Here is a 72,089-nt window from a genome sequence, read left to right on the forward strand (position 1 = left end):
TCTTTTACTTGCTGGGGAGTTACACAGGATAAGGACAGAGGGAGACTGATAGATGAAGTGGGGATATTACAGTAGGGGAAATAAAGGAAATAGGATAAACATTTGTAAGACATTGGGTTTCATTTGTTCTACTTCTGATGAAATAACTTATTTCTTTAAAGCTTTTACAACATTTTTCTTGTAAATTTTAAAAGTTGTAAAGGGGAAGAACTATGGCAAAAGTTATCACTACAAACAATTCTTTTTTTTCCCCTCTCATCAGCTTATCTTCACAGTTGTTAACTGTCCATAATCTCTGGTTTATTTTTCAGGCCCCAGCCTGATTTACACAGATGATTATTCTGTTCCATATTAGGAAAGCTGCAAATATACTTCACCTGTTTCTCCCTACTTTGTATTTAGCAAACTCATGAACAATAAGCTACAGTCTGGCCAATTCCACTATTTTAGCATATTCAGGTGGATTTGATTTTCTTGTCATTACTGTTAATATGCACATCTCTAATAGCACTGAGGAGGAACAAAGGCACAGGAGCAAATAAACACTAGAACAATCCAAACTTGAAAAATACAGAAATATGCCTTGTCATGCAGAGGATTACTACTGGCACATGAGTCAGTTAGTTAACAAATCAAACTGATACTCCTCATTTTTTTTCCACTAATAATATTTTAGCTCTTTTTTTTTCTTGGTAGAGATTTTTCTATGCTTTTCTGTGTTTCTTTGCTGTTGCTGAGACAGGCTGGAATTATCATCTGCAGAGTGTACCACATCAACTTATACTGGCATACTGGGGTTATTTTTGCACGATACCATCTATTAATATAGTCTGGCATAAGATATCAACCCATTCATTATATACATCATATTTCTAAATTTTATCTGTGATAAAGATTTGCCAAAATATTTTATTAACGCAAGAATTTGGGGAGATATGTTTGCAGGGCTTTTACTACTAGACATATGTATTCGCAGGGAAATACCCACATTCCACATTTTTGAGGCTGGTACTCAAAAATGTGATAATGATTATCTCCCATTCTAGCAGCAGAGGGGACAGGAGGGATAGCTCTTGTATTCCACAAGTGCAGAAGAGCTGGGAAGGTTAATCGTGCATCTGCAAATCCATGTGCAGACACTGCTCTTTAACTGGTTTCTCCTGTAGGATATGCAGAATAGGAGCCAGCAACAGCTTCCACCATCCTACAGAAAGGCCAGAAATTTAGGGCTGTTAGGACAGGTCTGTGACTGCTCTACCTTCTTTGCAGGCTGACTTGTCTTATGTGCAGGGTGAAGCCCTGAGAGCTTGCTGAGAAAAGAGAGGTCTCACCTCCTCAGATGACTATAATGGAAAATGCTATGTACATAGGGGTAAAAATCCTGTAGAAAATGATGAGGAGGGGGACAGTAATGAGAACTGAGCCACACAGTTCCTGAAGGAAGGACAGACCTCCCCATGCTGCTCTTCTTTGTGAGCTCAGGGAACGATTGCAAGGACCCTGGCCCTCTGAGTGCAAATGTGGTGAGAAGGCAGCACTGGAGTCCACAACAATATCCGCTAACCTCCCTGGCAGTGCTCAGGTACCCTGCAGTGGTGGGAGAGCAAAGGCTAAGATCCTTCACCTTATTTCTTGTATGTTAATTCACCTATTTTTAAAAATTAACCGGACTTAAAAACTCGCAGAAGTAAACATACAAAATCTCTGCGACTCTCAGCCCATCTCATTATTTATTTTAATTTTACCTATGGGGAACAAGAAGAGGGAATATTCATGCATACTTTTTGACTCTTTGGAGTCATTGGGTTTGGAGTCACTGTCACTGGGTTCCCTTTGTGCCTTTTCTGCAGGTAGTGCTACCTGTTGATAGGATTAGCGATGCAGTGTTTGGAGCAGTGATATTCTCTGAAAGACTTCCAGTTGGTACACCTGGCCGTTTTTTTTTTTTTTTTCCCCCTCATGGCCTAATGTAATTTGAATTTCTAGTCGTCTGGTTTTGGAAACTCAGTCTGCGACTCTTCAGGAAGAATCTGATTTTAGGTAGATTTTTAAGAGAGCAGGCTTCCTAAACAGGTTTGTGTCCGAAGACTTTACTCATGGTTTGCCCTCTGGATTCTGGTAGCAAATTCACATAAAAAGAAATTACAGTTACTCCAAGTATTTTCCTGTTACAACTCTTCTTTTTATTGTATGTGAAGTTACTGCAGTCATGTTATTTGGTAACTGCTTTGGAGGGTAACTGCTCATCCCCCCCCACAAATTTCTGATTGTAATACACTATTGAGCAAGTCTGCACAAAATTGTCTGTGATCTTACCTTTTATACGATTTATTTTCAACCTTAAATATATTCACCTTAAATATATTCATTTTATTTTCAACAGGACAGCTCTGCAGCCCTTCTTTCATGCTGCACATCTTGGCAGACTTCCTGCTTTCGGTTGGAAAAGATAACTTCAATGACTGCGAATATGTACAGTGCGTCAGACTTCCTTAAGACTCGCTCCCACTTGCATTGAATACACTGCTCTGCATGTTTCTCTGGGAAGCCTAAAGGCAAGAGTTAGACTGGTGGACAGAGAATGTCTTCCTGTTCCTAAAAGACAAGACAGGGTTATCTGAAATAGAGCCACTGTTACAGGCTGAGAATCAGCTCTTTGTGGCTCAGAAATGAGAGAGAAATGAAACCAAAGCCTCCTCCAGCACACCTCATCCTAACTCTCTTTTCTCTTTTCAGTACTAAACTGTATTGTCTTAATCTGGGAATGTGATTTATTTGTGAAATATCTAGTGGGTGGCAGAGGTGGGGAGCAGAGCTGCACAAAGCTCCCCAGAGCTGCAGACCGAGGTAAATAGTGTGTCATAACACATTTATCAAATAATAATGGAAACCATATAAAACATATAGGAGAGGGAGGGGGAAAACCCATTCCCTTCTGGGGAGTTACTTAATATTTCAGCCAGTTTATAGAAGTATGTGTGCATGTGTTTGGAAGGGGGGAGGTATTCCTGGCTTCACCTCTGCAAATAAATCATTGGCCTAGGATGTCTAAGCAGACAAGTGAAATGGATGAGCGCATTATGGATCAAGGAGGTGGTATTCCTGCCTTGGTTAGTTTGAGAGAGACCACCCAGGCACTGTGAGACTGAGATGAGACTGTAAGTTGTGCCTGTAGAGTTCTGAAAGGCTCAGGCTGCAGCCTCTGACACAGTAGGGCGGTGGGGAATAAAATAAAACTAACGATATTTCTGAAATAGCAGGCATGATATTAGTTATTTGGCTGAACACAGGCTTTGTGGCTGATATTTTTTCACTTTGACTGGATTGTTAACATGGATAAGATGAAGAAAGCAAAATAAATTAAAATATATGGCAAAGATGTGCAACATCTACCTTGCCTACTTTATAAATACATTGATGTTTACATCCGATTCAAAGTAGAAAAAACTGTGAATATTATATTAGGTAAATTTTGTCACTGTGTGGCAGTGCCGTCAGAGAACAGAAGCCAACGGCTGATGATCTCATTGCCATTGTGAAGAATCTTGTGTGATAAGTGGTCCACTGAAACTGCTGGGAATTACTTGTGGAGAAAGGTATCTGCTCCACATGACTAAAGGCTTGCAGACCTGGCTGAGTGTTACCAAATAATACTGAGTTAGAAAGGGTCTGAGAGAGAATGAAACAGGTTTCAGTATCCTTATAAATATATGTATAGTTGCAACTTTAGAACTATTGTAAGGGAGAAGGAGATCTGAGTTTTGGAATTATCATCTTTCACAGAAATACATCCTAGAGCACAAATGATCCTTTTTTTTTATATTTACACGTGACTTTAATGTTGAAGCCTTAATAGTCTATGTGTAGTAATGAGTAGATGAGTTCTAGGATGTATGGAAAGCCAGTAGAAATTGAAAGGCAAAATATGAAAGGTGTCTTCCTGGAAAAATATCCTTCTTTAAAAAAAAAAGAAAAAAGACGTACTTCACATTTTCCATTGTATTTTTTTTTAATTTTAATTGAAGTAATTTTGGAACTTCTTATTTACCAAAATTTGCCTTTTCTTACTGTAGACAGGCAATATTAGGTTTTTCCAAAATGATTTAAAAACAGTTCCTATAAAAATCCTCATTTAAAAAAAAAAATGCAATGTTTTCTATCTATGAAATGACTTTCCTCCTTGCTTGCTCACCTCTAATAACAATCCAACAACATTTGCAGCCAGGGGCCTGACCCACACTATGCTTGGTCAACCATCGATTTGTGGGAGCAACTGGGCTAGAAGGTGTAACATGAAGCCTCTCGGTCAGCTGGCCTTTAACAAAAGTCAGGGCACCCCATTACCACATGAGGTGGTGCTGGCTACTTTCTCCCATAGCTAATGCCCCAGCAGGATGTCAGCTGTGTTCCTGGAAATGCAATCCTGGTGGTGACGTAGGAGGCTGAGATGCTGAGCACATGCAATCATTAAAGTGCCTGTATCACATTTCTCAGGAATGGAGATGTTAACTCCCAATGTTTAGGCCAGATTTCAGCTTCAACATTTATATTGTGCCTACCTAAATCTCCCCTGAAGTTTCAATTAGATACAGTATTGTTCATTCGGTGCCTTACACTGTACAGCGCAGGGTTGCTGCCCATGTTGTTGAACATCTGCTCTGCTTCACCTCGGAAGTGCCTGAGTTTTGCTTGTGAGAGAAGAGACCTTTTTATGGCTTTAAGGGGAACTAACTCAACTGGGACTGCAGCTTCCCCTCAGCAGAAGCTGAACAATTGGTGTCTGTGCTGGAGGAAAGGCTGCAAGAGAGTGCAATGACTCCTTCTCCTCCCAAGGGCTTAAGGCACCCAAGCAACTGAGCCACAGCTTGTACTATAAACTGTGTGCTATAGTCGCAGCTGATGGATCTGTCCCTGCTGTGTTCCCAGCCTGCTTAAAGGAACCCACTCTGTTCTCAGCACGTCCCCACGGAAAGGATTGTCCCACCAGGCTGGACTGTGGCTATTCTAAGGCCTTGCCGGTCTAGATAGATGCAGCCCAGCCACTGTTGAAAAGGCTCTGTCTTTTCTTAGATCCATTCTTGGAGGTAAATGTTGTATTATAAACGGCTCTAGGTGCTTAGCTACTGCAGTGATTAGTGCTGTAGAAATAAGCTACCAATAAAGAGCTAAATAAATGCCAGATATTATTTCCAAAGTACAAGGAAAATTTCTTAGTGTTAGGAAATTTATACAGGGGTTTATTACTGTTAGAAATATATGAATGTTACCATAAGATTTCTACTACAGATGCTTGTATACTGGGGCTAATTATACCTGTTCCTTTACGAGCCTAACAGTGTGGCAACTGTACAATGGGAGAGAGGACAGCAAAGAGAGCTGCCCTGAACGGCAGCCTGCAAAGCAGCTGGGTGAAATGAGTGGAGGGAGGAGCGCAGAGCTGAGGAGGATCTGTGACTCTGTGAATACTCTTAACCTCTCAGTTCCCTCATGCATGTGTCGGGGGGGGGGGTCCGTTCTAGAGGAGCCTTCTTACTGCATCTGCTCCTGCATCTTCTTCGCACTTCCTCAGCTCTGTATGTTGTAAGGCAACCTGAGCTCATGAAATGCATGCCTGATAATTCTGCTGTTAAATTAATATGTAAGAAATAGTATTGCAAAAGGGCCAGAAAAGACTAGTTTGTTATTAAAAGCGTTAACTTACATGCCTATCACTGAAAGGATTTTTGTACACAGAGAAGACAGGTTTCCTTATCCTAAAGAATAGGCCTCGATCCCATAATTATTTTGGCAGGTGCTTAATTCCCAAAGTGTGAGTTATACAGTGAAATTCAATGCACACAGTGAGACAAAGGAGTGAGAAGGGAGGATGAAGGGATTACAGATGTTGAGGGAAAGCCAAGAAGGGCTCTCTGAACAAATGGGACTGAAGGAGGGACTGAAGGAGAGGAAGGGCGGTTGGCGGATGAGCACAGGGAGGCAATTCAGATTTGATGTTCAATCAGCGTTTGCTGACATGAATAAGACACTAATGGAAAAGATCTGGGAGAAGAATAGTTATAAGCTAAGAGATTTGTTCTCTTCAAAACATTCTGTGTGCAGGTAATAACATGTAGACTTTGGTTATAATAACGTAAAGTGACATCTTTTGGTTTCAAAGAGAATTCATGGTCAGAAATAAGGAACACCACACTCACCTGTTTTATTTCTACCTCGTTTTTTCCTTCTTGAAAATTTATTTCTGGAAGTCATTAAAATTCAGATCCCATCATTTTTAACAAATGATGTGAAGTGTTAGGTACAGTACTTGGAGTATATGTTTGTTAAAATGAAGGAAGAGACTCTTCGAACACTTTGGGATTTTATGAATGATTTACATCTGGTGCTAAAGTTCATAAATGAAACGTGGGAGAACCAGATGCTTCATTTCTTGACTGCATCGTGTCTGCACATACTGATGGTGAATTGAAAACAGGAATGTCTCATAAATCAAGAAAATCTATTTTTGTACTCTTGATTTCTATTCCGAACATCCATATAACACCCAAACAAATGTGGTAAAATTGGTTCCTTGAGAAACCCTTTATGTTTAGTAACAGTGTGGACATGTTAATAAAAAAAAAAAAGGGTGGGGGGAAGAAAATGAACCAATCTTCAGAATAAAAATGCTCAGAATGAGCAACTGTTCTTGGAGATCAGCGTAGAAGGCACTTCACTTAGCAAACAGAAAGGCTGAATGGAACCGTTAGGGGAATTCTAGCATTTGTACAAAGAGGCGAGGAGGGTGATAGAGACAGAATAGGGTGACATTTCACAGCTCTTGGCTTTGGGGAAAAAGAAATTGAAAGCCAGATTCTTCCTTTAGCTACTGACGTGATAACTGAAAGCAGAATCAGGCCCACAGACTGAATGGAGAGATGGAGGCTCAGTGGCAGATATTTTCAGAGAGCTAAATGAAAGTCAGCTTTTGTTTAGTTTCTCATCAGTATTTTGGCATGATGCTTTTTACCTATTCTACTTACTCATTGACATGTTCTGTTGGCATAAGAACTATAGGTGATGCTTGTCATTATATTCTGTAGAATTTAGTCAGTAGAATTTATGCAAGCAAGTTCTTAAAAATCGATTTATTGCATTATAATGAAAAGAATAAACAAAAAGGTCTCCTATGTGTCTATAGGTTGTTTTTTAAATAAAACTATTAGATTCAGGTTATCTGCTCTCTCTGTACCCATTTCCAAAAAAATACCCTTGGTTTCATAATGCGTATGCACGGACACATTAAAAATGATTATGCTAGAATTCTGAAACTACCTATGAGAAATGGAGAGGTAGCAATAATATTAAATGAACAACTAGTACACAAAAAGTTTAGCACATACCAGCTGATGTGTGGTAGCTGCTCATATGTGTCCTCTTAGCCTCCAACAAATGCCTGGTAATTGGAGCTGGCTTAGCCCACCGTGAGGTGGGTGAGGCTGGCTTGAATCATGTTGCGTTTGCTGTGGGGGGATACTGTGCATGCAGGCAGGTCTTGCAGCTCAGCAGAAACTTGTTACCTTGTAGTATCTTGTTGGTGTGCCTAACCCCTGGATGTGCATGTCTTCCTAGTTCTGTTAACAATTGAAAATAAATGTTTATTTAAATTTATTTATACATCCTATCCACATTGAGTGGAGGTGTGCTGGCAGAAGGGAGACTTCAGGAGGCAGTTCATAAAGGAGAAGACAATGCCTCAGCCGCCAGGTGGCAAGGAGACACCCCAAATGCAGGGACCAACATGAGAACACGGCGGCTGGTATCAAGGTAGGCGCTGCTGGCACCGTAGGTGGAATCTGGGAGGTCGGGGAGGCAAGCTCAGTTTCAGAGGTGGGTACATAGTTTGCATACACACTAACTTTAACTTAGGCATCTGCTACTCTGATGTTTTTCTCATGGCAGCCAGTGGAAATTTTGAATTTTGTTTCAGTGACAACAAGATCAAACCTTTCTGGGGGAGAACATTCCCCCGTTATATGCTGGGCATTACACCCACTTTCAGACCAAGGTGAAGTTACTAAAAGTGACAGAACTGCCCTGTACTGCTCTTAGTTACCTTCCTGCTCAAATATGTCCCTATCTAATGCAATTTGCTATATGTCATAAAACACAAAGGAAAGCACTTTTCACGCCAAATATCAGAAAAGTGCTCTCTTTTTCTGAACTGTAGAAGTAACAGAATGATGTGTTCATTTTAAATTCCATTCATGTAGGCCCTAATAAAAGCTATTATAAAATACAATTGTGTGGAGACAAAAAGAGAGATAATATCACTATAGCTCAATATAAAATTTAAGTAATTAAGACATGAAAACTATTACACAATTTACTATGAATGCAATGTGAATAATAAAATGTTTAACCATTTCACTTCTGCTTCTCTTTTTTAATAGTGCCTTTTGAAAATGTTTGAGGTACACATATTGCTAAAGATCTAAATTTCATGTTACTTCAGAAAATGACCAGGACTGAAAAGTAAGCCAGCGAGATTTTCCAAGTCATGTGTGTATTTTTAGATGTTGATGTAAATATGGCACTTTGCCACAAAATGGATTCTATATGAAAAATGTCAGTTTGAGGTGACTTGGATGATGGCTCTAAATAAAACTAGACAGATGAATGAACAGAGGAAGTATTTCAGCAGTGCAAGCTAAGCAGCTGCATAAAAGTTATGAAACTGTGTAGAAAGACTGATGGATTCCCAAGATTAAAACAAAAGTCTCAGTAAAGGTACTGGAAAGAAAAGCGTTTTGAAACAGCAGATGCTTAAGGTTTTTACTTTCATGTGACTCAGCAGTGTGTCCTCTTCTGTGGTGGGCTTCAGCAACCCTATTGGTAAATGTTTAAGAGAAAAGCTCAGTCAGGTCTTCTCTAGTCTACTGAATGTCATAATTCAGTATCTTTAGTGTACGTATTATTGTCTTGTACACTGACACATGCCCCACAGACACATGCATGTACTGCCTAGTAACACTTAGCAACATCTGCTATATGATCCAGCACTATTTTTTCTACTTCATTCCAATCTTATTGTGTATGTTTGTATTCTTGCTCAAATATATAGCAAATAATTTGTTTCAGACTGTGTCCCGCCTCTCAAGCGAATGGCACTCTCCTGAATTGCAGGTACTGAGAGCTGGTGCTGGTGGTTCAGTAGGTGGCACTCTTCCCTTTAGATCAGTCCCAAGCCATGTCCCAGTAGGCATGCATCAGAAGAAACAGTAACTCTGAAGGAGGCTAGATGACGTTGTAGGTGTCAGGGACTAGGGTTTGCCAACGGCCAGGTTGGAGTACATCCTCCACTGCATGCAGTCCATGTGGTTTCTGGAGCATCCTCGACTTATCTGTCTTAGTGGCATACTCCATACCTGCCACAAGCAGAGGACTGAATCAGGTTCTACTTGGCGTGGAGCATCTTTGCATCTGGGCTATATTCACTCCCAGGATCCAGTCCTGTCCAAAGAGGCATATAGGAGAATGGAAATAAAGCTTAGGCGTCAGTAAGACACGAATGTGATGTCTGGAATGTGGTTTAGGCTAAAATTTTCAAAAAAGTTTATTTGCAAAATTTGAGGCTAGGCTTGCTTGCAAGGCTCTCAGAAGCTCAGGATCTGCAGTTCCATTTCAAGTCATTTTGTAGATGCTCAGACTTCAACAGGCAGGCCTTGAAACTGGGCACCTATGTCTTCACTTTTCTATGCCTTAATTTCTTCGCTGTAAGATGGTACTGTTAAGATTTACCTGTTGTGACTTAAAACTGTGGGGTGAGACATGAAAATGCATGTAATGTGTGATATGCTACATTATAGCCATAAAAAAGCTATAAATAGGCCAGAATGGAGAGGCAAAGTCATTACAACCTGTACGTGAAGCAATGACATCTAGGCAGGCTCCAATTTTGGCCTATGAGATTTTTGAGTTGTTCCCCCCTGCTGTGTTTAGTTGTGTACATCACTATTTAACCATAATAGCTTTCCATAAATCTCCCAGTTACTTACATGCTTTAAGATCAATCATTAAAACAAGTAAGAAGTAGGTGTTACACAGATCAAAGCTTAGCACAGACTATATAGAGAGGAAGAGTAGCAGGTTTATGGTTCCTTACTCTCCCCACTAACTCATCCCATACATAGTTTAATATTTGAGATATAAATTATTCATGAATAGTTTTTAGCAATCAGTGAATTAGCCACTTGCAATTAAAAAAAAAAATTGACCTCCTCTTCTTGTATTTAATCTGACTAAAGTCAGTGTCACTGCTGCATGATTGGGTCTCATCTATTTTTATCTGCTGTAGGAGCTGTTTTGATCAAAAGTTGACAAAACCACCCTAGAAACTTGGAAAGAAAGAAAAGAAAAGTCACACATGTAGGTGATAAGAACAGGACTTAGCCCGTTGTGTGAACTTATTCTTATTCTTATCTTATTTCTACACTCTCTACCTCAGCTGAAAAAAAAAAAAAAAAGGAAAAAAATGACCCTTCATTCATTGCAAACGTTTTAGGTAACTGCACAGACAGAGAAAGCAAGCCATCCAAAAGAAGAGCAAACCTTCTGAAAAGCTACAAGGAAGCTAGAAAGCCAGATCATTCTATTGACCAAATATTCTGATACCTCCTTTGGGGAAACCAGTGTCATTTCACAGGACATAGCTCTTCTGCCCCTTTATCAAATGGGTCTGAAGGAAAGGTTTACTCTAGGCTTTAACTTGCCAAAACTGCTTTGCTTCACTGCCTCACGATCTTTTTCATCAGGCCCAAACTGCTAACAGAGTGTCACCCTAATAGGAAAAGACATCATTTGGAACAGTTATTAATATAAAAGAAGACCATGTTAGAAAAGGGTTAGCCATCTAAATGGCCAAGTTCAACAAGACACCATGAAGGTTGCATTATCTTCCTCCCTGGAGAGCACGTGTGAATTTATGGAGCTTAGAAGGAGGCTAATTTAGCCTTATGTGTATCTTTTTTTTTTCCACTCGGTCATTGAAATGGTTAATGCTTTTTTTTAAATTATTTTTTAATAGAGAAAGAGAAGCTATAGCATCTTTATCTACCACAGCTTGGACTTTTCCTATCTTGATAGTTACTACTTAGTAAATACTTTTGATCATGTCTCTCTTCTGTATTATTTATAAAAGTAATTGTGGCTGGAAACTTATTCACTCATATCACACTGAGAAAAAGACATATTAGTAACAAAAAGCTGTATGTCGCTCTCTGTATGAGATGGGGGGTGAGGTCACCCCAGACAGTAGTGGATAGAGATGAGGAAGGTGCACCGAGAGAGACATCAAAGGGGTTATTTAGCGTATTAGGATGAACACAAGGAGAGGTTGGAGTAACAAAAAGTGATGGGGACAAGATTTCATAAAGAAAGCATGGCTGGTTATGTGAAAAGCAGTTGAGATGTCCTAGGGAGATGTAAGAAGATTCAGACCCTGAAATCTGACTAGGAAAAGAATAGTAAAACCTTTGAGAGAAGTGTCAGTGGAGTACAGACTGAAAATCTGATTGAATAGGTTCAAGGAATAGGCTACAAGAAATTAATTCAGTAGGAAATTGTAGATGATGTAGATAGAAATTCAATAAGCTTGGCAAAAGAGGGAAAAAAAGACTACTACAGACTTGCTAAAGATAAAAGAGATTTTTGGCCATATACTTCATCATAATTACCATAAAGCAGTGCAAGTGATTCTGGAAAGAGTTGATTATACTGCAAACAAAAGTTCTCTTCTCTCTGGAAATTCTGTAACAAAGTTTATCTTCTTCTCCTCTTAACTTCATTAAATCACTAATACAATTCCTAAGTTCAGCAATCTCATTGCTGGATAAACCTAATCTTTTTCCATCTATAATAGAGAATTCCTAAAATGAAAGGAAAATATTTTGTTAAATTTTAGTATTTTATACTAAGCCCATACAGGTAAGATTTTTCTTATCTCTACTGATCATTTTTAAATGGTAAGAAGTAGAGAATCTTATACATTTAGAATATAAAATGAAATTCAAATAAACAGCAGCATACAGCGTTCACCTCAGATATGTTATTTACAGGCATGCACATCTCTGTTATAAAAAGAGCCTATTTTTATCAAGATTCTTGTAACCTTCTTTTTTACCTTTACCCTTTTCTTCTGGGATGGGAATACAGTCATGCTAATCATTTGAAGATTTTGAGAGCCCTACCGAAGAGGAAGAAAACTCTTTTGCCCAGCAACATTCTAGCTAACTCCACCTGGACAGCTTGCCCGCTTTCAGGCTGGAAAAAGCACCCTATCATGTTTAGTGTGTCCCCCTCACTTAAAACTTGAATTCAGGAGTTTATGCCTTGTGCGTATTGGATAGAGGGCCAGCATTCAAGACCAGAATCCACACTGTGCATTCCACAATGTGCCATGTTGATGCAAAAAAGCCCTGAGCTGGTGCATCCTCTAATTATCACAGTGTAGTGCAAAAGTTAGTCCCACAAATGAAAGTTTTGTAGACGACTCCCTCCTCACTTATTTTACTCAGTCTTATAAATGTCACTGACTGGAAGCTTTGCTTCCAGAGGCTTTCCAGACCTCTGCTGTTTCTTTTTGGTCTGCCTGTCTTTGTTATTTTTCTCTTAAGTCGACCTATTCAAAGTGGAGCCTAAGAATGCAAAGATTATCCACTTTCAAAATCTGCTCTCCATGGACAGACCGATACAGCATCTGCTGATGAATGACAGCTTATTGTTCATTCTCATTACACTACCATGTAAATCTACTGACTGTGACTAGGGGAACTGGGAGCTTGTTTGCCCTATAAACTCTCTCAAGCACCTGCCAGAGGCACGGTGTGTTTCCCCAGTCGCTATCACTGCTCTTCACTAGCAATCTCTGAGAATGCAAAACAAATAATCCTAATATGCATAGTAAGTAAAAGGCAGGAAGGATATGTTTTAATGTAAATTGAGTTAAAATTTCTCATGCTGAACTGCCTGAAGTGGTCAGAAGTTAGCTGATGCTGTGTAATAGCTGCACAGTCTTTTTTTCTTGCTTCTTGATGCAGACAGCGTTGATTGGCTGGGCTGATAATAGTCCTGCATGTCAAAAAGGTGCAAGTTATTCTTAACATTAGAAAATCGGCTCTTGCATGAACAGGCTTAATACATGATAAGCTATACAGTGTAGACATAAATTTTACATGCTTGAAATGAAAAGTGAACTTTGGTTATATGACACATCCATGCAGATATGGCCAATAGCTGTTAGATTCTGTTGCAGCTCATATTTATTGCTTGTAGTTAAAGTAAAAATCAGTGCCATGCAATTTTATTCAATTCAGGGGAAAAAAACTAATTGTCCTTCTGCCAGAGTTTAAGTGCTACATTTTTTCATTAGAATTTAACAAATGTTCATCTTAAAATAGACTGACAATGGGTCAAACTGCTCCACTTTATCTGTTATGAACTTAAAATTTATCAAAGCCTAGTACTTGCTCTTCGCAGAGCAATTTGTATTTTCACTCCTGGATTTAACTCTCAAATTCTCCTTTGAAACTACTGTTTAACAGACATAATATCCTAAAGTACTTGAAAAAGATGATCATAACCATCTTTCACTTCCAGCTCCTGTATGTAGCATGTTATATAGATGTTTTGGGGCATTACTGTTGTTTATAAATCTTCTTCTGTAATGTAGAAGAAGGGTAGTCTTTTTAGGGATTATACTCAAAAAAGATAGCTGCTACCTCGTCTGACATTTGATATCCCTCTTCAGCTTGGCCAGCAAAGGCCATCATGATTGGCGTGAATCAAAGTCAGTTTTGCAGAGTAAACTAATTCCTCCTTCTCTCTTAGATTTGTATTCCACCTTACCACTTGGAGGCCCTTGTCTTGAATGGGGACTCTTTTTGCTGTCGTAATATAACTAATAGTAAGATTCGAGGAGTTAGGTGTGATCCAGTATGAGGAAAGGGTATCTTAATCTTGCCCTCTAATGGCAAAGTGTATTAAATCCAGGATTTAAAAAGTAGACTAAGCACTGATGGGATTAAACCTATTACATATCTTTAAGGAAGGCATATTCATTCTTTAGTGTTTAGAACTAAGTCTCATGTTGAACTAAATCCAAAATGAGATGTAGATTCTGGCGTATCTAAAAATGTGGAACTAGATCTCTTGGTTCTTGCTTTGATGTGGCAATATTCTTTTAGTGCCTGAACAATGTGTTGGGTAGAGGTGAAAATATAACAGAGAGCTTTTTAATTTCATTGTATTATTTAAAACAATTATCTAAGTCATATTAGAAGTAAATGGCTACTAATCTTTATGTGTATGTGTACGCGTGCCCAACAATTCCTAAATGCCACTAGGAAATTAGAGTAATTTTGATATTAAAATGATTACTACCACTTTTGTAATAAACTGATGCGACTTTAGAAGTCTGTCCCTGATATCTTTCATGATTTAGACATCACACAAGCTATAATTGTGCTATTAAAGGAAAGAGAGCTAATCTTTTTGCATTTGAAGTAAGCCCTCATCATCAGACCCGACAAAGCCAGACAGATCAAAAAAGAGTAAAAAAGAGCATTTAAGGAAATTAGTACAAGTGTCAGTTAAAAGGTAAAAATTAATGCACTTATTATTGAAATACAGTTGAAACCTACGTTCTTTTCATTTCTTTGATATTGCTAAAGCATAAAACATTCAATTAACTTTCCATTGTGTTTAGGGGGTAGGGGGGAAAGGCAAAGCATTGTCAGTGAAGTGTTAGGTGTGTAGGTGGTATGTGCAAGGCAAAAATGATTAGATATGAGCAGAGGGTACAGCAAAGGCTTTTACTGTGCAGTCGACAAAGCCACTCAACTCCTTTAGTGTGTTCCAGGACAGTGTTCTTGGATGTTTACTGCTTTTCCTGAAGATACAGTACTGAGCCTCTGAGAACGTACCATGCTTTCCTTTCATCCTCACCAGGGAGTATTTCTTTTCCTGATTATTATTACCCACATCATTGAAACCTGCATGGTTATGCACCCCTTTCCTAATAAAAAGTGAATACAGATAAATTGATAATATTTTGGACCATTGAGTAACAGCACTTTGCAACATAAGTGAAATAGATGCATTTAATTTGTACTTACCCTCAGCCATAAATATGAATTCCCACGACTCTATTCTTTTATTCTTTGAAAGCTGTTACCAAGAGTGCTGATTTGTAAAAACTGATTTAGGATATTTCAAAATATATCTTTGCTTTACAACAGTTCTATGTTGGCAATACCGAAGCTGCAAATAATTTGCAGTAATGCAGTACTTTTTCCCATCCTTTGTGCTGTTTAAAGGGAAAACAGCATTTTTTTTTTTTTAATGAGAGCACTGTAATAGTGTAAAATGTAGAGAGGGACGATGTTAAAAATCATACGAAACAGGAAGCCCTCTGAACCCATTCAGCTAGGTTATTAACAAAACCTTTTAATATATTGCTGGAGATTTTTCACTCTAATTCCACCATCCCTAACTATATTTGAATTTCAGTAATATTAAGATGATGCTGAAATGTTCAACATGCTTTAATTAAAAGAAGTATTTGCTAATTGGCATAAACTATCTGTGTGATTATTTTTCCATATATTTACGATTTTGCAATAAGAGAACAGCTGCTAAATATTTTCTTACATGCTGATTCCACTTAATCAACATTCTTCTTAATGGAGGCGACAAAAGTTAGAAATTATGTTTTACAAATGTGTTTCAGGAAAACATCAGTCTGATGACAAAGTCATGCCCTTTGGGGTACAAATAATCAGGTTTACCCCAAGACGCATCCATGCAGATCGGAGATGCATCTTACTTAATTTAAAAAAAAAACCTTTGCAGTATTGAGTACCTTCCAAGCCAAATGTGTACTAGCACTTAAAGAAAATATTACGAGTTTTAACATCTAAACTCACTGATGTTTTGATTATTATTCCTATTAATATCCACATGATAGAAGTTAATGCCATACTGACAGATTTAATGCTTTGTAAATGTGCTGAATTAAACTAGAAAGGTAAAAGCAGCCATTACCCTAAGACCTAAAAGAGAGACACTAATCAGTTGGCTTTTTTCCTCCTACCGTTTTTACAGATGGTTGGGAATACAGGTTTTATTTAAAATGCAAGGCTAGAAAAAGCTTAGCCACAGGAAAAAAGAAAGAGGTCTTGACCCTTATATATTGATTCCATTCTATTGATTAGAAGGGATGGGGGTAGAGAGACTTTTAAAATGTAATTCTAAAAGAGGCACAAAGCAGATTTAGGTAAAAAACAGCCTGAGCTTTGTTATTTACAGGACTTTGGAGTTACAGCATAAAAGGTAAAGCAGAGGGAGATCAGGGCATGCATTGACTCCAGAGCTGCTGTTAAAACCTTGCGGAAGCCGCAGCCCAAAGCCCTCTCCTCTCCTGGCAGCACTGCTCTGTCAGTAGGACTACGCTGTCAGTAGAAGCTGGGATATCCATCAAGGTCAAGGTCTATATTTGCTGATAAATTCCCCACTTTGAGCAAAAGGGCAAGTTGCCAAGCTTCCTTTCTCTTAAGCCATGCTGAACAGCAGATCAAGAACGAAAAGAGCCTCCCAGGCACTGACTAATGAATTTGAGGGGGGAAAAGGTAGCTAACAAGGCTGTAACCTTGAGCCTTGAACTAAACTTTGCCTGGGAATGAAGTGGAAAACTGTAAGTTTCAAGAGCAATGACAATGAAAGAACACTTTGCACCATATTACCCAAAACAAGCTTTATCACAGGCCCTTAAAATCCTAGGGCAAGTGATCCTACGTAGTCCAGCTCCTCTGAGAAGCCTTAAATCTACATGAATCCTGAAGTTCCCGATTTACTTGAGTAAACGTCTCTGTAATTCTCACTGTCAAAGAACTAAAGCAGTCCTAAGGATCAGGAGGAGGAAGAACCGCTTCCTTGGAACGCGCCAAAGCCACAAAGAATTTGTTATATGTACGTTGACAAATAGAAACTAAACACTGGAAAACATGTAATCCAAGGCAGCAATATATATCCTAAACCACTGCTATACTCTCAGCAGATCTATTTAGCTTCTCCACACTGCGTAGCCTGGGCTGCTGACAGATCTTTCCCCCATTCATTTGCCAAGAAAGCACAAAACGTGCTAGATTGTTTCTTTGCAAAAGTTTCTTCTGCAGTTGTGGAATTCTGCAGACAGAGATGCTGTCTCAAAGATATTTAAACTACACAGTATTTGTCCAAGGATTTCTAATTAACAAATTATGAATTCTAAAGAAGGCAGATAGATAGATAGACTAAAACTTATTCCAGGACCCACTTTGGGGACCTGCTGTTTTCCTTTCCTGCATATAAGACTCCCATTATTAGCTCTAGTGAAGTTTCTTTGCAAGGGTGTTCTCCTTACTACACAAGCAAGTCATACCTGTTCACCAGCAGATAAGTTTATGTGAACGTTATGCCATCTGAATACCATACAAGATACAACCGTTACACAAAATAGATGTGTGAATATTTGATCTCTGCAGAGAGGAGGCCACTAAGTGTGTAAAGTCAAAAAAGTATTGGATCAGATAATCTGTTCAGGTGACAGGAATACTGTGCATACAAAGTATGTTTCAGTTTCAGCAGCCTGTAGCAACTTTTAACAGCAATCGTGAACTTGGACAGCCAGAATATTGAGGATATGCCTACACAGGAGCTAGGCATGAGTGATCTGGGAGAGCATGGGGCTTTGCCTGGGTTAAGTCCCACGTAAGAGTGCCTTCCTAAGTACCCTCTACCCTGATGGGGTACTATGGTAGCATGACTGTACTGCTGTCAGTGCCCAAACTGTCTTAGGTATCTTCACAGGGCGTTGCGTTGTGTCATATAGAAAAATACCCTAACCTACCACACTGGGTAAGCTATTCTCCTAACAGTGCCCTTTTACCATTGCTCTTACTTTATTTTTACTGTCTACAGACAAATCTGTGTAATACGTTACAAAAGAAGATTAAGAATGGTCACTAGATTTTAAGTGCCACATTTCTTTCCCAATTATTTTTTCTAGAGTTTTTATTAGTTGCAATATCACCAGCTAATTCTGCAATCAGTGATCCACTTTACAGTTCAGCTTTAGTGCTAACAAACATGCAGAATAATCTAGGTATAGAATGAAAGATGAAATCAAATTACTTAGAGATCGTATTTTTTACCAATGTTTACTTCCGCCTGCTCCCTCTCCCCCCAAAATTTTTGCAGTTGTAAAAGACTGAAAATTTCCTTTATATAATGATTCAGAAATGGGATTTTTTTTTTTTTTGGCATATCTATGGAATTAGAACACCCAGGACAGTTGCTTTCATAAACAATGTGCTTTCTTTGCAGCAGTCAGTGAAATTAAAACAAAAAAAAATACCTTTCTCAAGGGAAGGAAATGTTAACTTACATATTAATAAACTTTCTGATTTTTTTTATGAAACTTCAGGAGCTCTTGCAAAGTAGAGCGATGTATAGAAAAGGTACGACATAACGGTGCGTATTAATCCTGCCATGCTTCACCTCTCTGTTAAGGAATTCAGAGTGAGGAAAGCATAAAAATCCTAATGTGGATTAAGGGGCTTCAGAACTCTTTCAGCCTTGTGGTTGTTGTTAGTTTAAGTTGTTGCTGTTGGTGTCTTATTCGGGCTCAGTCCGGCCCCTGCAGCCGACCGGGAACAGCCCCAGTCTGGAGCCGGGAGGCAGCTGCCCGGCCGGGAGCGGGGAGCAGCGGTCGCCGCGGCCCGGCCTGGCCGCTGCCGCCGCGGCCCGGGCGGAGGGTCGGGCGGGGGGCGGCCCCCGGCCCAGGCGGCCTCCTGCCCCGCGCCTCGGCCCCCGGCTGGATGAAAGGCGGCTGCTTCCTTGCTTCCGAGGGGCGCTGCGGAGCTGAACGCCTGGGAGACGGCGGGGCTCTTAGCTTTCGCAGCTTTGGAGGGAGAAGACGGGATCGTTTAAGCACCTTAGGAGCAGAAGTCCATTAAACACAGCCACAGTTTCACTTTCTTTGAAGTCAGTGTAAAAGGGGAAAAACGCCCCGTCCTTCAGAAGGGAAAGGAGTACAAGGGAGGAAAATGAAAGGCTGCCACGAGCGTGGTGAGGGCTAGCGCGGCGTTACGGTTATCGCCGATGATGACGAATGAGAGAAGACCCTACACCTCAGTCGTAGATCGCAAACATGAGCGGAGATTTTAATGAAGCCTTTAAATCCTCAGAAGACAATTCACAGGCTCCCGCTGCCAGGTGCGGAGCGCCCTTTCCGTCTGGTAATCTTCCCCACCATCTCGGCGCGGCCGCCTCCTCAGCGCCCCGCCGGCCGCCACCCGCCGCCGCCCCTATCAGCGCCGCGCATCGCCCCGCGCCTTCCTGCCTCCCTCCCGCCCCGCCGCCGGGGCCGGCCGCCTCCTGCCGCAGGAAGGAAGCCGCTGCGGCGTGCTGCCGGCTCGGGCGCCCGCCGGCTGTCGGGGCGGAGGAGGCGGCGGCGGCCCCTTTGTGCCTCCCAAACCGCCTGGAAAGCCCGCGGGGCTTCAGTGCGTTTTGGCGGCAAAGCTGCCGCCTCCCTCCCCCACGCCAAAAGTAAACTTTTATTTTTCTTTTTATTTTTTTTCCTTTCGGTAGCGGCGTGTGCTCGCTGATGCTCAGCGGGAGACGGTTCCTGCGGCGAGGGTGAGCTGGCCGCCATGTCGTGGCGCGGGCGGCTTGGCAGGTGCAGGTGCCGGCCGCCATGTTGCGGCGGCGCCCAGCCCTTCGAGGTGGGCCTGAGACCCGCTGCCCCTCCGGGCTTTGATGGGTCGTTTTCTGGCGCTCCGCTTCCAGAACGGATTTGTGGCGTGACCTGCCTTCCGCCCCTTCCTCGCCAGCTTTTTGTTTATATTCTCTTATCGCTGGAGGTTGAGGTGGTTCCTTGTGCTCTGCACGTGCGGGTTGGCAGAGCTTCACCCCAGTGGTGTCCCAGTGCAGTCAAGTGGGCTTCCCTGAGTAAAGTCCTAGAAGCCTGAACTGGCATTTAAAAACGCAGGAGAGTGTTTTGATGCTTGCAAAAGTGCTGAATAAATCTATACCTAATAATAACAACAGAAAGTTACTCATTTAGCCATCTAGCCTCCCTTGCTTCTTTGCCACCATTATGCTAATAATGAGGAGTGGAGTTGCAAGAAAAATGGAGCTATAGTTCCTGCTGAAATGCGTTGAAGGAGTTGACGCTCCTGTAGGAATGCAAAGAAAGATGGTGATTTTTTCCTGGGGGAAAAAAAAGAGAGGGGAGGAAGTGGGCTTTTACTGTATAAAAATAATCTTTTAAGTGAGTTTTTTTTTCCTTCCCCTTTCTGTTTCAACAGGGAAGGAAGTTCAGATTTCAGTGAAGACGAATTAATAGGGTGTTTTTCACCCACAAAAGGGGGCAGGAGGGCACCTTACTGCTGTTCAAGTCAACTCAAATTCTCAAGTTTCGCTTTAAAAACCCCCGGACTTCTAGAAAAGGAATGCTACTGCAATGTAAAGTTAATATCACATAAATAATGAAAAAAAGAGATAGAAATTTAGGCAGAGGAAGAAAGGAGAAACCAGAGGGGAACTCATATTTGCAAAGGTATTTCAGAGGAAAGACACAAAGCTAGGTGTGTGCACATAAGTTCTGCAAAAGGACCAGATGTTTTCAGTGTTGAAGTCCTGTTCCTTTACACCTGCTGTCAGTGCTGTGCACCAAAAGAAGTGGAGTGCAAACAGCAGAAGAAGAGGACCGTAACATGCTGTGATTTTATTAGACAGTTTTTTACTTAAAAAAAACAACCAGCCAAACAGTGGCCTGTGACAACAGGATGTCTGTCCTTTCTTTGTAGTGTTCTAGTTGCAGGATACTGGCCTGTGACTTCATAAAAGTGGCCTTGGGCCTCTCATGCATCTTATCTGTGAGGGCTGTAAGTTGAATCCCGAATATTCATATACTTACAAGTCTGCAGTGGATCTGTGCATGGTAGACCCTTGTGTACATCATATTTCCTGAAATCTGTGTGCTCTACCCATGCACAGGAGTTGTGCTGTTCTGGATCTAATCACAGTATCAGGTTTATAGCGTGCACATTTTCAATATTTAAATATCACCCAGAGGCTACTTTGTTTTCTGCTCACTCATCCTGCCCAGCCTTATACATGCCCTAATTTATGTCCTGATCCATGCCCTGGGAATGAATGTCAAGGCACTGAATAACATTGTAAAGAAGTAAAATCTTCTTTTTTTTAACCTCTGTATGTTGAAGGTACTTATCTTGTTGCATGAATATGGATGATAGTTTTGTATGAATATGGAAAAGACTGGGAAGGGATGGGTCAGTGTTTAACATTAACTGTTCTTAACCTTTCCACCTGGTTGACCTTACCACAATGTGATGCATAGGAGGGGTCAGGCTTAGCTGATATTCTGTAGAATACCATTTGTCATTTTTTGCCACATGTTTGCCCTAAAGCCTTGTTTGCCACCTATATAATTATTAGAAGACTCTTATAATTGTATTTTAAATTCTAAGTTGACACTTATGTCACAGTGCCGTGGCACAGTATTATGTTTAATTTCTCTTTTGTTCATCTCATTTAATGTACAGCAGAATTATACTCAAAAGAGGATCCCACACACTTCTTCTCTTTCTTACCATTACCAGCTATGTGTTCCTCCCCTACTTGCTAGAACCGTTAATTTTGAAAAGTAGAAAAAATTATGTATAGGTTTGCATGTTCAAAATATAAAGTAGGTAAACACCTCATTTCAGATGACGTTTTCTGAAGCTGAAGCAAAAGGATGTTTAAATAACTTCCATCCTGGGTGGAACCAATAAGCCTGTGGTAACAAGCCATGATGTTAAATTAATAGTGACTTTGACATATTGCGTTATGTGAGTTGTTTGGCCCAGATTGTATGATTCATATACAGAGCAAGATCTTTTGCCAGTTAGCTTCCTTCTCCACACTGGCAGATTTACTCTGGTGTCTCCTTTGCAGCAATTCCTTTTAAGCCAAAGCCACAGGTGAGTCTGTTTTGTATTAGGACCCATGAGGAGGTGTTACGTGGCAGGTGATGCCTAGGCTGGGTATCTGCTATCGCTGGACCTGCTTTGGAGTGGAAACTCCTGGTGCAGCCACAAAATGGTCATCTGTGAAGGGTTATAATAGAGTCATGCTGTGTGGAAGTGGGATAGGAAGGCCATTTGTGCTTCTCCGGTGATGCTATCATTATGTCTGTAGATGGTTGCGTCTAATCTCTTGTGAAATCTCTGAAATTGATAGTAGTGATCAGTACCCGTGGGGAGAGTGATCTGGGTTGAAAGACTGTAGGGTAGAAGACTTAAAGACAGGAGGAATGTTGCAGTAGGGTTTTTATTTTTGTATTTTAAATTTTCTTAGTGGTTTTTGGAAACAGGCCAATGTAATATAAAGTCACAAAGAGTAAACACTCTTCAGCCACTATAAAAGGAATGGAAATGAACCTTTTTGTGTTAGTCACTTTCTACTTAGCCATATCTTCTGCAACAGCTGAAGACTTTCACCCACCTGCTGCAGATTCCTATCTGGATTAACTGTTCCACTTTGAGGCAGTTTTGCTATGGCAGCAGTCCTGGTTTACCACTGTTCTTCGTCTGTTGTTCTATAAATATTTAAGTTTTACAATAAATTTGTCAAACTGGTAGATATTTTACTCTTTTTAGTGATTGAAAACTGATGTCCCAAGAAGTTAGGCTACTTTTTCAGAGCAGATGAGTAAGCACACAAAGGTCTGATTGGTTTATTGAACTCATGTGGTTAAGGTGTGCCAATTTCTGTAGCCAAGAGCAATACAGTGGGGTGGTTAGCAACAGATGTCACTCTGCTTTGTAGCGTAATGGATGAGGTTTGCAGTTGCATTAGAGTAGCAGAATCTTACAGAGATTTGGATTGGAACCTAACCTTACAGATTTAAATCCACAGTGAGATTTTACCTGCCTCTGAGCAGCTCCAAATACAGTGCACCTAAATAGGAACCTTGAGTGAAGGTGTCTTTGAAGTCAGGCCCACGAGTGTTTGAACGCAGGTTAAGATGAAGTCCAGATATATTATACATTCATTATTTAGCACCTTGGTAGTACCAAGGCACTTAGTTCAGTATTGTTTTATCTATCTATCTATCTATATCTGTGTGTGTGTGTATACAAATATATATATATATATATAATGTTATGCACTGCCAAAGTGGTCCAAGCAAGATCATTTTGCCATTGTGTTAATTACTACAGACATATATTGCAGGATGCAGAGTACTGTGTGAGTGAATTAGCTCCGTACTAGGAGCTCCATGCTGCTGCGGCTATACTCTTCTATTTCGTATAAAGGTTGTCAGTTAGTACATGGTATGCAGCATAGACATAGCCACACAGATGCTATCCTGCAGAGTTTATAGTTTAAACATACAGAACAGGTGAAGAGTAGGAAAGAGAGAAAGTCTAGCATAGTTTAAGATACTTACTCACACACACACTTTTTTTTTTTTTTGATTATTGTAGAGTAAATGTCAGCTATTCCATCTGCCCCTCAACATAACCATCATTAATTAGCTGATTTCTTTTAGACGTTGTAGCAGAGGTGGATTTTTAAAGGATGGATTTCAGAGAAGCGAGGACAATTGCCTGACAGCTCAGTTCAGGGAGGGCACCCCATGTGTGAGGGGCAGGGTGGAGCTGTGTGAGATAAGCTGACAAACAGCAGAGAAGATTGTTATTGTTGGTGGATTAGAAGAATGTGTGTGTGTGTATGTATGTGAAAAAGAAAAAGAAATGCAATTAGAGACAAGAACAGACAAATAAAGAAGGGTGGAGTTTTGAAGAGCCTTGAAGCTGAGGACAAGAACCATTAACTTACTGTTGTGAAACCAGGAGGGATTGAAAGGGGGATGAGAGTGATGTGGTCAGAGCAGACAAGGAATATGACCCTCAAGTGCAAAAAAAAAAAAAAAAAAAAAAAAAAAAAGATGCACTATCTCTTGATAAGCTCAGAAAGCACAAATTGGCATAACAACCTCTGCTTCCAAAACCTTTTAGAATGTGAAAAATTTTTGAGGAAGAAAAGAGAAGAGAGATGGCATCCAGAATAGCACATTTGGAAAAAAAAAAAAAAAAAAAATCTGAGCAAGGGCATTTGCAGCACTAAGGCAGAATGTTAATTGAAATCCTACTGTGCCAACAGGAACATTGGAAAGAGACCAGTCAGGATTAGACTAATTAAGATGTCTTTAAAAGAAAGCAAAAAAAAAAAAAGTTAAAAAAAAAAAACCCACACTGAAAAACTGAACAGGTTGGATTATCTTAAAGAGGAATTTACCAAATAACTGAGATGCATGGAGAATTCTTAAAGAATTTGTAAAATCTGGGCATCTTGCAAAGCATGAATTCAAGTGCCCTGGAAAACTGAAGCAGTTAGAGAATAAGTTGCCAAGTCTTGAGTATCTTTGGGAGCCTGGTGGCAAAAAAAAGTGCTGAATAGTAGCTGTTTGTCCCCTGCATTTTTACTTTGAGGAAAGATGGTAATGTTTACTGTAAGGAAGTTGGTGGCTCCTGCCTAACTCCCTTTAGTGGGTTTCTCTGATGTAAATACTTAAGACTCAGCATCCACCTTCTTTGCGTTCACGTGCCCCCGTTCCACTTTTGTGTGCCCAGCTGTGGAAAGGGCAAAGGGCTCATTCTCCGAGTTACTGAATGGAATTTCTTGTTTTATCAAGGTGAGGATAATGTCTAAGGTGACACAGGTCACAGCTAAGATAGAGAACAGACATCCTCCTTTCTGAGGAGCTCTTACTACTCAGTACTCTTAGTACAGAGGTGCTTATGTCGCACACCAAGTGGCACCAGAACACAAGCAATAAAGATGGCGATAGCATCTCTGCTTGTCTTTGCTGGGACTAGTGTGATATGTGACACAGAGATGTGAGTTTGAGATCATTGTTAGAAATGGTGTTTGCCAGACAGCTTCCACAACTCGAGTTGATGACCCCCATCCAAGTATCCTACAGTCCTTGAGAAGATACCCATTGCTTCTGACATTACAGAGAGATAACAGCATGTGACAGAAGAAACCATGAATATTTTAATCTTTTAAAAGGAATGAGGAGTATGTCTAGTGTTGTGTCAAGCTGTTTGAATTATTCAGTGTGAATAAGTGATCCGTTTTATTGGACCTTTTCCTTGTTCACAGATCACTCACAACCTCATCCTTTCCATGACCAGAGTTGCTTTTCTCAAGTGTTCTGCAAATAGTTTATGGAAATAAATATCAGCCTATAGAACTTGTGATCTCTTTCCTTCAACCATTTGCTGTTAGACCTGAATAATTTTCCAAATTATTTCTTTCCTGTGATTGGATGGCAGGAAAAAAGGAAAGCAAGGAAAGATGAAATAATGGACCTTGCGTAAATGCACTGCTTCTGTGCAAATATAGTTTTCTACAAAATTTCAGTTATGCCTATTTGTCCAGAAATCGACATAAAACCGTAAGAACAAATAAGGTGTTAGTTGATAGGTTCACAAGATTGATTTTGCTGGGACTTGAATTGTGTTGGGCAGATTCTTTTTTGCTTACCACTGAAACAGGGCTCAGATATTCAGAAAAGCTCAACATCTAATGTGCACTTACCAGTGCTCCATAATAAAAATCTGTCTACTTATTTTATTGGAGTTGGACACTTGCAAATTCAATCAAGAGTGAATATGAGGGGGATTAATGAGACTAGATAGGTATTCAGAACTCTAAGGAATGTTTCAGAACCTAGATTTTGTACTATCCGACTTAACTTGAGTTTTGCACTGGGGTGTTTGTTTGTTTACCAAAGCCACGGTCTTTCTACAAAGAGTGCTCTCTGTAATGATATTCTTGGGAGGTCTGCCACTTGTCTTACATTTGTACGTTTATGAAGTCAACCCAAACAAGTAAGCCTGTCAGTGTAAAATCTACATATTGATATAGTAGCTTTTAAAACATCTGATGTGAAACTGCACACAATAAGAACGCCAGAATCTTTCTAGAAAATAGCATAGACAGTAAGTTCCATTCTAAGCCATTTATCTAAGCAAAATGGAGTGTACAAGGTACTAAACTAGCCTGACAACCTGTATTTAGTGTAATGATTTATTTGCTCTTTGGCAAGCTCTAACCATTTACTATTAACTATTGCAGAGGAAAGGTAAGGTTATTATTACCTCATAAAGTAAATAGTGATACTTAACAAAACAGAACATCTGCCCCCCGTATTACAATATTTTGACAGATTTAAACTGGTTAACATTTAATCTCATTTGTTAATTATGGGAAGGAATAGTATGTGTTCTGAAGACACAAAAATAAATATTTTTGTGATTAGGAAACTTACTACATTCCAACAATAATTTTTATCTCAGGGTTCTTTTCTTAATCTGAAAATAATGTAGACATTACTTTGGCATTCTCGTAAATGCTAAGGCTACTTGGAACTAAGCCTGCTAGTTTAGATGGCTTAAAAAACCCAACACTTATTTACATTATTGGCATTTAAAACAGGGAACTATAAAAACGGTATTCTATGCTTAGCAAAAGAGTTTGATATATAGGAATCTAAGGGGATAGTCCACAGTATTTTCCTCTCCTGGGAATACACTCTAAGAGTTTCAATACTTGGTATATAAAGAGATCTTTTGAGAGGAGATCCTAAAAGTGTCGTGTTTACTTTAAGGGCTGAGGGTCAAAACAAAGTGCCGATGATTTTCATAGAATTGACTCCAGATTTTTGAGGGCTTCCAGTTTAGAAATATTATGTCATAATCACGTGAGGAGCACTGCTGCTGCGAGTTGCCTGTTTGGTCCCCCCCGTCTGGCTCATGGCGCGTGGCTGTGTGGAGTCAGATAAAGGGAGTGACTCAAGTGAAAACTAGCCCAAGAAAAGGAAACCGTTAGTTTTCAGCCAAATCTGTATGTTGATCAGTTTATACTGCATGGCCGTATGAACACAAGCAGGTTTTCCCCAGTGAGGACAGAGGAGGAGGCAGACTAGAATAGCCGGACCTTCCCTTTGTGTGGCTGTGGATATTTACTTAACTGAAATGACTCTGCAGCGTGGCTTGAGGTGGGGATTGCAGAAACCTGAGCTGGATCCCTGCTTTTGTAACTTATGCTGCATCTCCTTGGCGACTAACTCGCTGTTCTATGCTTTTTCTGCCTTTCTTCTACCGTGCTAAATGTTTATCTTGTCTATGCAGGAAAGCTTCCGGCAGTAGGGTTTTTCTCTTACTTCATTAGCACAGTATCCAGAACATTGAGGTCCATTTCTCAGCTGAAGGCTGTAGGTGTAGAGTACAGATACAAGAAAGCTGGAGGATGACTTTGTGTAAGTGGAACTAGACTGGTTTGTGCTAGCTTCATCATTACATGTGGTAGACTGTCCGAAGTCTGTATGCTCATCCACTTTGTTTTATATAGCACTTTTCCTACAATGTGTCAAAAAGCATTTTAAAGAACAATTGTTGCTGGGTTGAATAATCAATTATAGATAATAATACAGTACAGTACAGATAGCACAAAGTGTATAATTATAGTATTTGATTTAGTTCTGTTAGAAGTCAGTGGCAATTTTGCTGTTCACATCATCAGTGGAAGCAGGAAGCCCAGTAGAGATAAATGTTCAGCACAGAGTCAGTTGTGAACTCTCTTTCAGCCATACACAAATGTTACGTAAAATGTCAGCTTAAGTTGAATCTTTCTGTGTTGGGTCCTCCCTCAAAGATGATTAAGAACAGTTTAAGGTGATAGTAGTTTATCCATTTTCAATTTAAGCATTGACTTTCTGACCCTTCTGTGGGCTATTTCTATATTTAAAATGTCATCTTTTAAAGTCTGTCATTAGAACCTACAGAATAATCTATTCAGTGGATTTCACCACTTTATTTTCACAAATATTCACAACTAAATTGCAATTTTATCAACATTTATTCAATTATTTGAAATTCTTAAAAGCAATTTTTCCTGACATTTTTTCTTTTTTTTTCCCTTTTTTTTTAATCTGTAACTTCCAACTTATCCCAAATACACAAAAATGTAAAATGTATGGCATACTTGTGATTGTTGGCGTGATTTTCATAGTACTGTTTGCATTTGAACTGGGTAAGCGGAAGCCTTTTAACAAGCTTTCTAGTGCAAGGATTTTGGGAAGTGCAACTTTTAAATTATATCTCAGTGACTTGTAGAACACGGAATTTGAAGATTCACTGTCCCTGAACATTTGAGCTAATAAGTCTTGATTGCATGACTACTGCGCAAAGAGATCTGGAGAGTGTTTGTATCTAGATTTAAATGAGTATTCAGATGATTTTATTCATTATTCTCTCCATACAATTAATGCGCTTTCAGAGTATACTGTGAGAGTCTTTTCCTTTCTGTGTGTTGAAAAAGTATCCTTGTGCTATTCTGTTTTTCTTGTCTATTGTTGTATTCCATGTGCATTTCTGTAGTCTGTTTTGATTCTGCTCATCTGTCCAACCTCTCTATGTCCTTTCTGGCAAAGTCTAGTGACTAAAAGCAGTAGGACCAATAGTTGTGGACAGAATTGGACCCATAAATTGTACATAGTACATCCAGTTTGTCTTAGTCTCTAGTTTAGTCCTCCAAGTCATGATTTCACCTTTGCCTAAATGAGGTTTTGAGTGTGTGCCGCTTTTGTTTCAGCCTGTAGCAGTTGTAACACTCAGCACCCTGAGAGTTCATGCTCTAAAATATAAGGCTTGATCCCTTGTGAATTTAAATTATTTCCATTTATTCCAAGTACAGATTTTCTTAATCTAGGCCTAGCATAATAGTAACAGTGAATATATTGTGTGAATCTGTTTTTTTGGTTGCTTTCCTTTGTGTGATTTCTTTACTTCTTTGTCAGTTTAAGCTGCTTTCTCTGTGTGTGTGTTTTTGAAGCTGCTGGAAACATCTGTCAAATACGCGTGCCTTCTCTGCATAAAGTGTATGGGTGAGTTTATGAAACTAAGTTTTAAGAGAGAGGTGGATTAAGAACGTAAGCCCTCAGCTATGTGGCTCCCTCTCCTAAGCGTTTTGGTTATTGAATTTGTTTTTGGTCCATACTGGATTCATTCGTATGTCAATTTATATAGTGTTAACCACCTATTTTTGTATGAGGTCTTGACTTTTGCTATGCAAAAATTCAAATATCTTCTTAATTCAAGTTTATATTCAGGTTGCTCTGTAGTTGCTTAAGACAGCAGCAAAAAGTCCCAGCTGTGACACTGAAATCCATTATGCTAGGTGCTGCACAGACAAAGAATAAAAAGTCTGCCTTAGAGAGTTTACAGCCAAACTAGAGGAAAGATGGCAGATGAATACAGACAGGAGCACATGGAAACAATGAGAAAATGTTGGCTGTACTTTGACAACAAAACTGTTTGAATGTAAATCAGAAATGTTCCACTGTATTTTTTTCTTTCCTAAATTTAAGATTTCTAAAATGCTACAGTTCTGTGGGCTTTCCCTTTGTTCTTCATATAGTTGTTTGGACTTCGCAAGTTCAGCACATCAGGTTAAGTAGCTGCATTGGAAGACAGAGGATATAAAAAACTGAAGAGCTGGAGGGATATAAGGTGAAGCAGAACAACTGTTTCCCCAGTAGGCTCAGCAAAATGATTGAAGTGGGGGGGAATCATTGCGCCACTGAAATCATAGGTTTTACTATTGAGCTCAAGGGAGAAGGATTCTTGTTTTGAATAGAAGGTGGTGGAAGAACAGAATCTGGCCACTTAGTAGCTACTGCACATTTCTATGCACAGTGCTATCTGCACTGGAGGCTTCAGATCTAGGCTTGCAGATAATAAAAACTTCAAAGCATTAACCCTTCTGGTGCTCCTAGGCTACTACCCAATCCTTTTTTTCCATTTTATTTTATTTTTTAAATTTTTGCCTCCCACACTTTGATTTTTACAAAAAAATAGACATTTCATTCCTAAGTAATTACCACCCTTCTTTTACAGCCTTACAGCTCCATAAGATGAGCTATTGTGCTAAATAATTAGCACATGCCATTCAGAATATTATAAGAATTATATGCAACATCAAGCAGGAACTATACACTAACACATGACCATATTTTTCATGAAGCAATGCTAAACAGAAATTAGGTATTAGCAACAGGTGCATTTAAAACAAGTTATTCATTGTTAAGGGGAAAAAAAAGAAAAAAACAGCATCATATTCGACTATTAACACAGTAAAGAATTTTAAAGTTTGGAACGATTTGAACCACGACCTCTTTGAACATATCTTTTGTTCATTTGCATACACAAACATTAATCCTGTGCGCGAACACAAAAATGCATTTCCATAAAAACTACATCATGATTTATAATTTATTAGGTAATTGTGGCTGAGATGTTATTGGAAACAAAGAAAACAACTATATTTAAATGCCAAGCTCTAAGGTGATAGAATATACAGCAACTTTTTAATAAGGAAGAGGAAATCTTTTCCTTCTAGCATATCACTAATTAATACAGATTTTCTTTTCAATATATTTATTTTTACATGGAATTTAGCGCTCGGAGATGACCCTCTACTGAAGACCCTGGCAACCTATATTCACTGCTTAGAGAGTGGGTAAAAGATTATCGCAAAATATGTCCTTACTTATGTGCCCAGCTAACATGCTAGATCAAGCCTCTAAGATTTCTGCAGGGTGTACCTTATTTGTGGATCCCAGTTGAAGATGGGCACTGAGCCGTGCAGATTGGAGTAATTTTGGCATTTGGAAACTGAGAACTCTGTGCTCTGAGGGAAGCTAAGGTGATTGGAAAGGTCTCTGGTGAATTTAGGCAGCAGATGAGCAGAGAGACTTTACGTTCCAATTTTGGGATGAGATGCCTAAAGCAGCAGTTAAATGGCATTGGAATCAGTAGTAGCTTTTTTATGAAATTAAGTCCTTCTTATGTATCCGGATTCTCTAGCCATTCCTGCCTGTGCAGAGCATAGGACTTACGTAAGATAGTTTCGGCTGTATCCTGGGATCTGCAGAACATCCTTGTAGTAGAAATCCGCTTCCTAGGTTCCTTTGGCATTGCAAGCACAGGTTGTTACTGGGAGATGAGGAATGGCTTCAAAATGCCTCAAGGAAAGACCCTAGGCTTTATTTACTTTGAACTAATTCCTCATTTTCTTCTTCTTCCCTAGCAGCTTCCAGTCTCAATTTTTATCTAATTCTAGGTTATTTCATAGACTATTTTTCTTACTCTTCTAATAGACTTAGCTTTTGTCCAGTCTGTATTTGACTCAACTGTATTTGATTTGTCCTGTAAGCTGCTAGGCCTGCAGTTCATCCAGAACGCAGGAGAGAGACCTGGAGCCAGCTTTGTGTTCAGAGCCACATCAAGGCTTTTAACTTCTGTAGGCAAAATGTACAGGGATAAGGAAGGATGGTCCCAGCTGGGCTTTTCCTTCTGTGAGGAGGAGTAAAGAGAAGAGACAGCTGGGAAGAGAACTCAGGACAGTTGTGCTTGTTGCTGGCAGAGGGGTGAGCGTGGTAGGGAAGGACAACTCTCTGCAGCAGCCTTTTCTCGTCCCCTGCATTAGCAGTCCTGACCTCAGGCATGTTCTGACCCCGTCTTCAGAGGTAACCAGCCTGGGTTCTGGGGATCTGTCTAAAGCAAAATAGGATGGGATGTAAGTCCCCAACAGTATACTTCATGCTTAAAGCTGGCTTTTGCAGTCACTTCTAAAGACAAGCTTGATCCCAGAGTCGAACCAGTCTTTAGAGGTTCTGTGGTCAAAATATTTAGGGAGCTCTTAAAGCTTGAGGTCCTTATTGAGCGTGTACAAAGTGCAGTTGCATTAATTACTGCCCAAATGTAGATGAATTTCCGCAGGAGCGCTGTAAGATACATCAGTGACCAGAAAGAGTCCCCACCCCTAGTAATTCAGTATGTGAAGCTGATGGCAAATAAAGAATGTTTAAACACAAATGGTTAAAGCTTAGCAAGGCTTTATAAGCAGCTTTCTGTGATGTCTTTCCTTAAATCACCAGCCTCACCTCTAATAGGGGCTACTGGTGCTCTCTGAACATGGCACTTGATGCATTTCATAGGCTGTGAATTAAGCCAGAATTTGCGTGCTCAGCAGAAAATTGCAGGTGCGTACAGTTCTGTGGTGGATCAAACACATTATTCTTTAAACTGTCCTGCTGAACTGTTAAACTGGAAATGAGGTTTAAACAGTTCTGGATGTTTGGTAAGGTGGGTATTACTTCATAATTTTGCTTTTGATAACACTTTCCTCAGCCTTGCAGAAAACTGAAGTTTGTTTGATGATGAAAAGTTCACTGTGGGCATATATTCTGTTTAAATTTCTGTAGGGGCTGGGGAGAAATTATGTGTGTGTAGAAGGCCAATGAAACTAAATTATAATTTGTGGTTTGCTGCCCTTACAACATCTCAAGCCGTGAAATTTCAGATGGATTTATTGATACTTTGAAAAATATGTAAAAATAAATAATCAGCTGTCACTCTACATATATGTGCTCTGTTTTCTTTAACATTCTTATGTCAGATTCTATAAACTCCAGTGAGAGTCTCTGTCTGCTACGTACAGCTTGGCAGCTTTAATGACACACATTAACACTTCTGGCAAAAAATGTTTTGAAAGCCCTGATATAACAAATCCTTTGGACTTTTAGAAATAAGTGGTTCAAGGTGGCAAATTCCATGGAAAACACGTTTTCCAGGGTGCTGGACAAACAGCTTTGGCCCATCGTGCTTCTGCTCTTTATAAAACTCCACAGTGAAACTGTCTTTCAGCAGTAAGGAAGTTAATACAATATATCAATTTACACTGTCTGCATATGCAGTTATAGTTTTTCAAAGCAGTATATTTATACATTTTTAACTAGGAATTACTATTTTCTATCTTTTTCTTTGCGTCTCCTTACTTGTTCTAATATCGTTTTAAGCTCCAAAAGGACAGTGTTTATATTATAAAACTGGGATCGGACCATAACCGTTCTCATGTGAAACTCTATAAAGAAGGGAAGAGCTGTCTGTGTTCTTCACTAGTTGTGTTCTTGAAATCAATGCTGTACTTGTTGGTCACATAGTAAGGGTGTTAAAGAAGCTAGCTATATTGAAAAATTTGGATTTACAGGTGACTCTTGTTGCCTGGCGATGTGTGGATCTGTGCTGAAAGACAACAATAGTTTGAAAATTTTGATGGAAGTTGTTGCTTGTGATTTACTTTTATAAGATCAGTTTTGCTCACATACATGCTTACAAACTCCTTTTTAAGTCACAACAAAGAATCCCATTGTGAAACCTATCTTTAATGTTAAATTAGTATTAAGTGTACTTCTGTGTCGGGAAAAAAACTTGAGTGGGCACAGCCTCTAGAACAACCTTTGCATTGTTTGTGACAGCTGAAAGCATAAAAATACTTCTGCAGATGTTAGTTTGTAACTGCAACAGCAGTTCCTGATGCTGTAACGTAACATTAATAAAATCAAAAATAAATAGATAAAATGAAAAATGAAATTGTCTCAAGTTATCTGAGCGCAAAATTACCTATGTAAAAGGTTGTCTTTATCACAGCTTCCCTTCTATTGTCCTGGTCTGATCATGCAAATCATTCTTATTTTCTCAGTATGCATCGTCTTAAATGAAGAATATGGTCTTCAACATCTTGGTCTGAACATAGCTGAGCTGGCTGAAGAGATTGACACTCTACCCTTCCTCCATCTGTTTTCTAGAGCTCCTGCTACAGAATTTATTGCTTTCTCAGTCCATTGTGTAATTTTTTGTGTGTGATTCCTCCCTAACCTATGTTAGTCAAAGTAAGTTGTGTTTCAAAAGCTCTACTCGATATCTTTTTGACAGGAGAGAAATTGGAGGGCAACTTCATATGCCGTTATGCTGGCAAATCTCAGGGAACAGTAATCTGTCTGCTATCTCGGCTGTACTGTGGTGCGGCCATAACAGTAAAATTGCTGGGCAAGGCAATGTTGCCAAGTCCAAGCATTGGCAAAAATCAGGAGTCTGGCTCTCAAAATTCATGAGACTTTAAAAAGCAGTACATATGAAGTTCTTGTTATGTACCTTCTGTTTTTTTGACAAAAAATGCAAAATTCACATTTCTAAACCTTCTTTAGCCGTTCCGAGGGCTAGGAATTAGCTCAATTTTAAGAGAAGCTAAAGTTCAATAGTTAATAATTGAATTCCAGTAGCCATGGGCCGAACAAAGCCATCACTGAAATGTGAGAGTTCACATTAATTCACGCAAGTGAGCAGCATACGAGGACAAGGCATTCCAGGTGAAATTCTCATGTGGATGTATCCTGTCAAAAGATCTGGAATGACCTTATGAGCTCCTAAAATCCTCATTTCTGTGGGAGGAAGGTCTCTTTACAGTAGTCATTACAGAGTGAGGACTTCAGAGGACATCTTTGCAAGCCAGATGGTACTGAGGACAAAAAGAGCCCAGTGAGGGAAAAGTTGGAGTATGCAGTGCAATAACAGTTTAACAGATTATAGTACAGCTTTAAGCTGCCAATGTGCAGCCCCTAAGGTGATCTAGGTTAGCCTATGGTACAAAAGTGACATATGTCAGCTTATCCAGATTATTTCTGGCTCTGATATCCTCAGTTCCTGTGCTGGCTCAGCAAAATTTTGGTATATTACTTTATTACAAAGGACAAATAGCAATTACAAGACGCGAGACTTGAAGGCAGCTGTGCTGGGATATACTTGTAAGTTTTGAGGTTCTTCAGCTCTAGTTTTGTAAGGTGATCACCTATTTATATGCATATGTAGTTATGCCTACATTATGAGAGATATGTAAAACATGGGCCTCATTGAGTGAGCTATCTTCTTAGGAAATTTCTCTTCTTGAGAGAGAAATAAGAAAGGGTGGATGGAGGTAGGGCAGGAGTAGTAAAAAGCAACAGCGAAGCACGTTGTGCTAAAAACGTGATTCTTTTCAGAGCTCCAGCAAATAACATTCTTGGGTCATATTCTGCAGCCAAAGTGCTTCTTACACAAATATGTTTGTCTTTGTAAACTGCCCTACTGTGATGCATAGCTGGGGCTGCCAATCAAAACCAGAGGAAATTATCCTGGCCAGGAATTGCTTAATATCTCTTCTCAATGGTAGGACTAGCTTTTCTGTGCCCACGTTGTTCAAGAAACAATTCAAGAGTCAATTTAAGCTTACTATATCTGGAAAGTGTATATGCCTGTGCAGGACAGTATAGATCCTGGCTTAAATAGAGAACTCCACAAACCACCTGCTTGGATGCTAGCTTGCAGCAGCATAGCTGCATATGGGTCTGGACATCTCACTAGTTGTTGTTCAACTAAAAAGTAAAGCAAGAAGGATGATAGGCTAATGTATTTTGAATGCCACTGTGTAATAGTGAAAATTGGTTTTATATTTAAATTCTGTGTGTTGGACAGACAAACCCAGTTCTTACTGAACATAGATCTTTATAGAACAGCATTCATCTGCAAGTTGAAACTTTGTAGTGAAAGAGGCAAATTTTACACTGTAATTATAAACCTCTAAAAGCAAGTTTTATAAGGGAAATGCTGGCAAACTCTTTACTGCAGTGGCACGAACATAAACTATATAATACATGCATTTAATTGGATAGTTAATAAATATTGCCCTTTTCTCAAGAGATGTTGAGAGTCGTGCACACAGTGAAGTGACTTTGAACAAGAAAAGATGTAGGGGATGGTGTTTTTTATTATCCACTGAAAATACACAGAATGAAGGGTGAAGGCTATTAATAATTCCATTTGTGTATGTGATCTATAGGCATGATAAGCAGAATGAATGCAATAATAAATATATATTTAGTGATACAGATTCTTTCCTCTGAACTGTTAGTCAATAGGTGAGGAGGGATTGATACATTTTGTAATAAATTTGCTGTTGAAGCTAATTGTGTTGTATTTATAGCCTATGGAGGTGGTTCTCATTTTAGATCAGGACTTTTCTTGGTAATGTGCTAATAACCACAGGTTCCAAGAGGCTAAACTGAGACTAATACAGAAGAATTCTGAGCAAAGCATGCAGGGGATCTACATAAAAGTCACTGGATGGAACAGACAAACTCCTTAAGATAGAAGAGAGGCACACACGTGTAGAAGGGAGGGATTATATTTACCTTTCAATATTTTTACTTTGGTCTGTCCTTTTCCACTGTCTGGATAGTGTATGCTGGGCATTCTAAATTTGCATTAATTTATATGTCGTGTGAACTTGATCCACAGTCCATTCGAACTGCAGATGAGACAGAGGAAATTATAAAAGAACGTATTATCCTCAGATAATACAGCAGAACTATATTTCAGCTTTGTAACTAATTGGTAACTGTTTGGAAGTTAGATGCAGTAACTTGAACTGGAGATATGTCTCTTCTGTGCATCTTGTTTTGAATTTACTGTTTCCCCAAATATGTGAACACAGAACTTCAGAAAAAAAAAACATGCCCTTGCTTGCAGAACTGTCTGTGCACTGAGCTGCTGCTGCGATTGCCTCTCACAATATGTTGCTTGATCCATTCTGGAGCAATACAATGGATATTGCCCGGCTGGCAGAATTCCAGTAGCTGCATATGTGCTGGGCAGCCTTCTTCTGTTATCCAGAGTACAGTTTTGCTTGTGGTCTGTGGGGAAATATTGCAATAAACTGATACAGTCTCATGGCTGAATTCCTATCACATTACTCATTTTATTTGGGCAAAATGCCAGTTTACTTGAGTGGGAATTATGCCTGAGTAGGAACTGAGTATAAGGACTTCAAGGTTTTGCATTCGGAGAGTAGAACAAGGCACTAAGCCACAGAGATATACTTTGCTGTTCATTAAAGGAGGCTTTTTTATTTTATTTTTCAGTAAAACTCCTGCACTGTTCAAAAGGGAATGTAAGTAAATGAGTAATATTTTCATTGTTAATGATAATTCCCATGAATTACAATGGAAAGGAGGATCTCTCCGACAATGACAAAAGAAAATCTGAATTGGAGAAAATCTCACTAACAATGTTGATATTGTCTTGAAAAAAGTTTCCCTTCCTTGAGCAATCCCAATTTTAAATTTATCCCTGTGAGGGAACCCACGTATCTAAGTTACATGCTGTTTAATTCTGTTTTTTTCAAGCATAGTATGCTTTAGACTTTTTAATTTAAATATTTCAAAGAACCAATTTATGGCAGAGGTGTTAGTTTCCTTCTTAAGTACATACTATGCATTTTTTATTACAATTTTGCTACAGCCAAACGTCTTAAAAGCCTGATTCACAAACCACTTCACTGCTCTTCAAGAATGAAAAACAAAGAGTATGCACTCAGAACGTGACTTACCTCCTGAAATGCTGTAAAGCCATAGAAATTAGAGTAATTTAGACCTGGCTCTTATTTTTAGGTTTCAGAGTATTTTGGCATTTAGTTTATTTGGTTTGATGATTATCATTTGATGTAGCTGTGGTTATTTAAAAATGCTGTCTCCATGACAGCCTTGTAAATGAACCTTTTGACTCATACACGCTCTCTTTCTTTTAAAAATAAATCTTATGCACAGAAAAAGGTTATGAGCTTGCAAGTGAAAATACATACAATTTCTTTTACTGTGGAAATACTGTGTGGCTTAACCCTTGGTTCCTGTTGAGTAAAAGTGATTGTGACACTGCATATTTCCATGTGATATAGGGAGAAAATTGATCTGTAAATGATGGCCTCAAAAACTGACACACCTTAGGAAACAGAAATATTTTTCTAGAGGAACTGTGGAAGTTCAGAGGAACATCCCAAACTTGGCTGCTGACGGTGAGTGATTGGTTATTCATGACTGGGCACTCACGGTTAGTGCTCTTGGAAAAAATTGCTCATGCTGGACTGGACTGGCTTGGATCCTGAAGTTCTGCAAGGCAGCTCTGTTGTAGATTTGTTACCCATGATGCCAGGCTGAGCATTTCTAAGTCTCTCTGGTCCATTTGCCTATCTTTAACTGGCAACAGCTGCATCGGAGGGGTTTATGAGGAACTCTAGTGCAGTTACAGAATGCAAAATGTGTTAGGCCTTGCGTACACAGCAACACAAAGTGCGTGCTCAGAAAGAGGAAGCCTAGGTCGAACTTTGCCTTTAGGATATGGTGAACTGGTCGTGTGCCTCATCTCCACCAGCATGTGTAATCTGCTAATTGGCTCCCGTTTCCTGAGGCATACTAACATTACGCTTTAGACAAGGCCTTCCCGTTGATTCATATCCAGCAGTCTGATGGAGTATGCTGATTGTTTTAGTTGGAGAGTGAGTATTTCATCTGACACTATTTCTTTCCAGGTACATTTATAATGAATTTATTTTAATCTTACTAAATTCCCGTTTTCAGGGAAAAGAACATTCTTCTTTTGCAGAATTCCTGTTACCAGTTTTAAATTTGTTGTTCCTTAATTTCATTGATCTTCCTTTTGCTCTTTCTTGTGACGGAATAACTTGAAACTACCTAATGGAAGGAAGTGGTTTTTCATTCTCCAATCTGCTTGGCTACATAGTTGTTACCTCCACTTCTGAGGTAACATCTGGTAATTTCATTGCCAGATGTAGTGATCTGTCTTCAGAGAAGCTGTGTTTTAGTTTGACTGGTTTTGAATTCTTGCACTATATAATATAAATAGTGAACACTTGCTATTAACCAAATATTAATTATAGCATAATTTTGTTAGGCTTGAGAATGAGTTGAAAATCTGTAACAACAGAACTGTTTTGCCTTTTCACATTGTCAGATTGCCTTTTAATTAATCAGAGCGGGTGACGGCAAGTTTGTAATGAGGGTCAATAGTCACTATTATTTACAATGCAATTGTAAGTAGAGACCTTAACCAAAACTGAAGCCTCATCGAGCTAGATGTTGAAAAAGTGTATATATAGAGAGAAGTCATTCTGTGCTTGGGTGAGTGGTTAATATCTAGGTGGACCAGGCCAACGATCTAAACTGAAAACAGTTCAGAGAAGTTAAGGGATGTTCCTGAGAACACAAGCTGGAAAAGAGAGAGGAACTGAAGGCAGAACACTGTGGTATGCTTTTGTGATAAATTTATGCCGCAGCGGAGGCAAGGTTTTAACAGCATGGAAGGATTTTATTTTGAGTATCAGTCCAGAGTTTTCTTATGATTAAGCCTACTGATAGGGATCCATTAAGAACACATAAAGGAAAGTGGAACAGACTTTTCTCATTTTAATAGACTGCTGACATGTAACTTCAACTACCAGAGAAATGAAATAGCTGGAAACAGTCTCTTGCCCATATGAAAAGGAACAAGCAAACATATATCATAAATGAGGAGAAAGCTCCGCAATCATGTGGAGTTCCAAAATTATTCCTCAGTCGTTTGATAGTCAAAATCACAAAACGTGGGTCCAGTTTAGGATCTTGTCTAAAATTCTTCATTTTTTAGTTGCACAGATTTGTATTTTCATATTTTAAAATTTCTTTTCTGGGCCTTTGTAAAAGATTTTGGTATAATTACATTAGCAGAAAGAAATGTACAAGAAGAACTATCTAGGAGGAAGGCCAGGCTTGGCATAAGAGCAAACGGGGAAATGTAAACTGGAAAGGAGAACAAGGTTCTGAACGATTCAAACGATCAGATCCTAGAAAAGCCTTCCAAGTGGGCCAAAAAGAAAGAAGCAAAAAGAAAGAAAGCTGATTTCTAAGAGGAAGAGTATTTGTAGAGGAAGTATGGGGAAACTTGCACTTTGGGCGACTCAGTTACATGAAACCCTGTAAGTTAAGATGGTGCATTCACCTCTTCTGTGAAAAGGTATATAGAAACATCCTTGGTAGCTGTTTATCTAATTTCCAAGATGGTGCTTCACTTAAATAACTTATTTCATTTCTTAGCTCTTATACTTAGAAACATTTTTATATCTAACCAATTTTCCTTTCTACAAATTAACTGGGCCTTTCTATCCTCAGTAACCACAAAGCAGTCTTGTTTGCAATCTTTGTAAGAATCTTTTATTTATGGCAAAGCTTCCTTCCTCATTTTTTGAATTCTAAACATGCTCTTTCTCCTAACATTTTCTTTACAGGACATATGTTCTAAACATCTTACTGTTTTTATGATACTTCTGCATACTTGATCTACATCTTTGTTAAACAAGGTGCTCCAACTGGACACATTTATGCTGAGGATACTCCATTCCTGGTTGAGAAGAACTCTCTCTCTTCCTTTTAAGATACTCCTGTAAATAATTCGAGAATGACTTTAACACTTCTTGCAGTGCCAGCATTGGCTTATATTCGATCTGAGATCTGTTGTAGTCACCTAAACACTGCCTTCAGGACCAGCCTAGCCAATTATTGCCTGCTGTAGATTTCTGCATGTGATTTTCTTTCATCCCTATACGAACTAGTTTGCACTTTTTCTGTTTTCAGACCATTCCTCTAAGTATATTGAGACTGTTTTAAATTCTAAGCTCCTTCTTGCCATCCTACCCAGATTTTATAAATGTATTCTTTATTATATCATCCAAGTCATTGAGGACAATTTTGAATATTGCCAGATTTGGAAAAAGATCCTTAGGGGCAGCATCCCAAATACTAGATTAATAGTCTTTGCAATCAGGTTTTACTTTTCTGTAGTAATTTATCTAGATTATATTTTCGTGGGATTTTAGCCACTAATTTTCCAAGTTTGCTGGATTTTTCTTTTGTCAACTCCATTGCTGTGGTAGTACTACTTTCTATTTTTTCCTGTTTTTTCAAATCACATACATTCTTTTTCACAATAACATTGTTTCAAATTACTTTGAGTATTCAGATTTTCAGCCAGTCCTAACTGATCAGATTTAGGTCTGAAATAGCTCTCCTCTTACTTACCGTCTCTCCAGAGTTTTCTCTGCTGCATGCAAGGGTGCATTGGACAGCCTGTGTCTTGCAGTGTTGCTAATCCAATAAATTATCTTCCCATTGCTATTAAATCCTGAGCTATCCCCTTTATTACCTGTTCAAAAAATATCTCATCTGCCTATTTCTGATTTTGTGTTCTGAGTTAAAAATACTAGGCTCCTCTACTGTGTACTGGATAGATTTGTCAGTTTCCTGCATTATCAGTGTATCATCTCTCATAAATTATTACTGTAATCTCTCCCATTCCACAGTACTACATGTTCCGAAGTCTGTCCGAATGGTCAGTACTGCTGCCTGTGTTGCTGATAAGAAGCCATTGAGAAGAGGGCTAGTACAGTTTTTTGCATGCAGATTTTTTTCAGTTCACTCCACAGAAATTCAGAAATCTCACCTATTTTCTGTTGCTGTGTTTACAGTTTGCTGCTTTAAAAGTAAAGGCAGAAGGTAAGAAGCTTAGGCAACTATCTTGAGAAGCATACGTGTTTGTTTCTGAAGGGGAGGTACAGGTGACATCTTACTGGTATGAAATAAAAATGGCATTCTAGAAATACTTAAAAAAACAGATGATGTGGGTAGGTATCTGCAAGACACTGGGCCGTTCTCTTGCTGTTGAGGCACTGTCTTTCTTTGTGATGGTTCGTCTAACAGTGGCCACCATGAAGTCTTGAAAACCATAATTGAAGAAGTGATAGTGGAATAAGGAAAGAAGTCATAAATTGAGCCCAATTTTCAGATGATGTTACAGTCATTTGCACATTGTGTTACTAACATATTGCAGTAGCAAGATGCAAAGAATATTGAAAGAGTTATATTGGCTGAAACTCCTGAAACTGGGTTTTTTGGATACTAGTAGAGAAACTTCCCTCAAAGTGATCCGACATAGACTTGCTTAGACACTGGGGACCACCCCTCCCTCCTTGCCAGTGTTGAGGCATTATTTTTAGTGCTTGAAAAACTGCAAGTGAAATGGTGCGTAAAGAGGCTCTGAACAAAGTGAACTTGACAAACTTATTTTCATAGCCGAAACAAAAACCAACAAGGTAATTTTTTATTTTAATCTGACAGAATCCTTTTTACTTTACTATATCTTACTGTATCTTTTTTTAAAAAAATTAAGTTGATGCTTCCTGAGTAGTCTTGTAAGTATAACTACTGTAATGGGAATCTTGACCGTTTGCTTAGCATTAAGAAAATATTGCTTAGATGGCTCTTTTATTCAAGACAAATGCATGTATTTGCAGTAGTTTAGATATATTTACAATCAGTTGTCTTCAGAGAAGTGCACCTTCTTGCACTCATCAGCATTGTCTTTTACTAACAATGTTACTTTGAATCAAATAGGAAAAAAACATTCCCTAAACTTCTTCCTATTAAAGAATAATGTTAATTGGTTAGTGTATATAGAAGAAGGTTATATGGCCCATTGACTTTATATAGATTGAAATGCTAAGTAGGGCTAAGTAGAAGCATCAATAGGGAATAGAGGGTAAGCGCTCATCAGTTTTATGTTCTCTTTCCTATTTACTGCTTACCCCTTACAGTGTTTTACTACTAGATAAACAAAGTTTTCTTGGGTGCTTCATATATAAAAATGTATTTTTGTTTTTGTTCATCAGCCTGCCAGGTCAGTTGTGAGAGAAATAACATCTACAAAGAGGATGCCAAGGGGAAAAAAGGAAGGATGTTCGCTAAGAAGAATCACGTGAGAGCATCCAGTCTAAGAGGAAAAGGGAGTCACTGTTCAAGAACATTCTTTAGTTGAAGAGACAGCTATTTCAATGGCAGAAGGATTGTAGGCACGTGAAAGAGATGATGTCTCAGGACGTTCTCTAGATAAGTTTGATTCTCCATTTTCTTGTGTCATTCACGCCAGAGGGAAATGATTGCAAAATGAAGGGTAGGAGCAAGTGACAAAAACTATCACTCTTGCTGTAATGCAAATGAGGCCTGATTTACTGAAGAGTATAAAACTTTGGGGAGAATGGAAGAGGGGTCACTGTATCTTAAAGGAAACACTGCAGTTTAATGAGTTACTACTGATTGTCCAGAGAGGAGCCTGTTAAAAAAAGAAGTACATTCTCCTTTGCAGCTGGGTTAGTTTGGGGTGTGCATGTGACGAGTTACCACAGCTCAGCTGATGAATGATAATATTTTGAACTACACTACCTCAGTCTGTATACTTTCACACAGTATTCCAGTAGAGTAATTTCTTCTTTACTTGGGCATATAATCAGAATTAAGCATTCTTATCTGTTCTTGGAAGACACTAATGATAGTCTAGGAACTGATTCCTGTTCGGACTAAGGTTTTCTCCCACCTTCAGCAGTCTAATGAAGCTTTCATCTGAATGTAAATATAACTCATATCCAACATGGGGTGTGGTTATTTGAGTGCAGGACTTTGTCTTTTGCTGTCTCCTACTGAAGACAGTTTACAAGACGTACTTAGGCTTCATAGCAGCATGCTGCTGAAACCTTCTCTGCAATGCGTAGTGTCTGAAATTGGAATTTTCCTATTAATGTCCACAATTAAACAACATTTTAATTAAAGAATATCAACCCTAGGAAATGCTTTCATATGATATTTAAAAATAAGGCCCTGTTCCGGTCAATGGTGAAAGTCAATGGTGAAATTGTAAAGATGAATGAAACTGGATCCTAAAACTTTTTCTCCTAAAAATAGAGCACCATGATTTGAAATTCATCTTAGCTTGACATTGGAAGAAGAGCTTCTAATGTTGATATGTGAGAACTGGGGAGAATGTGGCAATTCTAGCTATCCTGGACTCATAGATAGAAAGATCTTCTCATTCTATAGTCAATCCCCCAAGAAGATGGGGGATGCAAGCCTAATAGGAGGAAGCTTTCTCAGAAAGAGCTGGCACTGGAAAAGGTGAAGGACCTGGCATATTCTAGCCATTTGCTATCCGTAAAATAAAAGATACAGCTGAGTTCAACCTATACTTGCCTTCTCCCTGTAATCACTGGAGAGTGATTCTCTGGTATGCACACAGCTGTACTAATGGTTGGTTCCCTCCTCAGTGCTGTGCTGGAATTGCTGCATAGATGAATCCCTTGGAACTGTGTGATTTGTTGGTACAGTATTGTCTTTGCATCTGAAGAAATGTTTCCTGAACATGTGAGTGCAGTTTGAGGGGTGCTGAAAGTTAGAAGGGAATCATGATCAAAGAGGAAACATTGGCAAATGGAAGTAACTTTCCTAAAATTAGTCTTCCTATTTTAATCTGTCTGTGTCTTTTCTTCTGTCTCTGTCCTTGCAGAGACTTCCATCCTTGGAAGTGTCCAGAGCCAGTTGCAGTTTAGACAGCAGTCACTGACTTTTATGTGATTTTCCTTCATTCCCTTAACTTAGGCCAGTGTTGTGGTTTTGGGCCTTAATTCCCACTGGAGAACTAAGATGTACAAAGCTAAAGTATCAAGACAAGAGGTAATTGATGTTCTTAATAAACTCCTATTCTCCTCACTATTAGTGAGAAATGATTTTTCTTTTTGTTATTATACTGTATGTCAAATATATAACATGTCATACTCTGGTGTATAATTGTTGTTTAATTGGTATTTTATTCCTTCCATTGAAACTGATGTCAAGAATAAAATGTCAATATTCCTCTTGTAATTGACAGCTCATTTCTGTCATGTATTAAGGAGGATTAAAACATCAATTTAATGATGATAGTTTGACATTTTAGATATTTGACCCAGGCTTCAAATGATAGAACAACTCGTGGGTGGAAGAACTCTATTCCTCTTATAGAAGTCATGTTAATTAGTTGTAATATTTATGTGAGAAGAGGAAGAATGAAAGAGAGAAGAGGAATATGCCCTGTCAAAATGTTTGCTATTTAATATCAGTGTTTGGCAATTGATTGTTAAACAGGCATAGTCACAGAAATGTTGATTGTAATGGGTAGAGCAACAAGCTTACAGGAATGCATAGATGCTCTGTGTGTCAGTCGGTACCTGGAAACTCTTGGATGCTGCCCGCCAATCCTCTGTTCTTCCAGGTGACAAAGTTGACACCTTGTAGCCCCTGCTTCCTAGACAGATGGAAGAGGTGGCAGTAGTAAAGGGTTTGTTTAAGATTTTTGTGGCTTTGAAATGACTAAGATAACTGGTGGAGAGGTCCCTGATTAATTTCAGAGCTTGACCAGCTTGTAGAGGTGTAGATAGGTGAAGCATGGATGACAGAGAAAAGGTTGATCTAGTAGAAGTTAGAGTAAGTCTATGTTGGACTCTTCTGATAGGCCTGTCCAGCCATCTAGAATCACAGCCAAAATATAATTTCCTGCAGCTACTGCTCTCCAATCAAAATCCAGATGTGATGGAGAGCTGGAGCTATATATTGATTTCTAATTGCCGTATTTGGAAAACTTCATAAAATGTCAATTTTAGACGGCAGAGGGTAGAAGAAGGTAGAAATTTCTACCCTCTGCTCTAACAGTTTCTTGGTTATCCTTTGTCACTTAAGCTTCTTGAATTGCAAGTAGTCTGTGAGTGTTTACTGATGATTTTCAGGTGCCCTGCACTGTTAGTGTTTTACTTGCCTCTATATGTGAGTGGTCATTTTCTTCTTCACTGCCCAGATCTTATATTCTCTCCCTTCCTTTCCTTTACTCCATCTTCTACCCGAGTTTCAGTCTCACCTCTGTGCCTTTTCCCATATGGCCTCCTCTGCAAGATACTGTCTCCCTGGTCTTGTTCTTACACATTAAAACCTGTCTTAGAAATATGTTTTTCTGTGCTGCATATAGTGAAGCCTAATTACTTAGGTACCACTTGCCTATTGTTATTCCATCTCCTCAGCTTTTATAATGATCTGCTTTTAAGTGAAGACCAGCCTGGAAAAAGGACCACAACTCACAGGGTATTTACAAAACTCACAGGGAATTACAAAAGTAACTTTTCTCTCAAAGTGCTGCTATAATTGAGTGGTCAATAACTAATGATGATGGAGGAAAGAATTATCTATTGAATGCCTGATCCTTCAAGTACATAGTGAGGTAAATTGTCCTTGCTCATGCAAATAGCTCTCCAAATTTAAACAGAAATGTGTAAAGAGTAGCCTTTTTCCTTTAATATGTAATATGCCAACAGCCTTATCCAGAGCTCACTGGAAACATTAGGAGTCTTTGTGTTGACATAAGTCCTTTCTATTTTAGATGTGAATAAACAAAACATAAAAGCATACAAAACTCTTACTTGGTAAGTGTTACTGATATCAGTCTGATGGTTAGGACTGCCTATCAGAACCTGAGTTGCAAGCATGCAAATTGTATATGTATTTTTTTGGAATCAACCTTAAATATACCGATTACTTGTAAGCAGCTTCCTTAGTTGTAGGCCAGCACTCTGCTGCTTTATATGTATTTCAGGAAAAAAAAAAAAAAAAACCTATTCCATAGAGTTTACTGTCACTGTAAGCAATTTATGTGCTATCTGAAAACTAAGGTGAAAAGGTTTTGCTATTCAACAAGGAAGCACAGAAGTCTCATGATTCTATATGACTACCATATGCAGGTGGTCAGATTTAGATTATTGCGGGGATCCTACTAGTCTCATGCTCTAAGAATCATTCTTACTGCTGTATTGCAAGTGACACCGTTGTAAAAGAATAATAATTTTTTCCCCTCATACAACTTATATTCAGAAGAAAGCTTGTCAAAACATAATTGTAATTATGTAGCACAATATTTTGTAGATTTAAAGATGTTTTAAAACTTATTATATTTCTGAAGCTTCCAGAGATGAAACTAAAGGAATGTTGTGTAACTACATTGCTTTTGTCTTTTCATTTCCTGAGGTAATTGTTTAACCTGTTTAGTTTCACACCAACATTTCTCCTCTGATTCTCCTGGTAGGATTACTCCTTAATGAACTCTCATATTTTAGTAAAGTGTTGTGAGTATTGATATAACCTTCTGAACTCAACTAATAATGCATAGAATAAATCATCCCGGAGTTTAAGAATTACTACAGTTACGTATCTCACCTTTTCTGTATGTATAACACTGAAAAACAACAGTGACTAGATAATAGGAGGCAAAATAGCTGAAAAGAAGAGACATATCTCTACTCTAAACAAAACAGTGTGTTTTTAATTGAAATAACATTCAGTAGAACTGAACATCAAAACATTTAACTTTTTCAAAGTTTTCAGCATTAAAGAATTAAGATGAAACACAATTAGGAAACAGAAAACTGCAACATTGTAGAGGATGGTCACTTTTTGTATGTCATGTGGCTTTAAAAACAAGTCAGATAAATGATGATGCCATTAAAACTGAACTAATTAAAGAAAGCTTCTTTTAAGAACTCATTAACTGCAACCTCATTTGCATAATGATGCATATTAATTAAGTTTTAATGAATCTGAATTTGCACCAAGCCTATTCATGTTGGCTTTGAAACAAATTGAACAAATTAGTTAAAAGCTTTTTGGAATCTACTTTTCACACCAAACAGGATATGAATGCAATCATCTCCACAAAAAAGAAATATTTTTCTTTTAATTTAATTCAAAGGTATGCAGACCCATCTATTAATTATTTTTAAATGCAATAATTTCCACCTTTTCTTTGCTAAATCAACAGTATTACTCATTCTTGAGCGGCATATATTATAAATGTATGTTGTGGGATAAAATCATTACAGCCAATTTATTGAAAATAAGGTGGAAACATTTGACTTCAGGGTGCATTTAGTTTACTTAATACATGGATTTCAATTTTGTTGGTAACCTTTAGGCATTTTGGCTGTCTGCAGAACAACCACTAAAACGGTATTTTTTTACATTGTTATCAATTTTTCAAGATATATGTAAAATGGTAAATTGGTCTTATAATGCCCATTTCCTAATGTAAGATTTCACAGCATCATAAGTCTTATAAGTGTTTTAGGGGGAAAATAATTTATAAGCATTTAAAGGCTGTGTGTTCTTGCTTTGGTGTTCTTAGATCTTAATTTATTTATTTTTTTTCATACACACAAGGCACACACATACAAGAAGCAGAATCCAATTTTAACAAGTTTGCTTTCAGCTCATAATAAAAACAAGAATTACAGCAGAAACACTATTGATTTCCTTATACTCCATTGTGTCTTCATCAAGAATGAAGAGATTTATGTAGTTACTGCTCCATCTTTTGTTGTTAGAAAGCACTTTTTTGTAAGTCAGCAGATACAAAGGCTGGAATGCTTTTATTGTTGAGATTAAAAGATCATTTTTCCCCCTTCCGTTAAACTCTTTTTCTGTGATAGGTTCTTGGAGAAGGTTGACAGTTAGAAAGATACTACACATTGAAACCCTACAGTCTTTATCATTGTTTTCCCAACATTTTATCCTGCTACCTTTTTCTCTTCCTAAAAAAGCAACAAAAAGCTGCCCAGCCCCCCAAAATATCACGTCTCTCTCTAATTCTCTTTTGTCTCATTGTCCGTGGTGGCATCCACTGACACTGAGCTGATGCCAATGCAGATTCCCTGCAGCAAAGGGCTATAAATGCTTTTGTATTTAGTGGTATAAAATAGCAAGATGTTGTATTATTGGCTGCTTATGATTTTACCTTCTGATTTTCCTTCCCATGCCATCAGCAATTTATCTTTCATATTTATTAATAAAGTTAAACTTGAACATTTAATATCTGACAGATTTGAGGAATACGTACTAGAATTGCTTTTTCACTGGTGTAAATCTCTCTCGAATGTCCATCCCGAGTAGAAACTAGCTGTGCTATAAAAGGCAATGAAACTACTGCCAGTATTTCTAGCAATGGCATTTCTGGATCAGAGAGACAAACAAATGCCTTGGTATTCTGGTTATTTGCCTCACAGTTAATGAAATAGCTGCGTGGGAAACTTTGGAGTGGAAAAGCAAATATGGATTAGGTTATTGTAGTGAAAAGGGGAGAGGCTCAAGTTGAATTTCATCAGAGTTATTGTCAGAATTCCTACAATATGATTCCCCTTTTCCATAGATTTCATTTTGAGGAACACATTGTCTTAAGGTACAGATCATTGTCCAGGGTGAGAAAGTCATCAAGGCTAAGGAAAACTTAGACTTTTCTGTGGTTTGGGGGGCAATGGTAATATCCTACAGTCATTTTAAAAGAAGACTTTTCCCCATTTTTAACCTTTTTTATTCTTGTACTTTTATAGTGTACTGTAACTTGAAAACAAAATGAAGCTATTAAATATTTTAAGTACCATCTGATTTCCAAATAGGAATAAATTTTTATGAGATCACAACCTGGAATAAAGAAAAAGAATTGCTATAAGTTATAGAGTCATAATTCTTTTGAATTTTAGGATCCTGGATTAACCAGTGAACATTAACACCATTATAATAACCTATAATTAAAAAAATAATAAAGGCAGTTGGGACCTTCCATTATGGTCTCTATTTAAGTAGACAGATATCATTACAGGTAATAGTTCTATATTTGCCAGATATGCAGTCACCCTAACCTATAGGCTGTTACTGTAACCTGTCATGTATCCTATCGCTTTATATGTTGCGCTTAATATTCAGGTTTCTGGGCTTTAAGATGTTTCTTAAGCTTCTTGGAGACATAAAACACAATTTGCCAGGGATGTTTGCTTCTGCTTTTGTTCAGAATTACTTTTAATCATATTTATCTGGTTGCAGGAGGCTTTTCCTTTGGGTAATGACTTTCTTTTTTAAAATACAAATTTAGTGTGTAGAGCTGGCTTCTTTTGGGGGAATTTTGACAGAAAGTGTCTTCCTTGGGGGAGGTCAAGAGTCATTGGTATTAAACTAGACAAGCTGGTAGTGCAGTGTTAATGGAAATGGAAAGCAGATGTTTGGTAATTAGGGGAGATGTGAATGACAAGGCTTGAGAGGTACGGTACATGCGCTAGCTGGCACAAAGCAGCTGTTGTTACCGATTTCACTGTCAGAAATGTACACAAGTCAGACCATCCCCTGCGAGTTTGCCATAGCAGTGACAAGTAGAAAAAAATTGTATTTGATTAAAATAAGTAATATATCATACGAAGTAATTTTTGTAACATTTAGAAATGGCCTGGGTTAAATCCCACGAAAATAAACTGGAAACAAGACAAGCTCGCTGAACTGACAGTCCTTAAAAGTAGTGAAAGTCAAGATGAGTATTGACAATTGATTCTAAGGCTTTCTATCCTGACAGAGGAAAAAGAAAATTATATAAGGTTTTCCAAGTCAGAAACTAATATATTTGATATTTTAAAATTAAGAAATAAATAAGTGCATTTTGTAACACTTCTGTCTTCAGCAGAAAATATTTTTTATAATTTACTGATGCTTATATGTTTATTTAGCAGAATTTTCATTCATCTTTCATTTATCTATATTTAATGGAACTGCAATCATTTTTTTGTGATTTATTTACTGCAAATTGTGTGGACCAAATTGTTATTGCTTTACAGTTGGAAAGCAATTGAACTGAGATGGACTACCATAAAAGGTGATAATAAGGTGTTTGTTATGGCTGATCCTAGGGGATTTGGGGTATCTGTTCCCCATTAATTTAAACAAGAATTAGACCTCCACATTGCATTAGATAGCTTTGGAAACTTTTGTGGTAGATGCTGTGCAAACACAAAAAATGTGGTCTCCCACTGTTGTTACTCTTTTATACTGTTTGAGAGCATAAGAAATAAAAATGAAGAAAGCGCGTACTCTTTAGTACATCTTTAGTACTGTTGTTTCAGTAATGCCTGTACATGCATCAAAATAATTGGAAAAAAGCATCTCTGTAGTTCAGTTAGTATGGGGTACAGCCTGCTTACGCTTAGGTGGAAGGGTTGTGCTCTCTCAGTCATCAAAAAAGACTGGGCTCATCTGTACTTTAATACACATTTCATTCTTCTTCCGTTTGAAATCTGTAGGAAGATTTTCGTCAATTTTAGTGTTGCAAGTTGTATTAAAGGAATATCTCTTAAAAAGGTTCCAGCCTTTAAAGCATTAAGTCATGCGCCATTCGGCCCAGCGGTGGGATCTGATCCATGCCCTGTTGACATCAGTGGAATTTTTTCTGGTGGCTGCCTTAAAGAAAGAACGTTCCTTGTTGTTCATGAGAGTTGAGAGGGAAGCTTGAAACTCCTTTCCTCTTGTCAGCGACTTCCCTTTGTAAGTGAAAGAAATATAATTTCCAAAGCTCTGTTCTGGCAATGTGCATTTCCAGCGTCCACCAGTGTCTGCCGAAGATACTGGTTTCTAAAACACTTTGGGGAGCATTGGATGTGAAAGATACGTGCGGTAAAGTGAACATCTCTTTTCTTTACGAATACATGCTTTCTCAAGATTTCGTTTGATAGCTTCCTTTGCGTTAAAGAAATATAATGGGCCAAAATCATTAGACATGATTTCGTGATGCATTGTTGTTAACTTGATACTTGTATTTTCAGGAGGGATATCTGAATTAGATCTCTTCATATACTTGCAATTATATTTAATTATGTCTGAGTATGTGTCTTAATTCATATATTCATTTGTGAATGAAAAATTCTTCTCATCCATAGCAAAGGCTATTAAAAGTAGTAGCTTTCATAAATATGATTTAAAGATTTTAGTCTTTAAAGGAGTACTTTTTTATTTACTTGTGAAAACACTTTCTCTGCCTGACACACATACACATGCACACACACACAGACATACTTTTCCTGTAGTAATTTTACCATTTTATTTCCGAAATCTCCTGGGAAACAACAGCAACAACAAGTCTGAATATAAAGAAATATTCTCATTTCTTTGAGGAAAATCTCATTTTCTGAAGTTTGTTATAGCGTGAAAGTTTAAGTGGCATTAAAATATGTTCCCCGAGTGCAAAATAATCTCTTTTCATTGGACATATCAAAGAGCATAATACATTTGTAATGATAGGCATTCAAATTCTGATGGAAATTGCAACCTTTGCCTTTAAATTACCTAATTCCTTATTTTAGTTTTTCCATTTCTTCAGGTGTGTAATTTTGTATTATATAGGGACAAATTCTGCCTTTAGATGTGCCCTTGCAGCTTTCGTTGACTTGAACAGTGTTCTGTATCCTACATCAGAAGTAAATTTCGGCCAATATTGTATAACTGTATAATTTCCTCATGCATGTTACTGAAATACAATGCTACTCAAAAAAAAAAAAAAAAAGGAATAAAACCCCCAAAGCAATACGGTGGAGTGAAGAACACACAGTTTTAATTTTATGTGTCATAACTTGATAAAAATCAAGTCATTGGTGATTATTTTAGGACCATTTTTTGTTCAGGCAATGGGAATTTTGCATGAATAACCCTGTACTGTTGGACTTTATGTGAATGCCTTTAATATGATTGTGCTTTGTTAAGCCAATTGAACAGTAGAATCATAGAGATTACATCTAGAAGAGATGTTAGATCATCTAATCTTCAGTGTGTCCTATAATCCCTTTTTAAATACATCTGCAGATGGTGTTTTAACACCTTTTCTTAGTGGTGGTTTAGCTTTGGATTGTTCTTACTGCTGACTGAGCTATTCTAAGCTTATTTCCCTTTAATTTTGAGCTGTTTACTTAAAAGAATTATTGGTCAATTTGGAATTAATCTTAAATAAGGATGAAATTAAAGTTGGAATATGGCAATCAGAGCCAAATCCTTCCTTTCCAATCATGAGAGCAGAAAGCCTGGGGTCAGATCCTCATGTAGTTAGAACTGTAGTCGTTGCACTGCATGAAGCTGTTAGGAATGCCCCAAGAGGAGAAAGTGGTCCCAGTTATGCAGTACAATTGGGTTCATGAAGATATGTCTTGGGAGCCTCTATGTGTTCGGTGCCTACTGCAGGACAAGAAAAAGGGATTAGGTAAGAAGGAGACCAGAACGTGTGTCCATGTTATGCTTGTCCTGCCTAGAGTTCCAGATGCGCTACTTATGGCTGCTGCTTTAGCCAGTAGCTTCAGCCAGTGTCATCTGGCCTTATACATTGTAGCATGGGGTAGGAAGAAGGCGGTTCGATTCTTTAATTCCCTAGGAAAATTCTCTATGATCAAGGCTAATTAAGTTTGCTATTGTGAAAATGCACAGGATATTTTCTTTTGGCATCACTGAATAATGTAGTTTTGGGTTATTTAGAATATATTGGTTATAGTGAAAATGGACTGTGTCACAAAAATTGCAACTGTGGCATTTCATCATTGCCAATGGTAATTCTTAATCATCTTTCAAATTAAACAAGTGTTCAGACTGAGCATTTAGCTTCTGTATATGGTATTATTTCATTACATCTGTTTAGTGCGACAATGAGTGGGAACTAGTCAAAAATGCAGTTGACATCATTTATAGAAGAGGGACAAAACCAGGGGAATAGATAATGTATGTTTGTAGTTCAATATTACTGCTATGTGACTAGATATTTATTTGCTGTGAAATGGCAGTTGAAGTCGTTGGCTGAAGATCTGTTCCTTTTCTTCTTACTCTTATTTTATAAAGGGCCAAACTAGACTTGGTTCACTTGAGAACATTGGAGATTTGTAGATTTGGATCTTACTTTTGTGATTTGGAGAGAAATGGATGATGAAAAGGATTCATAGATTTGCAAAGCAGTGAGACAAGTGCCAGGACTCCCTCCATCACAAATTGCATAGGTAAAAGTAAAAACCCTGAAATGAATTACGGAGTGTTTTGATTGAAGGATTTTGATGGGAAGGGATGAGGAGAGTATACGGAGTGAGAGAAGCCTTTCTTTTGAGAACTGGACTCTCTGCCCCTGCTTGTATTTGGTTAGCTGGAAAAAGGCCAAAATGGGTATAATGAATTTTGCAAACAATCATTCTGGTCAACTATAATAAGTGAGAGATTACTTTCAATACACTATTTGCATAGCAATGTTGTTTTTAATTGTTACTTTGAATTCATTCTAGCTGCTTTTAATGGTACATTGATTCCGCTTTTATTGGAACCAAACATCCATACATTTCTTGCATTTTGGCTTAGTATCTTTCTACCCAGTGGGAACCAGAAATAAAAACTAATGTATTTAAAATGTGAGCTGTAGAAAGCAAAACGTAAAGAAATGATTCTGAGTTGCCATATAATATAGTGTAGTTACTTGAATTCCATAAGAATTAAACTCAGATCTTTTAAAATGCATGCAAATTTTTGCAGAATATATATGAAAAAGACACTATAACTGTAGAGGCACTTCTGCTCCCTTGATAAATGGGACTCCTAGACCACACTTTATTGAGTCTCTGATTTTTAATAATTTGAATCCTGCAAGATTTAATTCTGCATAATTCTGGCTGAAATCAGCTTTTGATTGAGTTGTAATGGCTGTGTTATTGTAAATATCTCTGCATGCTAATGTTGTGCTGGAATTCAATAATATTTAGATGAAATTTCTAGCCTCAAGCAGTGTGGAAGTTGTATTTAGAAAGCCTGAAAGTTTATGTCAAAAAGTCATTTATTTTTGGGAACCCATAACATGCAGTGTAATAAATGGTCATCCGAAGGTCCAATTTAAATATATACAGTAGAATAGAAAACAGCCGATACAGTGTATTTTTTACACCCCTGAACTGCTGGACTGAATAGTATTGATTTAGAAGGATTTTGTAGCTTTAAATGATTTTGTACTGTCGTCATTCACAATGAGGATAGAGTCAGTGACACAAGATGAGCAGGAATAAATCATGCTATCAGAATATACAGCCATTAGCATAGTATGCTGTACTCTGATGCACACAAAAATACAATCTGCAAAAAAACTTACTGCACATGCAGTTTTTGGGTCACATTCCCTTGCTTCTCAGTGTGGAAAAGACTGCATGCATGTGGGATCAAATCTTATATTCCTTATTTAAATTCACATCTTTAACTATTAATGTAAGTTTTTGCTGTGTAATGATGGAAAGCCGTAGCGTTTTATGGGGGGAAAAGAAAGGCAGATACTTTATTAAAAAACAAGATTAAAAATGCAAAAAGCAAATTACCAAATATTTTGTCAACATTCACAGGGGAAGCAAGAAAAAAGACTGGCAAATCTGTTGAAAAAAGAAAAAGAATTGAGATACAAAGGGAAATTCAAGAAAATCGGGACATTTCACTGTTACCTCTATGCACCCAGTTTAATTAGCGCAGACACCAGCTTTCAAGCTTTGTGCCCAGGATGACCAGCGGGGCTCCAGAGAGGCCCGGTTCCATCCCTGAAGGACAATGGTTCCTTTCCCTGATGGTTTGATATTTGTGCTGTATGGTGAGCACGAGGAATAGCCGTTTTGTCCCCTAAGTCTGGAAGTTATAAGTATGGTACTTTCATGTATATACAACATTCTGAAATATTGCCATTAGTACAAATAGTATGTCTACTTAGTCATACCAGGAATAACAGCAAGGAGACAGGTAGGAGCAAAGTAATCTCCCCAGGTGAAGTTCTGGCCTGTTGTCATCAATGACAAAGCTTCCACTAATTTTGCAGGAGTCACATTTTTGCGCCTTCATGTTCCTTTTGTTACTGTGATTTATATAGGAATATTTTGTTTTATTTATATTTTTTACAAGAAATTACACGTCCTGAGACATTTTTGTCAAGTGCTACAGTTCACTGCTTCAATTAGGACCACATTTTTTATGTCATCAATCATAAATGCAGACAATGCAGAATATATACTGCATGTGTCTCAGTGCATTCTTATTTATAAAGAATTTAGCATTTTTAACACCTCTCAACCACTTTGGTTAGTTCAGATTTTAGGCTCCTCAGTCAGATACAAATTCAACCATGGATGTCTATTATGTTAAAACGTAACTTTCTAAACACGTCTTTATGTTAGGATACCCAACCTGATTCAGCAATGGTATTCACACTACTGATGGCGGGCAGGACTTGGGCATTTAAGGGCATGTCTACCCTGAAATCAGTGCTCTGACATATCCACACATCTTCATATTAGCTTTGGCTACTGCTAGCTGTATAGCTGCAGCAGTATGCAGCTTGGCATGGTCCCTTCAAATCTGCCAAGAAGTTAATCCTTGCAGACCTCCATGCTATTAGCAGTATCGAGGCTTGGCTAGGTAAAGTATATCCATATGAATGTCTGTCAAAATCAAGACTACAGTCCAGATCTACCCCTTAAATAACAGAGCTAGCTTCAGTCCAGACTTCTTTGCTGGATGCAAGACATCTTACACGTATAGCTAACGAGAAAGGAAAGTCTTTATATACTGTTGAGACAGTTGGTACTGTTGTCCAACATTTTGATTGATTTGATTAAGACAAAGCATACAAAGTGATAAAATGCTAATGTATCTTCCTTGTAAAGGGTACAAATATCTCAGATTAAAACTACAATTAATATTACAAGGCATGCCTCATAAAATGAAAAAAAAAATGGAGGGATTTACCTCTGCATCTAAACGCAGGAACAGCAATCAGGAGATACAATCTGCTTCTGCACTGAATCTCAACGGCAGGGAGAAAAGCCCCTTTTATTTATGTAGTAGTCCTTGCATGGAAAAAAAAATGGTGCTCAGAACTTCAGTAGACAATACTTATGAGAAAGATTATCCTCCTTTCCTTGTTTCCCATACCTTCCCCTTCTCCCCTTAAAACCTGAGGCAAAATGAAATTTAATTGTCAGCTTTGGTTGTTGGTTGGGGGTTCTCTGAGCCAGCCGGTATCTAATTTCCTTCTTTTTGTCTGAAAGTGAAAGGTGAGACTCTTTACAAGACTTGTCCTGTTTCTCTTATTCCCTGTATCTGTTAGTCAGCCCTTGCTGATTATTTTTGCTGTATCAAGCTGCAGTATATTAAAAGTGCTCTCTTCTCAAATGAAATGTCTTACAATTTAAATCTCTCACTAGGAGCGTCAGCATTGCCATGGGACATCTCCATCCTCCCAAAGCAAACAAAATTGACACAGTTGATTTGGTGTATAAATGTCTGCAGCTTTATTAAATATGCATTAAAGTGCAACAGTCATAAATTACATGCACTCAGCCCACTCAGAACATAATGTGTACAGCTAAATAACTTTCTGACTGTACAACCTAAGCAATAAGGCCAACCTAAAGACTGACTGGAAGCTGAAAGTCAGTTTGCTAAAGTGGCTGGTGTTGGAGTATCATTTTATCATGCTGCACCTCACCTCTGCTGTATGTTGTATATATATGAGCAGAGGAGGGAAGGGAATGGGGACAGTGAGATTTCTGTATTACTTTTACATTAAATTATCCATTTCATTTGCTTATGTGTGCATCGCTTGACATGGAAAGATGGGTGGTTTGATTCTTGGATCTTTCTGTTTGCTCTATGGGAAGAAAATCCTCTCAAATAAGGAAATACATGTTGCTGATTATAATGATGCTAATTTATATCTTGGCTATATATATGGCAATTTCATCCTAGAATATGCTAATATCTTTCAAAAGCTATATGTATAAAGGGATCACTCCTTTCATTTAAAAAAAACTCATTTTTTCTGTGATAGAATGCAATAAAAATTGTATATATTTCTGCATAACAGAATGGATTCTATGAAAGAGTGAATTCTCAAAATGAAACAAAATGGACATCTTTTTAAAAGGACAGAATATAATTACCTATATTCCCGAATGCATACCCATTATACAGAGTTGTGCTATGACTTTTTGATGACTGCATGTACCCTAGTCCTTTTAAAATTTCATTTGGAAAATGGCTTTACTGATCTTTGCGCCTCCTAATGTCATGATTTTGCTCAGACGAAGGATATAAATTTTACTGGTAATGTTAGCTATAACGCTTCGTAGTATTTTGACTTTTCTTGAAGTTTTTTCATCTGTTAACTGACCGGTGTCAATATAATATAAGCATTAGTTAGCCATGGAGGGAATTATACATTGTTGGCCATCTTCCCATTATCAGTCACTTAAATTGTTTTTCTTAAAAAAAAACTATTGAGCAGAGGGAAGATTTATTTGCCTCCCTTTGCTTATTCTGTCTAGAAAGTCCCTTTGGCTGTCTATAGGGTCAATGCCAATTCTTCTAGAAATACCTCTTCTCTGTAAAAATAGCTGGAACTGTTAGGAGAAGTTAGCTTGTATTATGAAAAGCAAGATATCAAGATAGTAACTTTCTGACAATATTTGTAATTTGTGTTTATTTTGTTTCCTGTTGATTTATTGCCATAAGTCTCTTGGCTCTCTCCCAAACATCTCTTGGCAACAGAGTCAACCAAATTAATTTTGTTCAAGAAAAGATCTTCTGTAGTAACTTAACTTCTGTCTTCATCATCTTGCTAATGATCTCTTGTGTGTTGCTCTATACTTAGTTTATTTTTCCTTACTTGCTAAATGTGAAAGAAAAAATTCTTGGGTGCATGTAATAACTAGGACCTTGCTTCTCCCTTTAGAAAGCACCTTTAATCCCCTGTGATCTATCATTCTTGGAAAGGGTCTTTCCTGAAGAATTGTTATTCTTTGTCCTATAGAGACTAGTTCCTCATTATTTTCTTTCTGTTTCATAGCCAGTCCTCATTCAACACTTCCTATTTCATGATACACATTGCAAAATATGGAGCAATTTGTTTCTTATGACTATTACCAGTTGAACTTACTACTACTGGGTTATGAAGTATGAGTTGATCCTTTAGCTTCCCCTATATTTCCTCTATAGTTTACTTTTGCAATATTTATTGACAATTAAAGCTTTGCCTGCTTATTTGTGTTTTTTTTTTTAAATCACAAATCAAAGGAAGTGGTCCCCGTTCAGACATTAAGTAGCTTTAGTCAGGTTCACCTGGCCATCTCTAGAATGAAGGAAACAGACACGGTGTAACAGAACGTGTTGCATAGTGTCATGCTGCAAATACAGATAGGCCAGAAGTTATTTCAAGCTCAGATTGGTTGCTGAATGAATAACCCTACTTCAGACCAAATCCTTACCATCTGCTCAGGGATAATGGTAACCATGCTGCTGTAAAATCTCTTGACTGACTTTTGTAATGAGACACCATTTTAGGCATCTATCAGGTAGTGTACCAGGCTATCACCTAGATATCTATTTTTTCAGACTAGTGAAACACACTTTTATCTTCATGAAACATAACAAGTAGTAATAATCGTGATTCTTTTGCGGGAGCTAATAAGAGCTTCCATTGTGAATGTCAATATTTTGAAATTTCTGTTACTTAACCAACACACATACTCTCTGCATAGAGATTGGCAAATTTACCAAAACAAAGACAAGAAAAATATTCTCTGTGGCTCATGAGTGTTTTCAAATACTTTTATTGCAGGCATTCAGCTTTTCAACTGTTCAGCTCACAGGAATCTTTCAGTAAGTAACTGAAGAAGGCACCCAAAAAGGGATGAGACATTCTCAGAAGAGATGACCCAAAATATCTGTACTCATCATAACTAAAGCTAATCCAGAAATGTGGATTGCTAAACTCTCTGTAAAAATATATGTAAGGGCTACTTGGATTTTTTCTGAAAAACTTTCACAGTCAAAACTGGTGCCTTTTATCGGAAGACTTGCAGTGATGTGCTAAACACTTTCAAACAGGATCTAAAGGATTTGTGGCAGACTCAGTATTTGAGAACTCTGCATGTAAATAGTCATGTGACAGCCATTTTAGTCAGCAGTGACCTCACATCAGAAGGTCTGAGGTCACTGACATCCCTTGAGACCCGTAAGGCTGGAGGTCTTATTTTGGTTTTCAGTGCGTGGCTTTTGGTAAGAAGAGGACAGTTATTTGACTAAAAGCTGCATCTCTTGTTTGAACCACAGACCTGACCTTTATCTTGTTCCTTGCAAAGAAAAATTGTTATCATCAGGTGACTTCTGCTGGGAGCTGTAACCTTCTGTCTGGCCAACCCCTGTTGTCCTAAAGCCATGAGAGAGAGGAGAAAGGTTTTTCTTTATATGCAAGAATCTATAACTCATAGTGTATTAGATACATGAAAATAAAGCACAGCTGCTTCACTGGTGTTGAGATTGTTTCCTGGAAATGTAAAACTTTTTTTTTCTTTTTTCACTGTCTTAGCTATAACACTGCAACCTACCTAGTGTTTTTCAGATGATCTATATGCCCAAATACGACAGAGTTAATTGTCCTTCTCTCTAAAGAGCTAACAAACTAGTTTCACAGATGATGTAGCGAAAAGCATAAAGAATTCAGGAGGGAGAAATGCATACAGCTACATTCAGACAGTTAAATAAATCTTGTTTATGACTGTTCCCAGAAAGAAGTAAATTTGCTTACTCCTACGTACCTTAACCTGTTAGTCAACTAGCTAGAATGAAATTTAAAATTTTTATAGTAAACTGTTTCAGTTTTGTGAGGTGGGGTGTCCATGGAGGAGGCGTGCATAGTTTAGCTGTTTACTTTATGCCACTTTTAGCAGGTTTATTGATGACACGGAAGTGAGAAAATCATTCAAAGTGGTGAAATTTACTGAGGAGAGAACAGCAGGTTACTGATGAAGTGTGATTTAGATGGTAAAATAGACAAGGGTATAGGTTAAGTACAGGTTATATTTGAATGACCAAAGGTGGTGTTGCATATCTCTGAACAAGGAAATATAGGGCAAAATTGTTGCATAGGCACTGTACTCTAGGAAACGACTCCAGAAAGGATTTAATGGTGACTATTGAGATGTGCACAAGTTCTTAATGCAATGCTGTGGTCCAAAAGGTTAATGGGATCTGTAGGTGCCAAAATACAAGGAGATTTTAGGAATAAAGGAATAGATTAGTTATGTATTTGATACAAAAGTAATAACTCCTGGAATAATATGTCCATTCCTAATATCTACAATTCAAAAGGATATTGAAATATGGAGGGCTTGAGAAAAAAAAAATATAGCAATGATTAACAGAATGAAAGACGTGATCTAGAGTGAAAGATTGAAAGAACTGAGTCTGAGAACAGCTAGGTGTAAAATGTTCACACTGTATTAGATATCTGTATGGGAGCAGAAGAATTTCATGACACTAATTTTTGATCTATCAGGTACAACCAGAACAAAAATTGCAATGGTTGATAGCTGAAGCTGGACAGAAGACAAGAAATTAAATATTCATTTTTAGCAGTTAGAGTGTTTAATCATGTAATAACTGTAACCACTGGAAGATAATGACTCAAGAGGGTATATTCTTGTCCAGAAATGATCTGTGAATCTAGATCAGCAGATATGGAGTTAAAATAAAGTGGAATATGAAGAATGCATTACTAGAAAAAAACAATTTTTGGATATTGGAAATAATCTGAAACAAAGGCAAGAACCAAGAACATACCATAAACTGACCTTGGAAGCTGGTTGTCTAGTCTAGTCCCTCACACAGATTCACTGACTGCTGTACTTTGTTGCTTAACGGGGATTACTATGAGTAGGTTTTTTTTTTAATGAAAGATAGGAGTTGTATGCTTTTCTGTGCTATTTTGGGGATGGCAAGACACTGTCCTTGTGCTTCATCTCTGCAAATAAGATTTACAATGAATAAAAGTGCCACCCATTATTTGCTAAGATTTCCATGTTTGTATTCTTTATAAACATAATTTAACATTTGTGTGTTATGGTAAGAAATATGTAATGTGTAGCATCTTGTTTCCACAAAACCCCCGTGGAGACAATAATAAGATATAAAGTTGCAATTACATGTATTATATGGGATCGATTAGACTAGCTAGTAACACGTATCTGCATTTAAAGCAGCTCAGCCTCATTTTCGGTGCCCTTGATATTAAAATTTCTATCTATCTTTAGCATTTTTCATCAATTGATTTCAGTCTACTCAATCGCTTAGAGTATCATGTTCAAAAGGATACTAAGAAAACAAGTAGTCCACATGGGGAATACTCCTGAAGATCATATGAGGGGGATCCTCAGCCGATACCACACATGTAGGCCTATGAACACACTGCCTCAAAGTCAACTTCTCCGCTTATGCTTGGAAACAAACTACTGTCTCATTCTGCCTTTGTAATACTCTTTCTCCTTTGTTTGTGCGTTGTAATTCTCTTTCTATCTGCTCAGATTTTTGTGGGTTGGTTTCTATTTCACTTATACACTTGCTTGGAGAAACTAAAAGTGGAAGGGATGCCCCTTGCAGTGTAACTGGTCAGAAAATTGAAATTCAGCTTTGATCAGAAAAAAAAAGAGCTCTCTTCTGGAAAATGTCAAGAAGTGTACGCTTGTTTTTGCTACTATGAATGATAACAGCAAGACATTTCCCAAATAATCGTAATTAGCAATAACAAGAAACCAGCACACTTGAGAATGTTCTAAGTACTGATTTTGTGGTTGAGAAAACCAGACACAAGGCCTGATAATCTAGGTCAAAGACGTGAGCCTTCAGCTCCCAAGTTTGTTGCTTATAACTTAACTGGAGGAGAATTAAGCCTTTGGTATATAAAATAAATATTATTGCCTGCATATTCTTGAAAGGACTGAGATTATTCAGTTGATATGTTACCACATAAAATAAAGATGTTCATGGAATGAATGAATTCAAAATATCTGTAGAACAATTAAAAAAAAATAAAAATAAGCAGAGACACACACCTCATAAATTGCACTTTTAATCTAGGCCTCCACAGTTTTTGTTTGTTATGAGTTACACGATGATTTATGCTAAGGCATAGACAAAGTATCAAGCGAGTCTGTTAACAGACATTTTTCCTCTGCTATTTGTGCTTTTTGAACATGTGTAGTAAGCATACTTTCTTTGTGACAGAGAATGGGGGAGTTTCTGAGGGAAATTTCAGTCATGCTTATGAAATTGGTGTAATGTGAGTCAGTTAAAAACGTATCATTGCAGACTGGTAAAAATTTCAGCCAGTACTGGCCGAGGTTTCAGATAAAGTAGTAGACTAATCTTGTCTAATTATGCCTTTTAAGGCTGAAAAGAGGTAATATGAGTTACTTGAGACACAATGCCTGCAAACAGTATGCCTGCTCTGCATTTTTATTGCATATTGAGCCCGGAATGACCGCAGACAGTTGAAACAAGCTGTAACTTCCGTGCATAACTGATTTTTTTGTTTAACAAGCCAGGTGCAAAATCAATATTCTGATTATCTGGTTATGTGTGTTGTGTCTTTTCTTGTAGGCGCTAGTTCCTTTGGACAGTCTGAGTACTTTGGCACTCGATGTTGTGGTTTGATAAGGAATAGAATGAATCTGCAAACTGCATGACTATGTAGAGAACACATGAAATGCTTAGTCTGACTGACTTCAGCAAGAAAGGGCTATTCCTTAACTTGTTTTTAGGTTTTTTTTTTCTTTAATTGTTGATAATTTTGTTGTACTTTGCATTTGTTTTCTGTTTTAGTAAAATAAAAATCAGGGCCACTTAATTTACAAGATGTATGCAGAGCTGTTTTAACATAGTGAATGTAGCTCTAAAATGGATCTGAAGATGTGTGCTGTTTTTCCTGACCGTATTGTCAGCTGACAGATTGCTACCATGTCTTTTAATTTGAGGAACACAGATATTTCATCAGGAAAATAGGATCAGGATATGTGCATTTGGTTTTATAAAGTACTTTGGGGTCTTCTGATGAAATGCTTTGTAGGTGGCCTAGGAATTATTACTCTAATGTGATGGTTAGCATTAGACCCATGTCAGCATTTTCTTGAGTAAGGTCCTAAGTTTGCTTCCACGTATCTCTCAGGTAGACATTTTGCTTGCTTTTGTTTTGCTAGGTACAAGGTGTTACTGTTTTAATACCTTTGAAAAATTGTAAAAAAGTTGAAGAAATTTAAGGTTGCTATGTATTCCAAAACATGGTATTGAGACAGTACTGTCAAAACAAAGAGAATCTAAACTGTGGGAATACTTTAGTAGCTGCAAGCTTGGAACAGGTTGTATTTTTAATTTTCGGAACTCAGTACATGGTTGGATATTAGCAAACTAAACTTCTCATTAACCTTTACATTTCTGGAAAAAAATAGTGGAAAATACTTTTTTTTTTTTTTTTATCTGAATGAAGTCTTTCCTTAACATTCACATTTGTAACATGAATGGCACATCAGTTCCAATTTCTGACAAACAGCTAAGTTAACAAGTATTCAAAAGGCTTTAGAGAGCACGCCCTAGAAAATAATAACGTAATTGTCTGAAGTATTACAATTGCAAGGGTAGGCTTCAGGTATTTTACAGAAAGACAGTTTTTCATTAGCTGCATATTGCACAAAATATGCCAAAAATGTTACTTGATTATTTTATAAGATTAAACATACATTTTCACTGAATGAGTGGTAAAGCATTTAGTTTCCGGAGTGGCATGGAATATTATTTGGGCAAGAAGTTTTATAGGCATTAGTAACTTACCTGCGACATAAAACTGACCAGACTAACTAGAGCTATTGGGTCCAACAGAGAATTACAACAATCTTGTTAGTAATATAGCAAATGGAGATGTTTGAATGGCTTTTATAAGGGTGCCCTGGGAAAACAGAATCTTCATCATAACACATACCCTGGAACTACCTGATGGGAGATGGAAATATAAGCTATCAGATAGCTGAAAATGTATTTCAGAAAGAATTAAAAAGTAGGAATCTAAAAGCCACATAACAGGTAAGTAGTATCCCAATATAACATTTTAATTGTTCCTATGGTCAGTTTTTGCCTTCTGTTAAAAGGCTGAGATTAATTTATGTAGGAGTAGTTAGTTATACTGAGTTGAGCTCAAACTCTCTGGAGCATCCTGATCTCCTATAGAGAGAACCATGAAAAAGGAGGCATATATTTCTAATTAGAGTCAATAAAATGATATACGCAACTCATCCCTCCATTATTAAGCAGGGTGTAATAGCTTTTAAAATGCTGATCTGAATTCAATATTTTAACATGATTTGGAGTTTAATCCAAATCATTTTTACAGTATGGTTTTGTGGTAAAACCACATTTGCTCCACATGTCAGAAGACAGTAATATAGTATGGGAGTAACTCTCACGAGTTACATGACCGAGGTCCTACTTCTTTCTCTGCCACCAACTTTCTCTGTGTCTGGGGAAAGACATACCCCTCTACACCTCATTTTACAGTTCTGTGAAGAATGGATAATTATACCCTTCCTTAACAGTTGCTTTGAGTTGTGCCAGTGTGCCACATATTACATTATCATCTGCTTCTTTGCTGTGATGCTATTCATTATAACTTGGAATGATTATGAAAGCTATTAAGCTATAATTAAGAAAGCTGTATCTGGGTATTCAGAGGTCCAGGGAAGGCTGGTACAAATAGGAAAAGGTATTATTTTTTGCTAAACATTTCTAAAGATCATGCTGAAACTGTCCTGAGGCTGAACAGTCTCTGGGAGCCTTCCTAGATGGCTGTGCTTTGACAAGAGCAGATTGGTAACTTCAAGAGTTAATGAGGGTAATAACCTGGCTGGCAACCGAAGTAGCTTTTTCATTCACAGTAACATTGTCTCCCTTGCCCAAGTTGAGTTTGGGCCTCCTGTTCCTTATCCCTAAGTATTTCTGATATAAGAGGCTGAAGACATGCATTTTAAGTACGTTTTATATGGAGATATAGAGCAAGCTGTTGGCCACCATTCTTCCAGTGACATATATATATTTGCCATGTGTGTGCTGGGAGATGTCTACACATTGTAGCATAATAATATATGTTTCAAAAGGAGAGGGTGAAAGGTCAGTTCAGCTCTGAACTTCACAGCTGGCATCTTGTGAGCAGTCATCAAACTATCTTCACTTTGTTCCTGAGGAGTGAATGAAGTCTTAACACTGTTGTCTGTACATGCTCTGGTACTATCCTGTGATCTGCTTGGTTTTAGAGACGGCTGATAGATCCCACAGTATCAGTGCTGATGTGAGTCTCCTTTCCCAAGCTGTAAGGACACCATCCATCAGTGCCATCAAAGCTATCATTCTGCTTCGTATTTGTGAGGGAGCTGTGTGAAGTGTTCACACCTTGTAGTTTGCCAGAACTGCTAGTAAATGACAATAGACATCAGTTTGGATCTCATGAGTTTGAAAACTTTCATGAAGATGAATGGAGTGTGTCACATCAAATAAGCTCGGCGCCCTCCACTACTGCATTGGGATACTTTAGAGCTCCTCCATCATGGAGCGCATTTCACCCATCTTGAACAGGCTGCATAGTTATCTCAGTAACTAATAGTTAACAGAACATTTTGATACCATTTATTGCAGGCTGGTGTGCCTTTTATGGATATTTATGGTATATAATCAAGTGGATTATTAATAGTTATGTATTCTTCTACATTCCTATGTCTGCAAAGCTCACATTAGTTACCTCTTTAAAAGAAAAAAGGACTATATTGAGTTTATTTTCTTTTGCCTGTATGATTTCACACATTTTTGTGTTATTATTATATGCGCAGATTTTGGTCAATTTTGTGTTAATTCACTGTACTGGAGGTGAACAACACCAAGATGTTTAAACAGTGGGAACTGGTGGGAACATGCTGACATGCACTGAAACCTCTATTGCTTTTTTTTAAACCCTTGACTTCAGCGTGGCTTCAGCTTGTCCCTGTTGTATCACAGAGCACGATGTTAGGATGCGGGGAGCAGTGTGTGGGCAGAAATAGTAGTTAAAGAATAAATGCTGCTGTTGATCGACTTGGCTTTTCCGCATATATGTGTACATATGAAGCCTAGGACTCTGTCATGTACATGATATTTCTATCCTCATGATCTATTAAAGCTTTCTGGGACTATTTTTCTACAAATCCATATTTTTAAATAAGTAACACTGAGAAAGTCAGCAGTGAGTCCTACTACACTGAAAACCATTTGGCAGCTGGTATAAACCGAACAAAAGTGTTTTCCTCACATTTTATGGAAAACTTGCTAACAACTTCCTTTCATTCAGAGTCTATCACTCTGATTTGTAATGGATTCTGAGACTATTTTAAGCATAGATTATATCTGCACATTTTCTGTTTCCTTCTGGGGTATATCTTTTCTTCCTCAAAGTGGAGCTAAAATCTTGCCCTTCTGTGTGGTCTTGCTAACCCTTGTTTGGTCTCACGCTTGAAATTATACTCTAAATTCTCTGTGGAGGAGACCATTCCTACTTATTTTAGTGTGAAGTGCCTAGTATAAGTGCATGTACTGTAAAACTGATAGTGACTGATTAAAAAAAAAAGTGGTTATATGCAGTTCTGTAGATGACTGATGCTGATTTTTCAAGGTTTAAATGAACAGACTGTGTGACACGTACATTCTCATTCTAAATGGACGTAAAAGTGAGCTTTTCAGGCCACTACAGCAAACAAAGTAAGTAGATATGTAATGATATATTTTTAATATAAATACTAGCAAGAAGAATTGTGATAGTGTTACATTACCATGAACATAAGGAAATCTATGGCAGAGTGAGGGACAGAACCCAGCTTTCCTAGGTTTCAAGCTAGTGGCATGAAAAACAATTTTTTATTTTTTGCTGCCCTGTGCCTCGTTCGCGCTTTTGTTTTGCACAAGAAAGCAGAAAACAGTCTAAGCAGTTCCACTCTCTGAATCCTGAAGTCTTACTCAGCTAATCAATGCATTTCTCCAAATTAACTGTATTGCTGTTTTACAGAAAGACAAAATTCTGTATGAAATTTCGCATGCTTTCATAAAGTAGAAACAAAGAAAGAAAACTGCTGTCATGTAAAATCATGCTAAAGTTTATCATGAGTTTATCAGCAGTGTCAGGATTTCTTCATTCAGCTGCTGGCTTTGTGTGGAAATGTGATTTGGTAACTGCAGATAGCACAGCCAAACACAGAGATTTGAAATGCAGCTTGGCTAAGTGTGCGCAACTTGGGTCTGCTCTGTTAAAAACCTGGGATATGATTCCTACTGCACCACAAGTGACAGCTCCTGAGTTAATCCATCTGCAAAATATGGCAAATGATAGTTGTCTCTTTCTTAATGAGGCCTTACTGCATAATAAGGGTTGTGTAGTGCACAGAATTATTAACGTCAGATGAAGAGCTGAAACTAGAACTTGTGGCTCACTGCCCATCATATTTTTTGCTAGGCCAAAGGGCACTTCACAGAAGTAATTTGCTTGTATACTCTGGAGCTGTAGATGGGTTTTTGTGAGGCTTGGAGTATGCTGAGTATGATTAGCGTACCAGGAGTGCCATGGAGCTCTGGGCATGCCTAATGCAGTTAGGAGCTCAGTGTGCTGGGAACAATAACTCAGTGGAGTTGGCATGTCAGGAACTGAGCGGCTCGAGTACTCTTAGCGCAGATTTAGTTCATACTTGGGAACGACTGAATGGCTTCTGCTGAAAATGTAGGCAAGATAAAGAAGAGGTAGCTGAGACAGGAAGTGTGAACACTTGTATCCCAAAGTATGAAAGTTAGGCAAAATTACAAGTAGAAGTCTATAATTAGAAGTTAAAGGCTACCTACTGAAATGTAATGGCTGGCTTATCCTGGGGCAAAAGTAGCCTTTTTATGCGGCCTTTTTCTAGGCAAAATGTCCATGGATGTCAATGGAATTTTTCATGCCTAAGGAATGCTGGAGTGCATTGTAAGTAGTAAGGTCTATTTTGCATCAAAGATTGGTGAGGAGGTGTTGAACTGGGCAAGTATAACTTTTAAGGATGCTGTGGTGGTACATATCCCAGTAAGCAGATTCTTAGTTGGTGTTAATTGTCAGAATATTGTTGACGTTGATAGATCTATATACGCTGGTATATACCAGCTGAGGAACTAGGCCCATCAGAGTTACAGGAAGAACTCTGATAGCTGGGGTGGAAAGAAAGTGGGGGCATTTTCCTTCTATTTGCATCCTCTTGGTTTCCTAACGTTGTTGATGGTCTGAGGAAACGTGACTGAAGCTGGGTCCCTTATCTGCGGAAAGGATGGAAGAATACTTGTTTATACGTGATCCCCTTTTTCTTCATCGATCAGTAAATCACCATCTAGCCCTTGCTGAAGTAATTCTGTTAAGGGGCGTTTAGTAGTGAGCATTCAGTGTAATTAAATCTTTGCAAGTATGTTGCACATACTTTGTTTTCACTGAAGTTACCAGTGAAGCCCCACATTCCATAAGGTATTAATACAGTATGGCAGAAATAAGTATGTCATAGAGGGAGGAGGAGGGATGAAGGACTGTCAGATGTAAGCTATTAGTGTAATTATATTTGTAAAGTGATGTCTTGAGTTAGTTACTTGAACCATGATTCCAATTTGTATAGAAGAAATAGTATAAAATAATTTATATGAAGGCCTCAACCTTTTGTTTAAGTTAACAGCATATAAAATATTTTAAGTTTATTTTTTTATTGTTGAAGTCTCATAATCTATGAGGCACACTTGGTCATGAAGTAGCTTGTTATTAAAATATAATATCCTGTTCATCTGTGATTATTATTTTAATTCAGTGCATGGTTGACTTATACAAAGCTGCCTGAACTCTTTCAGTAACCACTCTCCATTCGCCTACATTACATTTAATTTATACCAAGATGATAAAAAATTTGATTTATTTTACAACAGATCAGTAATTGTGCTCTACAAATAAGTCCGTAATGATAATCAACAGCATTTTCAACATAATTTAATTTGTCTTCTCCCGAGAGGTAGTTAAATGCAGTAATAATAACACTACTGTTATGGACTCTGCTGCAGTTAATCATGGCCTGAATATGCAGACAGCCCCAATATTGTATTGACAGAAATTAAATTAACCATCAGCTTGGGCAATCAGTGGCTGCACAGCTATTAAAAGTAATAAAGGCAACAAACCCCAACCATAGCCAATTACATTTTGACATATAAATGAAAAAAGACAGATGCTTTTGATTTGAAGTTTTTATTTCATTGAAAGTAAAGAAGACATATCTTTTCATATACATTATTTTCCATGCCTTAATTAACCACTAATACACACCACAGGCTAAAAGTCATACTGACATACCGTAATACCACAGGTATATTTTAAGTCCCTCCTAATCCAGATGTTTCCGTATCTCCATACACAGTGGTCTAATATAGTATGTTGTTACAAAAGGTATAGCTCAAAATGCATAGGCAAGACAAGGTGCAACCAACATTAAAAAACAACTTCAAGCGATTATAAAAAAGTATTCGCTTGTGTTTGAGTATGGCATGTTAAAATCACGCTGAAGTGGGAAAGCAAAACCCTCAGATTTTCTGAAAAGAGTAATGAGTTGGGTTATATTTTGCAGAGGAGGAAGGAAGAAGAGTTATTTTCAGCAGCTAGGTGGTTAGCACTACAGATTTTTTTTTCTCTTACCTAAAATGAAGCATCTACAAGTCGCTAAAAAATAATTTTATATTATTTATATTTTAGCATCTAGTTTGACTAGAAAAAAAGTCTAGTTATATGCATGTATTCAAAAGAGGATTTTTTTAATATAAATATTAATGATAAAACCAATACCTCAGAGTGTAAGTAAAGTACAACTTGTCTGTTATGTCGTTATTCTTAAAACAATAAGAATCAAACCCAGCAATTTATGAAGGGTATTTTGGAGACTTTACAGACTTATCTGCTACTTTAGACAATGTTTACAATCTTAAAGAGCAGTTCCTGGTGTACCAGTAACTTTTCTGAGAGTTTGAAAGACTTGGCATTCATTTTAGTTATGTCATGACTTTACTTTTTCAGACTGGTGACCAAAATTGTACGAGGATGTGTTTTGTGGGACGATGAAGCTTTGTAGACCAGAACTGAATTTAGTTGCCTAATCCCATAGAAATCTGCAACAGAATTAGTTCTGGTCCAGTGGAAAACATAAACATCTGCTTAATTTGACACATACTGTTACTGAGGTTAGTATGATTATTCAAGTTCCTGAGCACTTTGCTTAGTAGGGGCCTTAGCCAGGAGTTGAGAATAATCTTTCACCTGTAAATCTTTCTGCTCCTTTAGACTTATTAAATTCAATACAGTTCACTTACATAGAAAAGGAGAAAAATCCTGCAGGAACTACAAGATAAAATTCTGTGGATGGGGTTATGAGGGTCAGACTAGGAGTTCACATTTTTTAAAAATTCCCTGCTGGCCTTAAAAGCCATGAATTGAAGATCTTAAAAAAGTTTGCCCAAGGCAAAGGCAAATTGTGGAGCAATTGACTGTACAGTTGGAAAGACACAGAAGATGTTTTCAGTCTTAAAAAATCAAGTTGTTCTGCGAGCAATGGAACATATATGGCCTGGTTTCCTACAGAAGTTTGTTCCATATGCCAGACCTTCGCTCAGCCCCAAGTTCTCCCTGCACCAACCCCTGTGGGCAAGGCTGAGAGCAGGCTTTGGCTAACCTGTACAGCAAACTCACAATGTGCACATGCTGACTCGCTGCTGCCAAAAAGAGTGTATACTGGCCAAGTTCTCCCTGCTGTTCCTTGATGGGAAGTCATGGGAGACTTCCGTCCTCGGCCACTGATTTTTGCAAAACTTAGAGGAATTTAATGACCTTTAAAAGTTTTACTCTTCTTTCAAATGTAGTTGCAATTGGCCAGTAGTTTCAAAAGATACGGAGAGAGACTGATATATGAAATATTTGTCTTGTTTCATAAGAAAATAGGCCAAAATTCAGTCCTCTCTAGCCATTTTGAAAATAGGCATTCTGTTACACGTGATATGTGTTATAAAGACTTTATCGGAGCTCACGTAGAATCATCTCTATAGACCACATATTCTTCCTTGCCCATTAATAGTCTAGCTATTACAAATTTCTTCAAAGACATTTTGCTCTGCCATTTTAGTGTATATTCTATATAGTACATGCATTTACCTCTAACTATGACTGTAGTAATATGCTGTCACATGTTAATGTTTAGAAGGTGGAAGTGGATTTAGCTATGTCACATAATAATATAACTCAGATTTCATTAAGTTATACAGGATGGAAAAAGGTATTTTCGACCTATGCTTATGGCCCTTATTTTTTTCAGACTTTATAAATAGCTTTCTTTTCTGAAGAACAATGGTTTTGTGAATAGGTAGTACATGAAGGCCAATTTCTATTATGACACTTCTCATGAGGAAAGACAAATATATCACTTAGGGGTATTTCAGTGATGAGTTATCTCTCCCCTTGGTAGCCATGAAGATACATGTCATAACAGAGATCAGCTATCATTGTAATGTAATTCTTCTCTCTATAGTATGTGTTTGTAAATGGTGTTGA

The 72,089-nt window shown here is 37.9% G+C and overlaps 1 long non-coding RNA gene across 1 annotated transcript; it reads left to right on the forward strand.

The window, feature by feature from the left end:
- The first annotated feature begins 38,242 nt into the window (after nt 1-38,242).
- On the forward strand, nt 38,243-46,634 carry LOC138067519 (uncharacterized). Its single transcript, XR_011141640.1, has 3 exons — nt 38,243-38,361; nt 41,218-41,410; nt 42,583-46,634. It is a non-coding gene; the product is annotated as an uncharacterized lncRNA (long non-coding RNA).
- The last annotated feature ends 25,455 nt before the right edge of the window (nt 46,635-72,089 follow it).

Source organism: Struthio camelus, chromosome 5 (genome assembly GCF_040807025.1).
Source record: "Struthio camelus isolate bStrCam1 chromosome 5, bStrCam1.hap1, whole genome shotgun sequence".
Classification (NCBI taxonomy): domain Eukaryota; kingdom Metazoa; phylum Chordata; class Aves; order Struthioniformes; family Struthionidae; genus Struthio; species Struthio camelus.